This window comes from Indicator indicator, chromosome 19 (genome assembly GCF_027791375.1).
Source record: "Indicator indicator isolate 239-I01 chromosome 19, UM_Iind_1.1, whole genome shotgun sequence".
NCBI lineage: Eukaryota > Metazoa > Chordata > Aves > Piciformes > Indicatoridae > Indicator > Indicator indicator.
Genome location: NC_072028.1, coordinates 12,991,360 through 13,063,448, shown reverse-complemented (window position 1 = coordinate 13,063,448; position 72,089 = coordinate 12,991,360). Strand labels below are relative to the sequence as shown.

General features: G+C 39.9%; 3 protein-coding genes across 3 annotated transcripts; 1 reads left to right on the top strand and 2 right to left on the bottom strand.

The window, feature by feature from the left end:
- Positions 1-4,701: 4,701 nt before the first annotated feature.
- LOC128973420 (protein C19orf12 homolog) lies at positions 4,702-6,817 on the bottom strand. Its single transcript, XM_054389726.1, has 2 exons — positions 6,655-6,817; positions 4,702-5,965 (listed from the first exon to the last, which is right to left on the bottom strand). The coding sequence occupies exons 1-2, from the start codon at positions 6,812-6,814 to the stop codon at positions 5,700-5,702; spliced, it is 426 nt and encodes a 141-aa protein (XP_054245701.1). The 5' UTR covers positions 6,815-6,817; the 3' UTR covers positions 4,702-5,699.
- Positions 6,818-33,325: 26,508 nt separating this feature from the next.
- On the bottom strand, positions 33,326-57,539 carry LOC128973498 (uncharacterized protein F13E9.13, mitochondrial-like). The gene is made up of 6 exons (XM_054389826.1): positions 57,467-57,539; positions 56,259-56,341; positions 49,110-49,290; positions 41,548-41,698; positions 39,271-39,398; positions 33,326-33,516 (listed from the first exon to the last, which is right to left on the bottom strand). The coding sequence occupies exons 1-6, from the start codon at positions 57,537-57,539 to the stop codon at positions 33,326-33,328; spliced, it is 807 nt and encodes a 268-aa protein (XP_054245801.1).
- Positions 57,540-58,566: 1,027 nt separating this feature from the next.
- On the top strand, positions 58,567-69,841 carry CCNE1 (cyclin E1). The gene is made up of 11 exons (XM_054389695.1): positions 58,567-58,580; positions 58,693-58,780; positions 59,033-59,101; positions 65,324-65,466; positions 65,546-65,681; positions 66,446-66,592; positions 67,383-67,478; positions 68,315-68,449; positions 68,544-68,655; positions 68,757-68,914; positions 69,719-69,841. The coding sequence occupies exons 1-11, from the start codon at positions 58,567-58,569 to the stop codon at positions 69,839-69,841; spliced, it is 1,221 nt and encodes a 406-aa protein (XP_054245670.1).
- The last annotated feature ends 2,248 nt before the right edge of the window (positions 69,842-72,089 follow it).

The window sequence follows — 72,089 nt, the reverse complement described above, 5'->3', positions numbered from 1 at the left end:
CAAATACCTTTGCTTTTTAAAAAGCTTTTCAACCCAGCTGAGAGGCTGCTATTCAATTAGTCTGGAGTTAAACATCAGCTGTTCAAGCAATGTCAGCTTAAGAAGTTACTGCCTTCTCCATAAAAGCTTAAAATCTCAGGAAAAAATGCATTGCTTGTATATTCTCTGCCTGCACTGTGCTGCTGAACTGCTGGAGACTGAGCTCAGCAGGTTCTACCAGTGCAGCTATGGAAGGGTAAACCTCTGAGTCTGCCTGTATTTCAGTAATGAGCACTATTGGAGCTGCTGCAACACTGTGAGGGGAAAAAAATAAATTAATGTCTACATGAATCTGCATAGATTTTAACAGAAACATTAAAATTGGTAAAAATTATGTATGACTGGAAAGATAGGTATGTGAAGGCACAAGAAAAAGTTAAAAGAGATGCCATGTCATCACATGGAGCATGTGTTGCTGTTGTCAAGTGCCAGAACCCCATGCCTGTGAAACCACAGGACAGGTGGCTCCTGGATAGAAGACTCTGCACTGATAGCAAGACAGCGGTGGAGGTTGCAGCAAATCACATGTGCCAATCCTCCTTCTGATCACCAAGCTGGCAAACAGGAAGACAAGAGAAGTAGAATGTAAAAGATATCCTAAAGGATATGAAAGGTTTGTCCAAAATATTAGTTCACCATTGACAATCACAAAGAACCCGGGAGATGAAGTGACAATCTGACTTGTCCTCCATGTTGTACATCAGCAATGCTGGTCAGGTGTGTCAGTGTGAGCTGAAATTCCCCCCCCCACCAACAAGTAACCAGGCTAGCCCAGTCTGGAAGCAACTGAAGGCTGTATTTACAAGCAGAGTCTAAAATCTACGATGAAATGCAATGAATATGTACAAATATACAAAATTCACAACATTTACAAATATATACAATCAGCAGAAAAGCACAACCGATCTCCCTTTGCTTCCCCCCAAGGGGACCCTCCCAAAGGGGCCTCCCTCTCCCAGGAGCTTCCCCCCAGACCTCCCTGGACAGAGGAGCAGAGTTAGTTAAGCAGAAAGTTGTTAACTTAGCTGCCAAGGTCAGTACGTGTTATCTTCAGCCAGAAGAGAAGAAGAAACAGCAGCCAGACAGCCCAGCAACTGCCCCCACTGCAGAACGCAGAATGTGCAGAATGCCTACTTTGTTTTGGGTAATAGTTCTTAAACATTTCTATCTATCCAATGGAAGTGTTTAGAACAATCACTATTTTGCTTTCTTACACCCAATAGTGACTTATTTACACTCTTTCACTTTCTCTGTTCTGAACTTTGCAAAGAAAAATTAAAAAGACAGTTTCAAACCATCACATCAGGTCATTAGAGCAAACTATTGCTGCAGGAGATAATCCTGTCATTTGTTGGGCAGCAAAGCACCTCTCCAGACAGCCTTTCTGTTCAGAGTCTGCAGGCACTGGCAGGCAAACAGGGACCAGCAGAGGAACCCCAGCCACTGGCTTCCCCTGGCAAGCACAGACCCCCACACAGATGGCTGCCCAGCACCTCTTCCTGCCAGCCGCCTATGGGAGATCTCTTTGAGAGAGATGGAGCCTGAATCTTGTGGGAACGTTCTTCCCCAGCAAAGGGCTCTGTACGTGTGGGTACGCAGCCCTGGAAGAGAGGCTGCTCTTACAGAAACTGCCCACACGATGTTAATCCATGTTACTTTCCATCCTGGAGTAAGAGTTCAGAGCTGAAGAGACAAAGATCATGTAAACAGGCTGAGATGACATCCTCCTTTGGGGGTGAATCTCCTTACTCTGCAGAACTTCAGCTCTCAAGTTCAAAGCAGCTCTCTGCCCCTTCACTTTTTGGGCAGATTGCTGCTGCCAGGAAGGTCCTCACTGCCTGCTGTCAACTCAACATCAGTCAGCTAAATGCATCTCAGAATTGTTCTGCTTTTACTGTTCTTTGTGGAGTCAGTGGGTCAACACATGGAACCATCTTCCACTGCAGAAGGATCTCACTAAAATCCTGTAGAAAAGTCCTCCAGATAATGAGAATCATAGCAACTAATTAAGCAGTACCACAGACATCTAGTGTGCCACCATGGGGTACCACTCTAGCAGCCTGTTCCCTACCTGTTCAAGGCCTCTGTTGTGTTCTCCTGCTCTTCCAGAGGACACAGGAGTCTCTGTGATACCACTGGGACAGGACCTTTAGGAAGTCTGTGCTGTGGCAGTGACTAGCAAAAGACAGAATTTTCAGGGCTGGTACTCCTCAGTCCTGCAGGGTCCATGTGAGCAGCAGTTACACATGGCCAGGTGCACACAGGAGGCAAGAACCTCTCCAAACTTTGAGTGAGCTCCAGACTTGAAGGTAATAGAAAAACTGAAACAACTTCAGCAGGGAATGTGCATGAATTCTAGTCTAGTCTGTGACTGTCCTGATATTTCTAATCTAGTAAAATGTCTAACTTTCATGAATTTGAACAGAGTAAAAGCAAAAATAGAAATTAATCTTATTTTTCATGGAAAAATATAAATGTGTTATCCATATTAGGCTGCCTATATATGAATGTAAGAAATTATCTAATTGCCACTAGATGGCACATCTCAATTACTAATCTATCTGAATTCAGTACAGGTTTTCATTTTGTAGGGAAAAAAATATATTCCCTCTTCGCTAACATAACAGTTTATAATGATGTTTACTTTCCACTTTGAAATCAGACAGCTTAAAAAAAGCACACTGGAACAGGGGGGGTTGTTGACTCTTTCTCTGGAGATATTCAAAACCTGCCTGGATGCATTCCTGTGTGATCTACTCTAGGTGAGCCTGCTCTGGCAGGGGGGTTGGACTAGATGATCTTTCAAAGTCCCTTCCTACCCCTAACATTCTGTGAGGGGAAAAAAAAAAAAAAAAAGGGAATGTTAAACTAAATCTGCCAGTGAAAACCTAGCTTGATTGTGCCACATCTACAACCAAACCAGGTTAATACACAGATGGTTTCTTTACATAAAGGTGTACATAGTGATTCTTTCAGCTGCTTCCCAGAACTGCTTGTTTCCTAGTGATAATTGTGCCTCACACTCAGCTCTGGATGTTGGGCAGCTGGAATAGATTTCAGAAGCTGCCATCCCTGCCTGTGACTGTCTCCAGTACCAACAATAGACAGAGCAGTGGACAGCCACATCTCTACCCAAGAACTGCAACAGATAGGTATCAATACATTCTCATGCAGCTAGTATTTTCTTCAGATGATCAAATCTGAAGAGATCTTTTAGCCTGCCCAAATCCCTGCATAAAGCCACAACCAAATATCACAGTGATCTGGATATGATAGCATAGGGCTATAATCAGAGCAGTAAAGGTAGGACTTGATTTTTCCACAGCATTCAACAGTGTGAACAGTCATAAACTATCACAAACTACCAAAACACAAACAACAGATCCACTGTGGGATACCATGCTCGTTCACCCTCAGGGTCACCACAATCAGAAGTGGTTATTTCTATGCCCTATGAACTGAGCTACACCTGAGCTGGGTCCTGTTGTTCTTCTTTTACAAGCAGTAAAATGTGTTTCAGACTAAACTGCAAATCTCTTGATAGCATTTCGAAAATGCGTACCTGCCACCTTCCAGGTTCCACAAGTATCAAACCTGTTGAATGATGAGACAGAGAACAAACAGAATTCAATTCATTTCTTCCTGGTTCCACTTCAGTCATCTGAAAATCTATGTAACCTAAATTTATTATGACTAAGGGCATGGTACTCTGTGGCAGAGTATGAAGCTTCTCAGGAGCTCAGCAGTAGTGTGTTTTAACATGAGCTACATTGGTTCATGCAGAACTCCCCTGATTCCTCTTGGTATCCGTATGACACATAACCCCTTTACACCACAGTGAAGGATAAAGGACCATAGTTCTAACTGGTTTATTAAGGGTATAATAAAAAGCATTTGAAAGAATATCCAAAGAAACAGGTAACACAGAAGACTGGATATGACTCGCATAATATACACTCCACTCATGTCTATTATACTGATATGAGTAATAAAAACAATTCACCAACTAGGTTTTGAACCACATTTATGAATATCTGTAAAATGGGAGTCATGATATTGATGTCTGAACTCAGTCTGAAACTTGTACTCACCTGTTTAAATACTGGACATTATTATAAATTAACTGAAACCACATCTTTCCTATGGCCTGCTTTGTAATTAGATGTCAGCTTCTTTCATGTCTGTGTTTGAACAGCTGATTATAAGCTGCTGGATCATTCAGTCATCTGCTACTGTGTGTTATTTTGGAAAGAGTGAATTTAATTTGTCAAATAATCAGAAATTTGCAAATGAAAGTAATAGCATTTATAAAAATAGTATTTTAAATGGAGATACAGAGTATGTAAAGCCTTAGAAAGCCAGCTGCAGCATGTGCAATCTGTCAACGAAACTGAAAACCCACTGATTTTGGGCTTGGCATCATGAAACCATGATGACATAAGGAATGCCCACTTACCATTCACTTCCATCCATCTTTCACATCACTGAAAAAGCATTTTCAAAGAATGAGGAGAATAATCACTGCCATGCACTACAAGCAGGAAAGCTCATGGAATTTATTAATGGCAAACGGTACCTGCAGAAGTAAGTTAATCAAATGTATACGACTGTAATTTCTGAGTTTAAAGCTTCACCCTTTAAAAACAGTTTCTAGAAATCTCAGCACATAGAGAGATATCTTTATTTTAGGGGGAAAATGAAATTAGCAGAACAGTTTCACTTGTTTTTACACATAAAAAAAAGGCACACGTACACATTTCTCAACCTATGAACTTGTCTTACTAGTGCCCTGTAGCAAATCATGAACAATTGACTGGGACATTCAGCAACATTTCATTTAGAGCTCAGAGTGTTAACTGTAACTGGCATGTCACACCACCACCACCACTGTGCCAGCTGCAGGCTGTCCAGTACAAGGCTGAATATTTTATTGAAAACCAAGAAGTGCTGGGGATAATATAAAAATGGACAGTTCAGCTCCCCTTGTTTCAAGTTTTTAAGAGTATTCTTACTGCACCTTCACACTCCAGGACACCAGAAACTACTAATTGAGTACACTATGTTTAATTGTGGCTTAAAACTTGTTTAGGCATTGGTTTCACTTCTGACAGAAAGGAATAAAAACTTGACAATGATAATAAATACATGATATAGAATAAAGCCAGGATCGAGACCTTTGAGTTCACAGTTCACATACTTACTTATAACTTGCCTTTGTAGGATTGAAACAGACAGTAAGTAAAATTCTTCCAAGTGCCCTAGCTACTTTGGCACCTGTATGTCATTCACAGATGAAGTTTCAAACACTTACACAAACAGGACTAAATCTCCTAAATAAAACACTGACATTGAAAATTGAACTAGTAGCATATCAGCATAACAGAAGCTTAGTTCCTTTCAGTGACTTCAAATTTAGTTCTAATGCAGAGTAAGTCAAAATTACATAGCAAGTTACTGCCAGGACAATGCAGTAATCTAATGCTATCCTTACAAAACCAAAAAGAAAGAAACAAACCCCAAACCCCAAATCCAGAAGTCAAAATAAAACTTAGATCTGTCTATTCATAGTTCGTACTGATAACTAACAATTGCTATGTTGAAAGAATCACAATTGTCAGACTAAAACTCATTACATTGTAAAAGGCCTACTCTGGGAAGAGTTATTCTCCATATTGTATCTCTGCTCTTAGCTCTTTGGAGAAGTAATTTATCAGCACTGCTGTCAGTTTCTGCTGAAGATTAGCATTTCCCATTACAAGAGCAGTCAGTTGAGCAACATCAGTCCAGTCTAAGTTCCTGAGAATAACAACAGCTTCATCATAGAGTTTCTGCTGCTCAGATGGAGGCAGTTCCATTAGAATTTGAGGGACTGGTCTGAACTGTCCTGCAGTCATCCAGCCACCAAGAATTCCACCAAGTGCTCCTCCTAGAAAAGAGAAATGTGAGTCTTTACCTGTTAATGTTAAAACCTTAACAGCCTTCATCAGCAACGTTCCCACCTTTATTAGAAATCAGTGCAGAGCTGTGCATGTGTCTGCTTTAACCTGGTTTACATGTGATGCTCAAAACACCAAGAAGGCTTTGTAAAGCTTTTTACATCACAAAGCAACTCCTGACACAATCAAAGGCAATAGCTTCAAGCTAGGAACCAGAAACAAATCAACCTTCCACAGGGCTCTGGTCTCTCAAGGAAAAGCCTTACTCTCCAGTGAAACCATGCCCAAGGAAAACACCCAACTAACAACTGCATTCTCTGCCACTAACACAATCTCTTGCTAGATTCCCAGAGTGATCCAAGCTTTCTGCTTCTGTAGCACCACACATTGCAGCTTCCTACTCCCAGGAAGTACTACTACTCCACCCCTCAGAAAGTGCTCCCAGAGACCAAACCCACCAGCTTCTGGGGTTAGACACATTCACACTTACATCTACTAAATCAATGCCCCACCTACCCCAGGGAGCAGGACTAAGAAAAGCTCTGGTAAGTAGAGGGCTTCTAAGTGAAGGGTCCTTTACAATTGATAATCTTTAACCCATACCTCCTACATAGATTTCCCAGCTTCTTCACTCAGGGAGTTAATGGTATTTCTCCTTCCTAAAACAAAGGACGCTTACCTACAGCAATTCCAGGTGGACCTCCCATCAGACCCCCAATAAACGCTGATGCACCGGCTAGCAGTGCTCCTCGACCAGAGTGTTTGACAGCAGCTTTCATCCCCTTCAGCTGAGAGAGATGGCAGAAAAGTTGCATCACATCGTCGATGTTGATGGGCATCTTGGCCAGTTAAAGATCCTGGAAAAGATGTTTTTTATAATTTATGTTTTGATTGCTGCAACAGAAACTAAATCTTACTGCTAAATTTTAGGAAGAAACAGAATTCAGGAGTCTAAACTAAAAGAGACACAATTGCTAGAGGCAGAAAGAATTTACTTTTCACAGAAATTGAAGAGAAAGCAAGAATTACTTGGAAACAGTTAAAGGCTACTGAATCTGCAAATGAAGTCACAGAGTACACCACGAAAAATGGGTTTATGACAAAATCAGAATATCCAAAAACGTCAGGCACCCAAAATTAGACTTAAGAAAGCCTTATCTTCATCTACACTACATTGCCTTTTGCCTAGAGCAATTGCTGTGTGCATTCAGTGCTCTGCACAACTCTGGGGAAAAAGACAAACCAGAGCCTCACTCTACCATAATTAGCAGACTATAATTGATAAATCTGTCAGGATAATGAGAAAATACCTAAGTTTTGCCACAAATCACTTGCTGTTTTCACTTCTCAGTTCTTCTCCCCGTTTTGTTATATGCTTAAACCTTTACACTGATTTTTGAAGGTGAGAGGCTGTCTGTATGAAGCAAAAAGTGCCTGAGGAAGGGAACAGATTTCAGGAGTCAGAGGAAACCTGGGACTGGGAATAAATGGGGAGCTCTGGAAACAGGGCCTCGTGAATGCAGGCATGTATGCATATGATGGCCAGGACTCTGAGCAGACAGATGAGATGAGTCTCATGCATACAAGGAGGCAGTGTGATGAGACACAGTGAGAAGGCTCAGCATGGGGCAAATAGTAGGCCCTCAGAACAATACCCATCCAAGACCAAAACTTTTCCATCTCTTCACTTGCTGCTGCTGCCACTCACTTCTGCAGAAGCCAACAGAGAGCATGGCTACATAACACTGCTACTATAACCACCACGGACAAAATGGGCAGCAGGACATGCCCAGGTGAAGGCTCCAGCCCCCAATCCTGAAGGCACAGGAAGCCACATATTGCACTGAACAAAGCTCTGAGAAAAGGCACAGGAATGTGACTTGGTGGAAAAAACCCAGTAATACAGTGCACGTTTGGTGAAGAAAAACATTTCACCCCTTACTTTGCACTCCTGATTTACTTGCTGATAAGCCATCCACTTGAATTGAACTGAACTTCTTAGTTACTATGCTCCGGTGTTTTCAGGCACCTATCCTGCAGTCTGAGATAGAACTTTGCAAACCAGCTGTCCCCTCCATATAACAATGAACCTCAAATGTGACCCTCCTAGAGTACAGTGTTATACAACGCCAAACACTGAAAAATCCATCTCTGGCTTTCAGTTTGACAAAGCAAGTGGAGACTTTTGACTTTAGCAACTGCTTTAATGATCGGAGAACAGAGAGAGATACTATAAATAACTTCATCTTGCAAAAATAGGTTCACTGCTAATGAAAGACACTGACTCAGACCAATAAAATGGGAGGAAATTCCATAAAGCGAAATGAAGAAACTATATCCCCATAGCAGAGTTGGAGGAATGTTCAGTAAAGGACTTGGCACAACAGTAAGAAAACCCTTCCTCATTAAGCAAATACCTTCCACTCTGCACACAAAGTGAGGAAAGGGCTTGCAGGGAAACAAAAAGTATTAAATATGATTGAAACTATAAACACATATACCAAGAATGCAAATTTACTGTTGTACACATAACATTAGCACTACTGAACAGATAAGTGTTTGCTTTTCCAGCCTCTGAAACAGTTTCTATCCCAGCGTGTCACAGTTTTTCACGTTAACTATTGTGGAAGCGAAAGCTTTCTTTTACACTACAACATCTGACTCAAAATCAGCTGTGTCACTGCAGTAGCCAAGCATAGCTGACACTAAACAAAATCTGGCTTCTTTTGAAGGGACCATATACGCTTCATAGCTGCAAAGAAGCACAGTAAGGAATTCATTAATAGTTGGATTTCCTTCTCTACTTCATTCATCTTCATGCCAGTCTAAGGAAAACAAAAGTTCTTCATTTCACCACCACTGCTTTTCGATTTTTGGCAGGCTTATGATACAGCAGTGTATCAGAATGGCAATGTGTGCTGGTTTGTGACAGCAGAGTGACACTCTCTGCTTCCAGAGTTAGCTATTATCTCACCCAGCTTGATTCAAGCTGAGAGTAATAAATGAATGGCTGCTCTTGTTCATCCTAGAGAAATAGGGGAAAAAAAACCACCCCAAAAAATACAACCAGTACAGCTGACACTGCCAAGCCTAGCAACGATGGAAAACAAGACAAAGTATTTATTTTTACCTCCTTTACAAAAGGTGAACAGATTGCTATTCAGAGCAACATTCACACCAGCACTGAGAAAACTCAGAGGATTCAGTTCCTCATCTAAGTGAGACAGGAATGGATTCATGCTTGTCCCACACCTCCCCAGCATGACCTTGGACTGACCTCACCACCTGAGCGCTGAAATGACCTTGATGCTTCTCTTTGGGCTAAATCCAGCAAGCACCTTATGCAAAGCTCTTCTGTGTGGAGGTTCTGGGGCACGTTTGAGCAACCAAGTTGGCAAGATGAAAACAACACAGCTCTTACTAATAGTAATACATTATGATTTCCATCAATTAAATGGACTGACTTCCATAATTTCCTAAACCCATCTGTCTGTAATATACGTGAAATTCTGTTTTGTGAGGAAAAAAACCAAAGCTGAAGCATCAACTTCCTGCAGTGCATAGAAGATGGCTGTCCACAGAAAGCCACCTGCATTACTCCATCCACCATACTGACAATACTTCGAAGTTTCCTTATGGTGATGTGGCATCTTGAGCAGTGCAAAGGTGAACAGCTGCTCTGACGCTTCTCTGAATAAATAAAGCACTTTTTAAGAACAGATTCAAAGTGCAATTGGTTTTAGAGTAAAAAAACCCACCTAGATCATAATGAAAACAGGAATCACACTACTATCTGGTGGAACTTAAGCAATTTAAAGTCTTTTTTCCATACTAAATTATTTTATTTGTGACTTTCCCAAAGGGTTTTTTTTTTTTTGGCTTGACTGAAGAAGATTCTTGGCACAGTAGAGCCATTCCTGCTTAATTTTGAATTCACACTCAGAATTCTCAAACCCACTACAAGAAGCTCAACTCGCATTACTCAACTCCTACAAGTATTTCTATGATTTCTTATCGTATTCACTATGTTTCAAGTCCTGCAGTGAATTGCAGGTAGCTGTTGTACAGAACACACAAGCTGGAGCCATTAAAGAACAAATCGTATCTTGTAGCATATACACATATACACATAAAGTGCATATGCTACCTACCCTCAGTGCAGACACAAATGAGTGGACCAACACTGCAGAGACCTTTTACAAAGGCACACTGTAATGAATTTCTTTGAAAATATCAGGTTCTGATGAAGAATCCAGTTGCTCAATCAGTATTTTTTAACTATACAATATATGCCATGAAAGTGAGTTATTTTGGCAATACACGAACAAGTTGCAGCAGAGAGACTCCACAACACTTTCACCTGCTACTATGATATGCATGAAAAATAAATAAATTTAAAATAAAATCAACAAATAGTAAAAAAGAAACAAAACAAAAAACCCACATCACCAACCAGCCTACCAGCCTTATACTGCTCATAAAGCTCTGCAGCTGCAAACCTCCAGCTCCTCACAAATTGGCAAGGTCCGTAAGAAGCCAACTCCATGAATGCAGAGCACCAAGTTGCAGCTGATACCAATCTAATGACCAGAATACAAAGATAAACAGATTTGAAAATGCTAGTGAAATACAATGGAACACAAGAATGCTATGCCAAATTAAAAAGAGATGTAAGTTTTAAGTCTCAGAGGCAGAAACAGATGATAACTAAAAATATTTATCCACTTTGATTGTGCAACTAACAAGTAAACAAAAGTTCAATTTGATTCTGGCACCACGTTATGTTCTACAGAATCCACCCAGACATTGAGAAACACTAGGAATGCAAATGGGATTTGCACAGATGAAGGAATAGAAATGTCAATGATATCACTAAAATTAGGCCTGGCTTTTAGAGGAGCTGAGTCCCCACAGCTCCTGATTTCACATGGCATTAAAAATACTCAGCAGTTCAAGAAAACAAAACAAAACAACGAAAAAACCCCAAGAAAAATGAATGTGAAATCATTGAGAAACCAATCTTTGTGGTATAACACACCTTCCTTTTTTTTTTTTTTTTTTTTTTTGTTCTACTGCAATTAAGTGGCTGCAATCTTCTTTTCCTTATGGTCTCCCCAGATATCTGAAATGCTAGGCTCTGTACTTCTGACTAACTGAGATGATGTTCCCGCTTTCACCCCAGGGACTAGGGAGCAAAGCGAGCAATGACCTGGCTCTACCAAAGAGAACAGCAATATCATGTGTTTGTATCACATCTTTGAAGCTACAACCAATGAGGCTATCTATTCATTCAGTAACTAGTTTATTACTTCTTAAAAAGAAAACCGCCATAATTAGAAAAAAAAAACCCAAACCCCCAAAAGATCACATCATACCCAACTCACTGAAAGTCCTATTACTGCAAACATCCAAAAACGGTCCCCAGATTAACCTATGGTGTAAACTTCATTTCATCTCTTTCCTGTTTAACACTCCCATCCCATTACTGTACTTCCTCCTGTACAGAATGATGACAGGCAAGAAGCCTTTTCAGACCATGGGCTCACTGTTCCACTCACAGAAAAATTAATGCCCTCCCAAATGTCCACACAAGAGATATTCTAACCAGTACACAGCCTGGCCTACTTCTGACCTGTCCTCACTGCTCAATGTTAACATTGAGTTAATATGTATATACATATACTCTTCAGTAAACATCACTGTAATGTGCATGTACATGGAACAAAAATGTGGGATGGAATCTCCACACAATTGCAAGAAAGCATTTATGTGATCTGTGTAGATCTTCAAGACAGCAGCAAACGCTTATGCAAGCACAGATGCCCAGAAGATAATCCAGGACAACTTCTTCTGCCTCATCTGCACAGTAACAGCTCTGCTGTACTGCAACTTTTTATAATAAATTTAAGTCCCTAGTCAAAACCAAACGCAAAGTGTGCAGCAACTGAGATGGACTAAAGAACATAGCTTCACAAATAACAGTGTGCATGAAGACCTGACTTGATGATTAAACAGGTCAGAAATTCACTATTTCAATAATAGCTGGTGGACAGGCAGGGAATTAAGATACTCCAATATGCAAAGGTGGGACTGGTCTACATGCAGCATTGGTCTCACCATTAGTCCATATGCAATGCTACTGGCCAAAGTAGCATTTCCACTCTTACATTATCTCTTAATGAAAATCCTGCCTTTAGATCCCAGCCTTGTATTTAAAATCTGCAAAGCATGATTGGCATTACCAGTCAGCAAAACTAGCTTAAAATAGATTATTTTAAACGTTGCTCTGCATTTGTAATTTTCAGTTATTTAGCTAAGGAAAGGTCCATTCTTACTTATTGGTGTTCCTACTTACAAAGCCTAAGCCATGCTTACTGCCACTCTTAGCACTTTGTACTCTTCTTTCCCAACCATGAGGATTCACTACATCTACAAACATTTACTGTAATAATATAATTATGTTGCCCATTGTATATTTATTCAGATGTTCAAGTTTTTGAATTTCAATTATATTAGGAGATGGTAAGAAACCTATGCATTTGCTAGACAATCTAAGACTGAAAATTAAAGACGCTTTTCCTGACTCACTACAAGAAAATGAACTTCATCTCATTAATCAACATTATGAACTATTTAAAATTTATTTAAGCAATTATAAACTCCTTCAAACAGCCTGAATTTAATTATACTTCAGGTATCTTTTATTTCTCTACAATGCCAATTCCTGGTTAAATACGTCTGACACAGCCGCGATGTAACTAGGGGAAAAAAGAAGGAGGTTAAAGAATTATAAGGCTCTTCTCGCCGCACCCAAGCGATGCTCTCCAACCCAGGGCGGCCTCAGGGCTGGAGTACAGAGCAGCTCGCCGGGGTCAGGTTAGGGCCCAGCCTGGCTCAGGTTCCCATTACCACGCCCGCCCCATGCCGCTCGGGGGCCCCGCTTCCCATGAAGCCCGGCAGTCGCAGCCGCAGCCGCAGCCGCCCCCTCCTGGATCTTCCCAGCCCCCGTGAACGCAAAGCCAAGCCCAAACCCTGCTGACTCCAGGCTGCGGTGGAAGGGTGGTGGAAGGGTAGTGGAAGGGTAGGGGGAGGTCCTCGGGAAGCGGAGGAGTCAGAGGGGCCCACCCTGCCAAAGGGTCCCACAACGCCGCGGCCCCCAGCTGCCTCCAACAGGGCTGCGCCGAACCCTAAACGAAGCCCTTCCTGCCCTCCGCCTCCTCCCGCCGCTTACCTCACCCGGCACTGCGCGGCGCCCGGCTCGCAGGAGGCCGGGCAGGAAACGACTGCAGCGGCGCCAGGGCCGAGGGAGAAACGCAGCCGGGCCTCCTGCGTGCCTCAGGGACCTCTGTGTGCCTCCTGAGATGGTGGCTGCCTGGGAGGGAGCGCTGAGCCCGCGGCAACCTGCCTCACCTTCGCGCCGGCCGGGTCCCGGGGCGGCGGCGGCGGCAGCAGGCCTCGGGGAATCGGTCCAGCTTCCTCCGCTAGTCAGCCTGGCTTTTGTAGCGGCTTCCGCGCTTGCTGCACGGGGAAAACGCCTAACCCGGAGCGGCGTTAGGCAATAGGTGCTGGCGTGACGCCTCCGTTGCCGCCTGCCCCCGCGGGATCCGCACACCGGTCCAGCCAGGCGCGGTGTACCCGGCCTCCGGAGCTCGGTGCTCCTTTGGAACAGCCCAACACGCCCCGGAAAGCATCTGCTGCTGCGGTGCGCGGGCACGGCCTCTGTGGTGAAGGGTGTTAGAGAATTACAGTATTTGCCAGGCATGCTGTTCTGGAGACCACCTCGGGTACACAGCTGAGCCACTACAGAAGGAAGGGACTGCCTGCCATGGAACGCCATTAGGACGTCCCTGAGAAAATAATATGGAAATGCTTTTGAATACTTTCCATCCAGGCTTTTTCAGTCATCAGCTTCGTTGAAGTGCAGCATGCTAGGCTGATAGAGCACCAGTCAGGAACAAGCTGTGCACCGAAACAGTGTTCAACAGCTGTGTCACATATGGCTATTGAAATATCATACCTTAACATCAATAAAGTCTTCCAAAAGTTACTGCCTAATGTTAAAACTTCTACCGTTTCCCAAGAATGGATTATTAACAGAGATTTTGGGGTTTGTCAACTCATTTCTGTTCTAAGGTAAACCATCTCTCCTCAGTTCCTTTTTGAGAAGATACAAAAACACAATGAGGGAAAGAAGAATGTAACTCACAATTTTTGTCCCTTTCCTGTGGCTTCACTGGGGACTTCCTAACCTCCCTATGATCTATATGATTACATAAAATAACTGTCTGTGTAACAATTCAAATGTTACAGGTCTACTTGCACTCTTGATTTTTATGATTTGGATGTAAAAAGCAAATGTAATTCCTAAAATGAGCAAAGAACCAAAATGCCATGTACATTTTAAAAAGTAACATGCCAGATTCCAGCTGTAAGCAGCTTTACAAGGAGCAAAATTAAAAGCAATGAAGTCTGACAACCATCGAAAGAATTTTTATCACTCTATCCCAAACCAAATCATTACTTCACTACCCTGCTTAACAATTAATGCAGCTTATTAGGGCTGTATCAGCAGGTATTTATTAGATCTATTTTTTTTTTATGATATAAGTTACTAAAATGAAAATGCAAGACAAAAGATAATGTAACGTAACAGTGTAGTGTATTCTTTAAGTATGCTGTAAATCATGCTACACTCCCAGAGAAATTCTGACTCTTGAAGTCAGTGGGAACCTGGTTATTGCCACCAGCTGGATTACAAGTTGATTCCGTACATAATTACCAGCCAGCATCTGATGGCATGGCCCTTACTCTACCCCGAAAGCATTAATCGATGCACGTGAATCAGCAGAACACATCCCAGCTAACGTTGCGTGAAGGTCCCTGTTCCGTCCTCCCGACCAGTTTGCTGCCCGGTGGCTCCATCTGCTGGCTGCTTGCAGCCCGCCGCGGCCATCGCCACCACAAGGGTTCGGCTCCACGCTGCGCAGTGGCGAAAGTCATCCTAAATGCGAGAAGGGACAGCTCTGCCCGCGGTATTCTCTTGTATAGCACTGTGTCTTCTGGCTGCATCGGTCACTGTAATTCAGCGTTTGTTTATGTATTTCAGCGTCTACTCTTCACAAGTGATTAGTACCTGTGATAAATGTTCACATGCCTTTTAAATTCTAGTTGCTGGTGGAGTGAGAGCAGTTCAAGTTGGTCCTGCTGCAAATCAGATCCTGCCAATAACCTCACCATATTCACTGTGGTATGCTGAGCTCTTAAATGTACTAGATGTCATTGCTTTTCCTGCATTGCAGTTGTCTTTGTCCCCTTTATCAGCATCGATTCACTATTTAATTTCCTTCATTAGGATGTTTTACACCTTCTTCCTCAGGTTACTAGGAATGCTACCCTTTTAAAAATCAAGACAAATAAATTCCGTGTCATGCCCCCAAAACTTCAAATCATCTGTTACAAGCAAGCATCAGAAATCAGCCACAGCAATGGTGCATTGACATTCTCATTTGAGGAGACACTTGGTAGATTTATGTCAAGCCCTTCCCTAACATACAGCAAACCCCAAAATAACCACAAGCCAGTTCAGCATGTCCTCAGTGTGCTGGGTTCACTGCATATTTTCACAGCTTTTGACATATGAGGAGGTAGGTCAAGGGGCACTAGGAATGACTTTAGCCAGAGATAGGCTATTGCTACCAACAGAATGATTAATTCTGGCTTTCAGTCTGCTCCTTACAGTGTCTTGAGAAAATGCCCATCAGAAGCTGGCTCACTCTGAAAGAACTGCCCAGAAACACCTGATGTAATTATTGAAATACCTATTACCTTCACAGAAAACCGTGACAGATTTTGTAAAACAACACATTTAATTTTGCTGGACAAAGAAAAGCTGTTTCTCTAAATTTTCTTCTGTGGCAAAGACTCCTGGAGGAAACACAAGGTTTAGGCAAGTGTATGTGACAAGAGTTAGTTTCGTCATTTCACCTAGTTGCACCTCTTATTTTTTTATTTTCTTTTAAAAAAATCTTTACATTCCCTACTATGACAAGGGCAGAAAAAAACATTCAGGACTTGACACGTGCAAGTAATGTAGATCCATTTGCCAAGGACTGCAAAGCACTTAAAAATACTCTTTGAGATTTCCCTTTTGTGTCAATGTGTTAGCCTGGATATGGGTGAGAATAGTTTAATTTACAATGTTACATCCAAACAAGAAGAAATGGAAAAAAGGTAAGAAATGTCATGTGTTCCCCAGAAGGTGTGATGGGAGTGGCCTACAGAGAAGAAAGGGGATAGAAGATGTAATATAGCAGCTGCCTGATAATATACAAGTTTAGGAAGGTAGAGATATCCATCAGTTCCCCCAGAAGTCTGGGAACCTATGCTGCAGTGAAGGAATGCTGCTTTTCTTATCTCTGTCTAACATCTAGGGCTCTCTATGACCACTCTCTCTCTCATTAGATACTATAAACTCTCAGGTCGCAGGGTAACAGCATCTCTTCTGAAAGAGTCTGCTACTTCTGCTTCCTATTATATTTATAATCTGAATCTTCCCTTATTGACAGCAGTGCAGTTTTATAACTTCTGAGTTCCTGATAATATACTCTGGATTACCAGGAAAATTACGATCTTCACAAGATCAAACAAAGCTATATTGAAAAATAAAATAAATATAAAAGTAACAGTATGGCATTTAAATCCTTAAACAGAGCCACTTACTACGGGAAATTTTGCAGCTGCAGAACGGCTGTTTAAAAGAAACAGCACTTTCTCCAAAACTCTGTATGACGAGAAAAGATAATATTTCTAAAACCAGGAACCTAACTCCAATTTTCATTTATTAACATTCTTCACCTCTGTGCATGCAGGTGTAAACAACGCAGTAAAAATGACCAAATCACTACAGGAAGACACGATAGCAGATTACGGAGATCCCACCACAGGCAAAGCATATGCTTGATGGCAAATCTTTCCCCCATTTCCTGCATTAGATATTCATCAGGGTCTGACTCCTAATTGAATGCAAATAAAGATATAACAGGTTTTTGCATATGAAGTGAAGATATAGAACATCTGTCTCTTCACAGCCTTTCAATGTACCTTATGTGGCATTAAGCAAGTAAGAGTTTTGCCTCATCAGCTTGTAGGAAACGGTTTGAAGAACAGTATGACTGAACTAAATCATTCCACTGCTGCTCTAAAAAGTGTTTCTTTTGTCTCCCTGCACACTCTCAGGTGATAAAATGCCAAGTTGAGCAAAATCAGTTTCAATGCCAAAAAGATGGACTGCTGGTGCAGAAGGTTGCAAAACTATTAATAGCCTTGTACCATCTCAGGCTTAAAAGATGATCGAAAAATATCGGCTAGTGTTTTGGAATAAAGCATACATTGCTAGCTAGCACTATCCCAGTGAGCTGTTGAAAGTATTTAATGCATATGCTTAACTGCAAACGTCTTCTGCTATTTTAGATTCTTATTATGGTAGTCATTTATGCTGCTTTTTTACTTTCTGAGCAGCCTAATTCAGTAATTGTGTTTCCGGTACACAGTAGCCATTTTGTGACCCTACCAGGAAAAGCTACAGCACATCTGAATTTAAGAGTGTCCTAAAATTAGCTTACATGTTTATATGTTATATCATGTATGAACACTGAAGTGGAAATAAAATCTTGGTTAAAAATTAGCTACACAAAATACCTGCAAGGTTTCCAGAGAGGAGCTAAAAATGGGACAGTCTCCTACAACCATTTCCTCCATTCATCATTCTTTTGCAGGATGTACCTAAGAAAATTGCATCTGAGCTTTCTCCAAGCCTCTAATTAAAGGGCATGCATAAAGTAGATGAAGTTTAAAATCAAATCTAAAATGTGTATTGTAAATTCAGCTATTGAACAAAGTACTCTAGTATCAAGTATCAAAGGATGGCATTTAAAAGCTTGATACTATTCCATGCTTGATACTATTCAGTGGTGTCAGGACCATAACTTGGTGCTCATGGAGTTTGAAAACAGTAAATGTCCTACAAACTACAGAGCCTTTTGCTGGCTTTCTGCAGACCTCAGTTTAGGAACAACTGCCTTAAAAACATCATAAATGACTGTCTCAGGATTAAAATGAGGTGCATTCAAAACCAGTAAAAGGTGTAATTTATAAAGAACAGATAATACCAAATGTCTTTACCTACAACAGCATACTTATACACAACCACAAGAGATAAGTTAGGGATTGGAAGTCCAACCCCCCTGCCAGAGCAGGACCATAGAATCTAGCACAGGTCACACAGGAATGCATCCAGACGGGTTTTGAAAGTCTCCAGAGACTGAGACTCCACAACCTCTGTAGGGAGCCTGTTCCAGTGCTCTGTGACTCTTAAGTGAAGAAGTTCTTCCTCATGTTGAGGTGGAACTTCTTGTGCTGTCGTTTACATCCATTGCCCCTTGTCCTATCACAGGGTATAAGTGAGAAGAGTTTGTCCCTTCTTGACACCCAGTCTTCATATATTTATATACATGTATTAGATCCCCTCTCAGCCTTCTCCTCTCCAGACTAAAAAGCCCCAAGGCTTTGACCAAGGGCACTGGCCAAGCAGATGACTAGAATGGGAAAGAACTGGGCAGCCTCTTCTCTATAATAAGTGTCAGGGGATCTTTCATTCTGCCCTAAGTAGGCAAGCATTAAGTTCTCAAAAGCCTGTTGAAAAGACTCACAGGAGGATGTGCCCCTCTCTGTACCAAAGAAGAATAAAGGCTAAGATTTCACTGCAATTAAAACAAACAACTATCCTTAATTTCTGTCAAACAGTAGATGTCTCCCTTTGCCAGTATTTGAAATGTGTGTAAATGTTGTTAGGGTACACATCCATGGCCAGCATTACTAAGTCTTATTTTTTTTTTAGCCTACATTCCCATCATGCCGCATAGAAAAATCTGTGGGGGATGAAAGATAACACTGAGTCCAAACCCTGAGAACAGAGCCTCATGAAAGTAACAAATTATAAACTCTACTGAAGAGATTTTCTTCAGAAAGATCACAGGTCTCATGCTTTAGTCATGGGCTGTTCTTTTGCCAGCAGGTTCAGAAGGAGTGATCTGTGAGAGCTAAGTGATTTCTTTCAAGTAAACTGCTCACGATGACTACAGAAACCTCAAGGATTACAGTGCACAAACAACGGGAGAAAAGCTGCTTCAAATAATACACCCAGACAATGGAGTTGCCATTATGGCATCAATGCAAAATATGGACAGGGATTTAAATGAAACGGGTGATATCTGTATACTTTGGAGGGCTCACGTGTGCCAAATTTGGCAGTATGAGTGTTCATATTGCTTGTTGCTCCACCCTTTGAACAAAGAGGCTAAACCCCCTACGTGCAGGAGTTGGTAGAGCACAAGCAGTTTTGCTAATCACACTGCATGCAAAAGCAAAAAGACAAAGGAAACTAGTAATGCTTAGACTAGCATTGGGGAAATAATTAAGCATGAATGAAATATTGTATGTGGATTTGAAATGAATGTTCTTGGAAACAATCGCGCTGTTTCAGTTGTGCTGCTTTCCCCCTTAAGTTTCACAAAGTGATTTGCATGTCATTTAAATAAATACCATAAATTATTGCAAACTTTTTTGTTTTATTTACATGTAAAAAATGTTTATTTCCATTATTGTTTGAATTATCTGAGATGAGTGAAATGCCAGAGGTCTGAGAGGAAACTTGTGTCTCCTCAAAATACTAGATATTTCTCATGTGTGAGTGAGCCAGGAAAGAGAACTCCACTTTGTCTTACATAGACAATTAATGCTTTGTAGATTTAACAGAGATACAGGATTAGATCTTTCAGTTGAGCCAAGCTGGAGCTGCAAGCTGGTCAAGGGTACCGGTATATATAGTCTTGTACTTGTTAGGGCTTTGTGGCCCTCTTGAAAACAAGAATAGCCTCAGTGCTGCTTGTCTGCTGGCATGCAACATTCTCTGGCCAAACGTGCTTTTTCTGGGCAGCTTAGCTGTCTGGGGCTTAAGCACACACAGTGAACAATGACAACAACAACTCTACAGACACACTGAACTTGCGCAAGCCGCCTGAGTGCTCAGCAGCATCTGCAGTGTACACACTGGGTACAGCTTTCACACGCTGGGAGGTTAGGACACTGCTAACTCATCTCTCTGATGAATTCTCTGTTTCTCTCTGAGAATTCATGAGATTTAGCTTCAACCACTGTAACTTACAAAGCCTACAACTGTAACTTACAAAGCCTACACTCTTCTTCTCTGATGCTTATATTGTTTTCACTTCCATTCAGTGTTATCCACACATCACCAATTTGATTTCACCTCTGGTAAGTTAATCTGCCTCCTTTTCTGACTGTGTAATTAAATATCTTTCTCAGAGTTCTTCTCAAACCTGCTTTCTCCTCTCTGTTGGGGGGATTGACAGCATCCGATTCAGAACCCTTGCCATTCTGTGCATTCAGATAATTAAAAAGAAATCAAATTATTGAAATATAGATCCTAATCCAGAAAAGGGTGAGTATAAGGGTAGCCAAAAAAGTTAGGCAGGTGCACATCTGTTTTGCAGGATCATATAGGACCTGTGGGCTGCTGAAAACAAAATAGAGGTAGCAGCGCCTGAAAAAACAAGTGACTTTATCATCTGTAAAAGGAGGAAATTAGTATCTAGCACAGATTTTAATGTTCTGGCCGTAAGACAGCAAATGATCATTCGGGCTTCTGACCGGTGAAGACTGCCTGTGGGCTTCCTTCACAATGCTTTATTTACATCTGGCTCCTCTCTTCAAGCTCTTTCCAGGCTGCTTTTTCCCATGGTCTATTGTAAAATATGTCTAACATTATAGATTGCAAACCAGATAAATTCATGATACAGAGGGTTTCTTCACAGAAAAATGTCTTACAGTCTCAATTTCTAAGGCTTTTTTTTTGTTCTATAAAACAAGGGGTTTGACCTGCTTCCCATCTTGGATACAAAGGCATCTATTTCTCTGGACTTTACTTAGTGGAATCCTACATTTTACTTCACCATAATGGAAGTAAAATTGATGATTTCCAGATATCACTAGGGTGTGCTGTAGATCATGAAATTTCAGTAAAGCACAGTTAACAGGGAAAAATCTGGCTGCTATACTAAATATTTTTATATTAAGTACAAACATAGAAGCAACTCAGCACTGACTCAAATTCCTTTTAAAACAACATACACACTCAAGAGAGGAAATGTAACACCTTAGCAATTTAAAAGAGTTTTGTTACACAGGCTTTGTAAACACAGTGTGGTACACAACAGAGAACTAACTAAAGTCAGGCAGATAAGCAAACACCTAATTGACACATAGATAACTAAAATCCAGGCATCCCAGTCTGGTGGGAGTTGAAAAATTAACTAGAACCAATATCCATAACAAACCAGGTAATGAGCAATATGGGATGCTTCATGGAATACTTTTATAAAAAAAAAAAATATGAGACTGTTTACATCACTGGAAGTCACAAGGCCTGTGGATGAAGAGTCAGGGGATGAATAGCAATTATTTTTATCAATTAATGCATATAAACAATGGTGCTGAAATTCCCAGGGTGGATAACAGTAGAATTGAACCAAATTCATAGCAGAAAACCACACCTGTAGGTATCAGCTTTTAGTACAAGGATGCCCAGCACGGAATGATGCTGGGAAGGAGACTGTAACCTCTGGAAAAAGGAAAGTGCCAGCACCCAGCTCTTGGCTTCCACCCACTTCTAGGAGGTGGCGATCCTTGCTACAACCTGCATCCAACCAACTACTCAGATCTTGGGAGGAAGCATCTTCCCACTCTTGGACCTATAACCTTCAGCCTATGAAGGAAACATATACCCTTGTACACTGTTCCATCAACTTCCAGTGTAGTCATGGAGTAGTGGCAATAAACCCAGTCCAATACGGATGCTGAGTCAGAAGAGCTCTTACACGCACACTCTTTAAGCATACATTTACACTAGCAACCACAGACTGACACGTGAATTTAAAAACATGCACCTATTTGAACACTAACAAAAGCTTAAATGGTTTACTGCACTGAGGCCCCAGCTGTCAAGACATATCCAGTATGCCATAGTTAGTGGTAACAGCAAACAGAATCATCAGATGATGCTTCAGTAGGCTGTATGAACTGAGTTTGGTTGTCTTACACCATGGACCATGTATTCGTTATTGTAACAATTTGTATTACTATTTGCAGCATCTAGGGGACCCCAATCAGGGCTCCATTGTTTTACAGACTCTACAAGCACAGAGAGATAGGATGGCTCTTATAATGAGTACATCACAAGCCCCACTACCATAATTAACATTGATTAGCATCGATGCAAACAGCATGGGAAGACAAAGAATTTGCCAGTATGGGAGATGAGGTACTCTCGCAGCCTTTAAGGTGGCTCCTTTAGTTCCCAACTGCAGAACAGGGGGAAGGCTGTTTCAGTGGGGAAGGCTGCAGTCTCCAGCACTCCCAGTTAACAGCTCCCATGAGCACATTCTAAGGACAGAAGATTCAAAGAGGCATCTTTGTCACTTATTAATCCACTCTCTGTCACAGGCATGTACTTTACACAGTCCTGCCCTTAAAATTATCAAGAACCACTGCAAAACAGTTATGAGTGCTTTTTCTTTCTACTCAATGCATACATCTTTCTGAAAACATACCAGGTTGGCTGGAACAGTTGGACTAGACTGTGTATCAATGCATCAACCTGAACACTAAAGAAAGCTTACTATTTGGCATCACAGATCAATATTAGTGTGAAATGCAATCAAGAGTCAGTCAGGCTTTCAAAGAATGTAAATCAACTGAATTCAAAACACCACTATAAAACCTGCTCCCTAATGTCTAAATGGGATATCTCCCTGCTTCCCAAGCCCCTCTTCCCAGCATTTATTACTCTTCCTCAGTACAGCTATGAAGCTGTATGATTGCAGCCACCACAATCAATTCTGATCAAAAAGGACAGCTGATAACCTCTGATCTGCTTAATGTTTTAGAGGAAGAACTTCTCTACTTATACTTCTCTTAAGTTTGTTCATTACATTTGTTAAGCGCTTTAATTCTCAAGGATCTACTGGAGATACAGTGAAGAGCCCCTGAACGCCAGTTAAGAAAAAACCTGTAATGAAAATAAATTTACACACACCTATCAATTGCTGCGAGTCCTGTAAGTTGTGAGACCTTTCTACATAAACATCTGCTGCAGAATTAAATCTGATACATTAATAAAAGCCCTCCCCACCCAAATCAAACAATGGAAGTATAACAGTTACCCAAGCAGTTAAAAGATTAAACCTTTTAAATAAATAAATTTGTGCTACACCAATTTATGTCACTGTGGTACTTAAGGCGAAACCTTTTAAAGGAATAGATTTACTGTGCATACAGATCTCCACTGGGTATGTGTAATTATGCAAAGGCAAGGCATTACTTTTAAAGTGGATGAATGGCTGATACTTTTTGATTTACTGCTAGAAATAGAAAAATGGTAATGGCATGAAATAAGCATTTGCAAAACCGCTTTGGCAGACAGAAAATGTTTGATTTACCTAGGGCATCCATCAGGTTCTATACTTTAGATCAAAGTAGATAAATGGAAAGGCAAATGGATATTTGGGAGAAAAAAAAAGAAAAAAAAAAAAAAGAAAAAGAGGCCTATAGCTTTTCTGTCAGCCCTACAGGAAAAAAGCCTAAGGCTCTTTGGATAGAAAGAAGACATTATTCATCAGTGCTCTGACAACTACAGCTTTCTGTATTTACCTGGAAAGGTGACAGGGGCATAGAAGTAGTTGTAACCGTCTCATTCTGGGACGGATATTTAGAGGTGATTTGGAGGTGACTGACATAGCTCAACATTGTCATCTGACACTGGAAATGTCCAGTGTGGAAATGAGCCACATTTTCCTCTCAGCTCCTAGTTGTTCACCATCTCTCTGCGATTCTGGCTTGAACTCCCATTGGTAAAGAAGATATGTTTCAGTCAAGACACACAGACCCCCAGAACTGAAAACTAGTGCCTTCTCAGATCCTTTTGAAATCTGTGCAATAGGAAAGCACATTGACAGTAGGACAAGGCTTACTGAACAAGTCAGGAGAAAGAAGAACCAAAACTCAACTTCTTCCTATAGCAGAATTCTTGCTGGATGTTCCTAGTGAAAAGCCTGATTTCCAAGTGGCCCACGGTCCTGTTCCGAACTCCTCCTGTACTGAAATGCATCACCAGAAGCTGTGTAGTGTATGCACTGTGTCAAACCCTTAAAGCATTGTTAGACCTGTGGTACATGTGTTGTACAGATGGTCTAACATGCACAGTAAATCCAAAAAAGTCTGGGAGGCATTCAATGTGTTGTGCTTGTGCAAATCCACAGGAAGGCAGAACCACATGAGCCCCAGCCACATCAGATGTACTGCCAGCATGCACACCCCATGCAGTGAGCATTTCCAGCAAGTGTCAGGTTTGCTATAAATGCACGGTAGAAAGGATTTGCTAATGTGCCCAGTAAAGGCTGGGGTTACTAGACATCTGGAAATCATGACAAACATACATAATCCTTGAATATAACCTCTTGACAAAGTGTCTGGCTGGAGAAGGGCATGTCAGGAGAAACTCAACATACATCCCTCTGCCTGCTCCATCAGGAAATAATAGAGAGTAGGTTCTGTCCACATCGTTATGAGCATGAGCAGCAAATCCATCAGCTGCTTCTACATCTATTTATTCTATGGAAGGGCTGCCAGCTCTTAAAAGGCCAAAGAACTATCAAAACTCAGGTCTTTTGCCTAGACAGGTGAAGAGGACAGCCGAACCTATAATTACACTATAACAGAGAGCTGGCTGCTCTCTTGGATACTTGTTCCATACATTTATCATAGTGAAATTAACAGATACCTGCTCCTGCTGACGTATCCTGTGTTTTAACTCAGTATCTTATCCTTGGCCATCGAAATACAGGTTACCCTGTATTTAACCATGTATTTAACCCTGTAGGTAACCATGAGCCACCTGTTCTATCTGACTCTGCTTTCAATCAGGGGGTTGAACTAGATGTGCTCTTTCCAACCTCCACTATTCTCTAACTCTGTGGTGAAGATCTTTCCATTCAGTTTTTTAGATGCACTTGCCTTCCTAGAAGTCATTCATGAATTGCTCCTCTATCATACGCCATGGTTCTCACTGTACACAGCAAGTTCAGAGACTCTGCATTTGTGGAGCAGGCCAAATCCTCTGCAGTGATGTGCAGTTATCAACAAAAAATGACTACAAAATGTTACATTTTACCAATAAGAGACCAAGAAGGATGATGCTAGCCTTCTGCTGCATTCCAGTGTAAACAGCCCTTATACATAGGGCTTTACAACATACAGCTGAGGTAAAAGACAACACACATGAGGTGAAACCCCACACATCCTCAGACCAGGCTCAGCAAGTAGCACCTACACCTCTTATTCCTATATGCCCTCCAATTTCCACTCCACGCTTCCCAGGCTTATCTTTAGTTATACAACCCTACTACAGACTTCTACATGTATAAACTCTTAAATGAAGACTGTAAGACCACCAAATGCATGTGCATCTCTAACAGTCAATGTATGTATGCAAGCTGAAGATTTGTGCACATCCAGGGATATCTGAAAGTTATATACTTTGTAGAAAAAGTCATTGCAAGCTTCCATGCAAGGAATAAAATAAGTGTTAAAATATTGAGCTGAAGTAAGGCCAGACTGTATTTCCCCTCCTGTAATAAATCGGCACTATATGTATATATTAAATTCAATCCCTTGATATGTCCAGTTTCAGTGATAAAATCTTAGTGAGCAGAACAAAAATTATTGGGTAGAAATCGATATACTTGCTTGTTGTCCTTGATTGGCAATAATGTGACATTTTCTCCTTGACTGTAAGAGGTGCTTCTGTGATTTGAGAACATAAAGAAATTCTCTACTTGACAGATTTATCTAGCAGGAATACGCTAATGTCCTTTGACCCGCCTAAGAATAAATACGACCTACCAAATTGTCATTTTTATGGGTATTTACAACTGAGGCACTTTGTAAACCTAAGAACTAATATTTCCCAAAGGAAATCTGTGCTCTAGAATCTTGATAAATTATTGAAACATACAAGCTACTACCACCCCTACAAATTTTCTCTTCTATTTCTCCTATTTTTAGTTACACAGGAGTTGTCAAAGCAAATTGGACCACTGATCTATTTCTCTGGGTATGTTGCTGTAGCCACAGCTTCATAGGAATGCTTCAGAGGAATCCTGTAATATTTTTGGCTACTCGATCAAGCCTGTGCAAAAAAAAAGCTCCTGAAACATTAAAGTTTTCAGTGCCTGACTGAAATACAAGTCATAAAATCCTTTAAGATCTCAAATTACTATTAGAAAAATATTACAAACTACAATTGCCTCAGCCCAAATGCCACCAACTGCATTTGCTCTTATGAATGCTTCAGCTGATACTTTAAACAGTGTAAGGAGAAAAATAAGCTATCTCAGTTCACCTAAACTCAAGTGCTCACCACTTCATGGGTGTGCTGCAGATACTCTGTAATTTAGTAAGTTGTTGCCAGCCAACTACATCCCTAGTTTCTTAATTCTCCAGGCCAGGTGACCCAAGAAGCCTTCACTTGATTGCAGTATCTCAACTCCATTTCACCCACTCTCCCACTTGCCACATAAATTTCTTTCATCATCTTTATGCTGCCTCTGCCCACAAAGGCTTTCAGAAAATACAAACTACCTGCAGAGGAGAGATGAGGACCACCGTGCCCTTCATGGTTTTCCTCTAAAATATAATAGTACAGGAATATACCTATGTAGCTTGGTGTTAAGAAAACATAAGATTTTGACATGCAACTGATAATTAATATTATCAACCATAACAGAATGGTTGAAAGTTATTTCCTTTTGTCCTTATTATGCAGCTGATAGGTAACAAAAAGTCAGCACTATTCAGGACAGTATCTCAGACATGAGACTTGCAGTATTTTTCCAGAAGAAGCTTATTGTTTCTCCTCTTGGTTATATCCCTGTACAACAATACAGATCCTCTCCAAGACTTCAAACACATTGGATTTTGACTAAAGCATTGTGACGTGGCACTTATCTCTTACTCCATTTCTAAGGGCAGCTGCTTTTCTGTTTTTATTTTGTGCATCTGTGGACAAAAAACCCTCTTTTCTCTAGCACAAGAATGTATTCATTAAGTCAGTTCTTGCCTTCAGCTTATTCTTAGTCTTCTGCATACTACAATCTCTGTATACGCACAAGAAAGGCTTGAGAAACTGAAAAAGCAGGAAGATGGAATAAACAATGAGGCAGGAACTGTGGGAAACTTGAGCATTTTTTCTTGCCCTTACTGTGCTGCCATCCTTTTCATCTGTGTTTACCGCTGAATTCAGGATTCCTCCTACTTTTGTATAAAACATTATTTCAATGCCCTCTGTGTTGTGACCCTATTCTGACAGCAGTGTGACACAGCACAGCTAATATGGTGACTGCAGCATAAAGTCAAACAATTCTATCTTGGAACGCTTGATTTCGTAGCAGATTTAGATACTAATTTTTTAAAAATTTTGTATATTTAACTTACATTTTTACACTTAATGTTGTTCACTAAGTAATAAAAAATTCCTAAATACCCACTGAATTATCATCTCTTACCCATAACACTGGATATTCCATCTCCTGTTGCATAGGTAGTAGGACAGAAGTAGAAGCTGCATTTTAATTTACGAAGCACCAAATAACCCAGTGATCTACACAACCAAACAGTATTTCTGTTCCACTCATTACAAGAGGAGTGATCTCTCTTGGAAAAATAAATGATTAAATACTGTTTGCTGTCTGACAGAGAATTTACTTTGTAAAGCAACAAAAATCTGACAGTGACAGGAAAGAGGGAAGTTAAACATAGACAGAGAATAGTAGTTTCACCTCAAATCAGCAAAATCCCCTTCTGATATCTTGAAAGAAACCTACCTGTCAATAAGATCAACATTTTTAATCAAGGTAATTATCCTCACATCTTTTCCTATCCTTAAGTGTTTAAGGAGAAACACCTTAGACTCTTCTTACCTTTACTACTTGTAAGCTTCAAACTATAAACAAAGAAACAGATTATCTTGTGAATTGCATCCCTTTTGTCTCATTGTTTGTCTCATTTCCTCTTTGTGCATTTCAAGACTGGGGTGAAAAGGCATTTATTACTCTAAACATTTTGCTAGAAATCCTCTGGCCTTGCTTTCACTTCAGCTGCTGCCCCTGCTTCTTCTACCTGCTGCAGGCTTGAAGAGGCTGACAGGAAGACATTGCATCTGTGTGCAAAGCATGGGTTAGAAAGGGAGTCATCTATGAAGGCCTGAGATAGCACATAGGCAAACAGTAACTTTAACAACTGAAGAATAATCCAGGACAAGTATTAAATAGGTCTGTCTGGACCTGAGTGAGTGAGTGTCAAAGTCTTTTTGACAGATGATGCCCGGAATACAAATGCAGTCAGGAAACTGCATTTTCAATCCTGACCAAGTACAGACTTTTCAATAGAAGATTCCTAACTAGTTACCATATGAGAACAATGGGATTGAAGTTATTAGCCCTAACACAGGTCTTTAGCAGACATCCTAAGGGGAACAGGGTTTTTAATCCCTAAAACAAGTATTCAAAGGATCAAATAATCCTTGTAACTACAAGTTGAACAATAGTTAAGAGAAGAAGGGGAAGGGAGGGCAGGGAAACAGAGAGAAATTCCATAATACCTGAACATGAACAATTTATTGCAAGCCCCAGTACAGGCACGGGTTCTTACAAAAGCAAGGAGCTAATTGGGTAGGTATCCCTGACAGTTCTAAGGCAGGAGTACAGCTCTGTCTCTGGAGAATTTTAGGTTCTGATGGCATTTCTGCAGCTGAGGCTGTAGAGTGGAGGGTCAATTCTAGTATACATCATAGCATATTAGCCCACAAAAATAATATCTGAGCCCAATTCTCCACTCTTTCTGAACAATTTATTATTTAATCACATACATAAGCACCACAAATGTGCAAGACAAAAAAGCCTCAGAGAGTTCTGTTCCTAAACACAACTTCTGAATTCCTCAGCACAGCAAACACTGACTGGATGTAAGGGCAAAAGTATATGAAGCAAATTAAGTTCTTGCAATGCAAACCTTTAATAGTTTCTTTTTGAAAATACATACATCTAAATCTGTTCTTAAACTAAGGAGCTGTGAATTTTGCTACAGATACCATCCCTTATTACCATAATTATCCTGCAGAACTTCATCTTTCATTTAGGAAAAAATGTCTCCCTAAGCACACATAGCAGCAGAGATGGTCTTGGAAACATAACCTTAGTGTGAACTCACAGTCTTAACTGAAGAGGCTGCAAACAACCTGAAACTATAGCAAATATCCCCACACACTTCTCTCGAGAGAACCATGCAACATATCAACTTGTCATGGATTTCCAGATTTTGCTAAAGCCAAATATTTTGGTTTCCTTCTCCCTTCCTGCTATGCCTGCAACTCCTTTGTATTTCTCAGTTTTTCCCCAGTGAGGAGTTTGTTGGAATAGGTGCAGGAAACAACTGGACTCCAACTTGTAATCGCATTGTCTACAGAATCAAAATAATGAAAGGAAAGAACAGCCTAGCAATTGGATCAGCTGCCTAAATGACACAAGCAAATAAACTATTGGAAAATTACCCATAAAGCTTACATATTTTCAACATCAAAGTAGGTAAAAAAATAATCTGTCTTATTAGGCCCAGATATAAATATCTATGTTTTATGCATGGAATGAAGGTTTATTAAGATTAATATATTGATTTTGACCACAAAGTCTACTATTGCCAGTGAGTTTAATTTATCTATAATTGCACTAAAGAGACTCCCATTTTACTAGGTACCTTTCCTGTACTAAAGGTGATACTGAACCTTCATGTCAAGTCATCTTGCTACACAAACGGACACTTATGTTCTCTCTTCTGGTTCATAAGTTAACAACAGGAACTACACAGGAAGTTCAGGTGGGCACATCAGGCAACTGAGCTGCGGGCATTACTGTTTATTTTCACAATCTATTTCTAATTTTTTCTGCTCAGCACAGAACAGACATAAGTACAGCAACTATGCAAGAGCAAAACCTGAGAGAAAGAAGAGATTCAACAAGAAAGCGAGGCCACTATCTGACATTTTAAAAGGGCAAATCGAAAGCAATCAACACCCAACAAAATGCTCAATGTAGGATGAGGTGATAGCTTAGGATATACTTAGGATACTGTAATGAGGCTAACAAGTGCTGTGTGTTTTAATGTAAATTAACACAAGATAATCTCTTCACATATTTAAGTGATGCACTTCAAATTAATTAATACATATTTAATAGAAGTCTTCTTGAGCAGCTGTTATTTACTTCTGGAGTTTCTACACATTAGCACTGCCTGCTTTGTTCTGCTCTGAAGTTGTTCACGCTCCAAAGTACTTTAACAACTTGGGCTGTATAAAAATTGAACACTCTTCCCAAAAGAGACAGCCTTTCTGATAACTTCATATTTTTACATTAAATATTCAAACACTTTCTGAACAAAAGGTCAAATTCTATTTACAGCATCTGTGTGAAACAGGCAAGCAGATGCTTAATGCTGCTAGACAAATACTTTTGGCACAAAGAATGATAAAGAGGTAGTGATCAGTCACATTTCCAGGCTTTAAAATCAGCTTTTCTTTACTTCTGTTCCTTAAATTCTGCACTTACCATTCATATGTAACAATACAGATCCAAATTATGTCCTGGTCCTTCCGTAAGTGGCACACAATGGTTTGTTAAAAGAACTCCTGACAGTGTTAAGTGTTGTCTACAGTGTTCATTGCATATTATGAGTATTACCCCAACTCATTAGGGTTTAAAGACTACTGTGTATGACATTACTTCAACCACATCTTGCATACAGCACTGAAGAAGTTCTCATTACCCCTTCTACTCAGGTGAAAACCCCTTTGAGTCTCAGTCACTTCTGAGTTTTTAGGTAACACATTCACAGGCACGAACGTGACTTTTGGCAACTGTAATCAGGTTTTTTAAAACATAGTTATCATCACTGAACCATCCTTATCAGTGTATGGGTTGTAGATTTCAGCTGACTTCTTCTGGCTACTGCTCATTGCTTACATGTCAACTTCTCTTACGGGTTTACTGAAAATAACTTTCAAATTTGGTAACAATTATATTAGCAAACACCTACTGGGACAATCATCATTAAATATTCTGAGCAGTGATTTATAGAAATACATGCAACTTGTGAAAGACCTGAAAACAGTCCTAAATACACAAAAGCGAAAATATGTACTAATTTAAGCACACTGATATCTAAATTAATTATTAAAAAAATTATTTAATGTGGTGTTTTTCACAAGAAGGAGGACATAAGACTGAACTTAGTAGTCAGGCTAACAACTTAAAAGACTAAAGCAGATCAATGCTTTACATGGTAAATATGCTGTGAGTAAATTAGTGTGTGGATGACAGATTCAGAAAGTATCTCCATGATCCTCAAATAATTCCTGCACTGCCTATGACCAGCCACTTGGAGTTAGAGCTGTAGATCCAAGGGAGGAGGAAGATTACCTCTATTTTATTCCTCCCCCTTTTCCCTCGTGGCTTTACAAGACTGGGCCAACTTTCAGCTAGAATCAGTCTCCTAAAAATCCCTAGAAGGCCACATGAATGCTCCTGTAGGCACAAGAGAAATGGTGGAAAGAAATGGTTGGGACACAACTGTTAATTTTGATGGAAGTCCAAACACATGACAGTTTAAAAACACCTGTGTAAATGTGGACTTTGAAAAAATAGTGCTGGCCACAATAAACAGGCACCTGAAAGGATTTCTATGCATTGAGATTTTGTCAGCATATTTAGGAGGAAAAGGGAGAAAAGCTGAAGAATATCATGGTCGTCATAGTGTCTAAAGAATCTCTTTGCAAGGAGGTCAGCACACCAAAACCATTTCATTGCTTTTCATGTGGGAGACAGACTAGTCCAGAAAAAAAGAAACATAGGGAGACTTCATCTCATGCTATGATGTTCCTGAATCACCATTATGTTAATGAAACTAACTTTCTTGAATTTTTTTTTCTGCCTTTGGAAGGAGGATGTATCTTTTGTTCTGAAGAGCACCCTGCCAGCTAAGACAAAAAATGTGTTCATATACTTAGTTTGGTATCTACAATGACTTTCATTAGCATCAATAGAGGCCTCATGCATAGATGTCAAGGACAGAGAGATCCCAGAGAGCAAACTTCATACCCAGTCCCACAGAATGAAAACATAAGCCTACATCTTCTACAGCCATGACATAATAGGTGTTGCTTGGGTTATTTGAAACTTGCTTAGAGCCAAAAGATCAAATTCAAAGGGAATCTCTTACACCATATCCAGTGAGACTGTCATATTTTCCCTCTACATTTTACCGTAAAAATGACAATCTGTGTTTACCTGGCAGCTTTGGTGGAAAGGCTTCCATCATAATTACACCTTGTACAGACTAGTACTAGTCTGGAGAGGTACAAAGCTTTAGGAGCTTGCTGAAAAATAACAATAAGCCTTCATTAAAATTTCCAATTTTTACAAAAACGTTTTGACTAAATTCTGACTTCAGTTAAAATGCAATTATTTACATATATTCTCTAATAAGAACTGTAAGTAAACCAATTTCCCAATTATCTTACATTTTTGTATGGTATACAATTACCACATTTTTGTAATAAATGCACAATTCTAATGAAAAAATAACGATCTTGAACTTTAATAGAGCCTTTCATTTGAGAAGATGAAAATGCTGTATATTCATTTGTTTATTATGTCTTACAGCCCCTGTGTGATGTAGGTACTATTATCATCATTTTACAGATGGGAAAACTGAAAGGCTAATTAACTTGTCCAATTTACAATACTCCTAGCTGTAAACTTAGGGCATCCAATATTGTACTCATAGGCAAAACAAAACTCAGCTCACCTGTGATGAATATTTACTACAAATTCTTAAACTCCATAAGCATTTTACTTATAGGGGAGAATATATTACACAAGCCTTCTGAGAGCTGGTTTTGCATTGATGATGGCTTTGAGTGCCACAGAAATGCACTGCCTAGAAACAAATATCAGAGCACCAGTTTATTGTAAAGTGTCACCATCTTTCCCAGCTAGTTATGATGTGCATTTTCATTTAATGTTATTAGCCATTCAGGCACGTTTTTGCTTTATTCTGTATGATACATCATACTGCACTTACACACAAAAATCCACTGTTTGCTGACAAACTCATTCTCTCAGTTTACTTATGTGTTCCATAAATTTCTTTACTCGGTCAGGATCAACACCATTTGCCCAATACCCTTCTTTCTTGAAATACGAACCAATTATTAGAGCGTTTGCATCCATGTAATTCCTCACATTCTCTAGAGTCACTCCAGACCCAATCAGCACAGGAATCTTCACAGCATGTTTAACCTCTGAAGAGAAGAAATCCAAAATTAGGGTTAAGTCTCATCTTTGAAACTTTATAAAAACTTTAATTTGCATCATTTTTCAACAATAAAGGTGATTATCAAGAAACTCATCATCATGGTAATTCTTACTTCCACTACTGAATGAAAAAACTTCACTAAAGGTGAAAAAACACCTTTAGCTCTGAACAGCTGCTGAAGAAAATCTCACTTTTATTTCACTTTGCATTCTGTTGTTGTATGAAATGGTGCAGAAGAATATTCCTGGTCACATATCAGAGGATTGTTTCAGCACTATGGAAGATATTAAACTTGGGTCTTGGTACCATACCTTTCAGTAAACAAATTTTTCTTAACATCCAATCTAAACTTCCCCTGGTACAACTTGAAACCACTTCTTCTCCTGTAATCACTATTTACTTGGGACAAGAGATGAATTCCTACCTCACTATGACCTCCTTTCAGGTAGTTGTAGAGAGCAATAAGGTCTCTCTTCTCCAGTCTAAACAATCCCAGTTCCCTCAGCTGCTCCTCACAAGACTTGAGCTCTAGACCCCTCAACAGCCTTGTGCCCTTCTTTGCACATGATTCAGCACCTCAATGTCCTTCTTGTAGTGAGTGGGCCAAAACTGAACACAGTACTCACGGTGCAGCCTCACCAGTGCTGAGGTATAGGGGCATGATCACTTCCCTACTCCTGCTGGCCACACTATTCCTGATACAGGTGAGGATGCTGTTGGCCTTCTTGGCCACTTGAGCACACTGCTGGCTCATGTTCAGGTGTCTGTCAACCAGCACCCTCAGGTCTTTTGCTGCCAGGCAGCTTTCCAGCCACTCTGCCCAGGCCTGCAGCATCCCATGGGGTTGTTGTGATCAAAGTGCAGGACCAGGTACTTGGCCTTGTTAAACTTCATAGAGTTGACCTCGGCCGATGGATCCAGCCTGTCCGGTTCCCTCTGCATCCCTTAATTACCTAACTCTTTAACTGGTTCCAAAAGGAAAAATGGACAAAATATCAAAACAAGTCTCAAAATATGACATATCCACTTTATCTCCCATGTACAGGGGTAGATTTCAGTCTGTGGCCCAGGTAATCACATCCACTATGAACTGCATTCATTCTGACAGAATTGACTGTGCAGAAACTGACCTATGGCTCAGTTACTGTAGTTCGTATTTTTTAGAATAAAACAAAGGGCATGGCTTCTTTGACCCTGGAAAGGTTCCTCACAGATTATTAAAAAAAAAAAAGTTATTAATGTATTTCTGCAGAACTCGGGTCTGAAAAAACCCACAAAACTATAAGAATCCCAGTTCAAGAATTACTGAGCATCTTCCTCTTTCTTTCCATTTCAAACTGACCATCCTAACAGTCACCCATAGGACTGGATGCTTCATCCCTTACTTAGAGAAATCTTGTGAGGCATTATTTCTGACCTTTAAAAATATACAAATGGCTTTAGTTGGCAATAAGCAGATTTAAGATGGTTAAAACTTAACATATAAAAGTCTGCTTCAAAACTCTTTAAATGAAGTTCATCAGAAGCCTAACTTATTAATTATGCTTCAAGGAAGACAAATTATTTATTGCCTTCCTACTTCACCAAAGAAAGAGGATCAATTAAAATGCTCTTGAATCCCTTTTTCAGTCACATATCCTAACATTTTTCCATCTAGGAACAATATCTCTTTCTTACAAACATTCTAACACAAAAATAAAACCATTCCACACAATCCTTATTGAAAATTTTAAACAAGTAAGATTGATCATGCATATATGATTAAAACTACAGTTATTTCTATGCATATTTTATATTCTTATAGTCATCCTGCTTACAGCAACAAAATAATTCATTTGAAGTTATTTATAACATTATTACTGAAATGCTGTTCTAGAAGAATCACTTTTGTTTATATAGTATTCACATGCTCTTAGAAATACCATACCTGCTTTACATAGATACCAATGCATAATTAAGGTGCTAGACTGACCACAGATTTGTGCAGCAGTCCTTTACTATATTCCCAGAGGAACTGCATTTGAAGTCAACATTTGTTTTTACAACAAGTGCATAAGCCACATTAGCAGGTAGTTGTTTTATAATTATTCCACATCATCAGGAAAAATTAAGAGCCAAATAATTAAATAGAGGATGATCACAAATGTGTAAGACGACAGCTTAACCTCACTAGCAAAGGGTAAAAACCAATAAAACCTGAGACTGATGCAAACACTAAAAAATCCTAAAGTAGCAAGGTATCCACTTCCTGCTGTGATCCATGCATGATACATGCAGTCCACACATATCTCCTGTTCTGGAGATTTATTCAGATTGTCAATGTGAAGAAAGGCAATGGGAGTGCTGCAGCGAGACTGGGTTATCTAATTAAGCATGCTACAGACACTGCTTTTAAGTCATTTCCAAGAACATCAAGGTCTAAACTTGATTAGTAGAAGGTGATTTATTACTGGCTGTGTTAACACAAATACTAACTTTTAAGGGAAAATAAAGCAACATCAGTGAGATGTGCTTTTGCATGGCAATGTTCATTCACTGTCAAGATGTCTCTAAACACAGAGCTTTGCTTTAAATCTCTTGGCTTTCTTCTCTCTTTTTTGTTTTTAAACACAGGAAAGGAGACAATTTTGTGATGTTATGGTGACAAGATCTGAAAGTTTACCCAACTTGCACATTTCTCTGTTTCAATAAACTGTAACTAGAGGGCACTGTGCTCTTTCCTGTGACAGTACATCTGCAGACATGTCTTTAATAAAATCAAATAAAATAGTGCTTGGTTGCAAAGCACAATGAAAGCATTTGAACTATGGCATGCACAAGTTACATGAAATAAAGGCCAAATGCTCCTAGCCTGAAAACAATGGCAAAGAGCAGCGTCAAAACAAGCACCACTGTGCCAATAACTTGCTCAACTACCCCTCAACAGCTTTCTCATATGCAGTAATCACTGTAGCGTACACACTATGTTTATGGTAATATTCCACTGTAACACAGTTTTTAAATTTGAAGGACTTTTTCTCTGTCATTAAATCTAGGGTTTACAAAAAGTACCGATCAGAGACTCACATCTCCCATTTATCTCTGAGGGTAATGCAAAGGCAGCATTAGGTCTATTTTGACCAAAATGTACCAAAAGGGAAGAGGGTGAATCAGTCTTGACATCCCTTTTATGAGCAGTAACTAAGGAGGTGACAGTCACAGCCAGCTGTTTGGTTTTATGATGTAACCCATTTTTCACTAGTTACTCAGCTGAGGCCATTTGCTTTGTTCACACAATAACTAAGCAACCATTATGTAAGCTCTGGACACTTAATATGGTCACTTAAAATACAGCCTGGATACAAAGCAGGTATTTCAGCAGTTATAGCCAAAGTGAAAATCTGATAGATTCACTCTCTACCCAAAGAATGTTTCATATTGCAGCAAACTGGACCAAACTTTTGTAACCTCTTAAATGAAAATACGGTTTATTAAATAAATTAATTGTAATTTTAAATGCTCAGCTTTCATTCCTGCTCCTTAGTAACCTGAAGTCTGATTTTTAGACCTTGTACTCTTTTGACCACCAATGCCCTGGTATGCTCAGAGAGCCCTGGAGCAAAGCCTGACAGCCTACATGAGGAATAATGCTGACGGTTGCCTACAAGAAGGCAGTGACACAAACTACAAACAAAACCATACTGAACACAATTCTCTGGTTTGACAGGAAAACACTCATTTTCCACACTCCATCACAAATCAGTCAATTCAACACAAAGACACAAAGGCAAAACCACTCTATATTACTGCACAACAAAGCTGAAAAAAAGACATGACAAAAATCTCATCTGTCTCTTGGTTCTGCTTTCAAGAGATGCTTTGCAGTGTGATGAAAGGTGCCCAATTGTGTGTATCATCATAACACAGCACTTCCAGGACTGCATAAATTCGTGAAATGCAAAATTTCACTCCCATCAACACCAACTTTGTAGACTGTAGATCTGATTCCTTTTAAGAATCTGCTGACATAGATATGCCTAATTTGTCATTTCCTCATACCCTGGAATACTGATTTTAAGTTTTTCTCTCAACTGTTTTATGCCAACATCTTGTGAGAGCCTGTGAACATTCAAAATGCTGCAACCTAAGAAAAATAAATCCCTTATCTGCATGCTCCTGCTTTCATAGCACAAATCCAAACACAAAATTAATGTGTGTACTTCATTACAGCTGCCAACTCTGATTCATTTTGTTCTTTGGACATGGAAAGAGAACAAGACAGAGACTGACATGTTTGTTTACATGAAAGAAAAGCAGAAGCCATGGTGCTGTCTCCTTGGGAGTCCTGTGATAAAACAACAATGGGCCTAGAGGTCAGGTTTTGGTCTCTTGATTCGGGACATCAGTGGAGGTTGCATGTGCATACATAAAAGGAGAATTTAACTTAGGAATTTGCCCTAAGACTTATCAAATCCTTAAAAAAATTATTTAATCTGCATTAAGAGTGATAGGGACATTAACTGCAGGCAGGGTTAGAGCTCTAGATTAATGAAACTTTGCAGCCTCTAAAATTTGCCTAGCTTTCAGAGTCACCTGTTCCATGTATTATTTCTAGTTTACTATACCCAAAGACCCAACTAGTTCAACAGCTTGGTGTTCACACCAAGCCATCATTTTCTTTTCAGTACTGGTGACTGAAGCATAATCATTTATAGCCTATGATTTTGCAAAACATTTAGTATGTATGAAATAACACATTTTGACAAGTTCAACATTAGCTTTTAGAGTGGTTAAGCACATATGATACAGATAAAACCCTGAAAATACTAAATTATTTCATGTTACTTCAAAATATTTGTGGTTTGAGTATCAATGGCAATTAAGTATGTTTTCCATCTTGGTCAGACAGCATATGTTGAATACAATGCACTCTGCATTGGAATTTCACAACATGTTAGATTAAAGCACATGAGCAAAAGTAAAACCTAAAGAAACACACATTCTATTTTATGTAGTGAAACCCTCAAATTGAAGCCATTAATCTAAATTAAAATAAACAAAAAAAAATTCCCCCATGACAGACAGAACTTTAGCACGAAAGCATGAAGAGAGCCCAAACTTATGCTAATATAAACACAGGAAGAATCATAGAATCATTTTGTTTGGAAAAGACCTCTATGATCATTGAGTCCAACCATCAACAATCCTATTACACCTTTGCAAAGGTCAGAACTCACAGGTCAAATGGCTCTCCCTTGATAAAAAGTCCACACCATTTCAAAATTAGCTTGATGCAGTATCTTTCTATTTATTGATGAACTTGTATTCTGTCTGAAAATCTTCTAAGCAGTACTTCCCCCGGTATTACTGTTTGAAATATTGCCTTATCAAAATGCCCCTTTTCTTACAGGATTTACATTTTCATTGTGAAAGATAAAAATGCTTAATTCTTCATAGAATTTTTTTAAACACAATTTTACATATACTTTTTTTCATTTAAGCCTCACAATCATTCAGTGAGATATAAGCTTGAAATAGTTTTCAGTTTCGTCCCTCTGAATTGTTGTTTAGAAACACACAACAGAGTAGCTGAATAGCAGCTCAATCAAGTTAGTTCTGCTGTATCAAATCAAACCTTACAGTGAGAGTTTCTATTCTTTCCTCTTTGTTCCTTAAGGAACAGTGGACACACAGGTTTCTTTCTACATCAATCCAGAAGCCAATTCTGCCTGTTGTCCAACCTTCATATGACAGCTCTCACCTTTCAGCTCCCGAGGATCTGCGGGCAATCCGGTAGCCGTGCCAGTCAGTACAACCCCAGCAGCCAGGAAGAGCTCGGCAGCTGCAGCAGTCTCGGCCACGCTGACATCTGCCGTCAGGGCGTGAGCACTGTAAACAGCAGGAACGGACCCGCTGGTTACTGTCAGCACACACATTTGTTATCCATCTTGTTGAATGTTTAGACTGTATTTCTTCATCTTCCCTGCTGTCAGAACAACCAAACGCAGGCTATGTGGGAGAGGGTAAGTGTCCTGTTTTACACTGGGAAGCAATATTGCAATACGAAGAAGAGGCAAAAAACCCACCCTTTTTCCACCAGGGAATTATAATTGATCTGTCTATTGCTCTGGGTCTCCTGTCTCTAAAGTGATTGCTAAGTGTGAACTACCAAGTGTCAATTGAGACAGCTGCTTACATGTTGAGCACCTGTATTTCAGAAATGTTGAGCACACACAGCTCTCTGACTTCAAGTGGGAGTTGTGGATGAGCAGTCATTCATAAATCGGATTCTGTTGCCTAGCACAGAATTAACACCCTCCACTTCAGAAAGTCCAAGTAACAGAAAGTATAGTTATTACGCATGATATAATCACAGGAATCATCTTACACCACAGTTACAAACATCAGTTACCAGCAGCCTAGCTTTTCAACAGCAGTCTTTGTTACATGGGTGTTGCGTTTTGTCTAAAACCTATAGCAAGAGCAGATTTTAATTTAAATGGTTCTAAACTTTGAAAAAATTCCAGCCATTGCTGCTTCAACACCTGACTTTGTGGATTCTGTATTTCTATTTAAGTACAAAACAATGGCTATGGCCAACATTGCATAGATGAGTTGTGATGGAAACAACCTCTTTCCTGGATCAGCCTGGATGGACTATGCTTGGGAGAAGCCATGCTCTGGCCATGTTTGGAAGCAGCATGTATCTATAGTGATGCCACTCATGGCATCAATGGACGCAAAAGGAAGCACACAACCTCCTGTTCTGCAGCTAAACACCTAATACATACAATGAGGTTGAAACAGAGCTTAAGAATAGTAGGCACCCTAAAAATAGCACAGGGAGGGTAGCCATAAGACAAGCAGCACACTACAAAGATAATTTCTCCCTGTTTAAAAGAACAGGAGGCTAGCAGCTCTCAGTGGCAGACATATTTTTCTACATTTAAAAAAAAAAAAAAATCAATCAACAAATCTTTTAACATTTCCTCTCAGCTTATGAGTCTGCCTGAAGCCAAAACCTCTTTTCCTTTCTTAAAAAGCAAACCCTTTGAACAACCGGAATGATAATGCAAATTTCAATTCATCAGTTGTCAAGACAAAAATAAATCACATGATGTAATCAATTTTTTAAAATAAAAAAGTCTAATGCAACATATTTTTATTTATAGATATACACATGCATGTATATATAAAAAGAAATCATTAGAAAGAAACCACTCTGAAAGGACTTTAAAAGCTTAATTTGACCACACTGCATTGTTTCCTTTCTATTTTCAAATATAGTACCTGGCATTTAAGATCTTCCGGACTTGGTTATTCTTATGATTACCCACATACTACACACAAACGTTTTGATTAGGTTATTTTGCATGTATAATACATAACACTTGAGCAGCTCTTCTGAGGAAAAAAATCCCAGAGAGTGACATCCGAATAGCTGAAAGCACCATGTGACATTTATGATAAAGTATGAGCAGAAACAAAACTGGATTCATCTGTCATAAGTTCCTTCTGTTTGATAATCACAGAACATAATCCATTAATAGACAGCACTGATTTAAGGAGAAGAAACCAGTATTATAGGCAGGAAGAAGAAAAAAGAGAATAGCTTTTTAAAATGCCAAAATATTGTGATTTGGATGCTTTTATATGACAACTTCTTGCATAAATAAAAATAGCCTAAAAGTACCTAGCCTCCAGAAACAAAATTTCTTTAAACATAATACAGATATACTCAAGTATACAAAAATTCCACTTAATATTCGATGCAAAACATTTTACAGTCTGCTTTTATAAATTCTGAAAGTTAAACAACTGCAAACTTCACAGATGTAGCAACCTGCAGCTTACAGGTGCAAATTTATTTTTAATCATATCCCCTAATAGCACTGCAAGACCTTGCTTGAACAGTAACATTCTCCCTATATCATTAACATTTCCTGACACTAAATAGGCATTAAAAAAAAAACATAAAATGGAAAAAAAAAAGATTATTATTGCATTCGTATTTACATAAAATATTGCTTATATTTACCTATGCTTCTTTTTAATATCAGCAAAAACCTGAATGTTCTCTGCTCCAACTTGTTTTCTGTATCGTAGCAGGTCACCTGCACAAGCATTTATAATCCCTTCATCAGCAACATGAGAAAACACAAACCCTTCAGCCCGGATAAAATCAAGACCTGAAAAAAAAAAAAACAATAATTAGCAATATCTTAATTAAAACTGAGGACTGAAAACAAAAAATACTAAAGCCAGACAAAACTCCACCTTACTGCCCCTCTTCTTTGATCCCAACATGAGTTGCTCCAAATGCTCTATAACTAACCAACCTTGCTTTCCCACATATTTAAGTTTTATGTTATTTTCCACTCATATTCTCTCCGACTTCTTTTCATCTTACCACCCTCAATTCCTCTCTCTTCCATAGGGCTACACCGGTTTTCTCCCTATCCTCATAGTTTCCTTCCCTTTCTCAGCCCTTATCAGTTTGTTCCTGCGTGACTCAGAACAGCTGCACACCCTGCGCTGCTTCTTGCCATCATGGGCCACTGGGCTTGGAAGAAAGGAGGAGCAGTTAGGTCAAACCCTGGCTCCTGTGTCCTAACACTGTGCATTCTCTCTAAAAAAGGGTCATTAACTTGGGTTTTCCTCCCTCTTTCACTGTATTACTTCTAACTTCTATTCCCTTGTTAAACATGCTAGAAGTTGGCCATCAGGTTGAAAAGCATCAAGGACATGGACACAGACTGAAGAACGGCGTTAAATCTTCTTCCTTTAGGAAATTAGGCAAGAAAACACAGCCTGTGGCATATTATATACAACTTTTTTGACTCCATCTGTGTGTAGCTTGAGTTTTCTACACAGCACCACAGCACCAAATTACTTCTAGACCTGTGTCAAAGGTATTAAAAAGATAAGGTTTGTAAAGAGTCAAACATTTTCCACTCCTAACTTACACCAACCATCAACTCTACCCTGTCTTGGTGGAAACCAACATGATTCCCACCATATCCATTAATTTTTTTGCACTAAGAAGGATTTTTGTGAGATAGATACTTAAGAGGAAAATTACAAATAGCAAGACTTTACACAGGTCATTCATCTACACTTATGGACCCTGTACACAGCCTTGAAAGATCTGTGTTGAAATACTGAAGCCTTGGGCCACGGTGTAATAAATTTACAGCCGTGAGGCACAAGATTGAATTCTGACACCTTTACTGTATTCCCCCCTTCTCTCCATCCTTCATAGCCTTGAAGTTTATTTCACCTATTGCTTAACATACATGTAAAAGCTCTGCACTCATCTTGTGCAGCTTTTGTTGGTTTTCCACTTTGCTTCAGAGGTCTCTTCCGAGACCTTCTGAAGCTCTGCTGCTGTTCCAGTTTTGAAGTCAGCTGCACATTTTATTAGTGCTGCCATCATATCAAGGAAGCCAATGCATGTGAAAGCAGCCATCAAGAATTCAATTGCACCCACCAGAGGACTCAAGCAACAGAGGTCTCATCTTAGCACATTTCAAACATAAATATCTTTAAAATACATTTACCAAATGACAAAGTGCTGGTTTATTTTAAAATTCCAGGTTTATTCTAAAAGCCCTGAAGTTGCAGAAACAGAAGCTTATGTCTGATAGAGAAGAGCCATGATGGCAACACAGACCCCAGCTAACAAGAGCCATCACAGATGGATGCCAAATCAAATGCAAGATGTCCCATGCCTTGAGATTAGCAGATTAGCATGGAATATTCTCAGGATCCAAAGACAAGAGTGGGCCACAAGTATAGTTACAGGTGCTAGCAGATGCTGCATAATAAACAGTGCAAACAGCTAGATTGACAGTTCTGCATCTAGGAACAAAAGCTACAGGGTCTATTTAAATCACCTCAGAGTTAAATAAGAAAAAGTAGTTCTCTAATCATAGGCTATTGGAGGGTCCAGAGGTATGTTACATTTTCACAGCAATCATAATGTCTAACTCAGGGGCTATTCATTGAGTAATTCAATTTATTAAAGGCACTGCTTACATGTTTGTTGATGCTTGGTTTGTGTTTCTTTAACTTAGTGATTTAAGACTTTCTGCTAAACATTAGGATCTATCTTAGTTTAACAAGGCTGCACCCTTTCTGGGTTTTGGGGGGGCTATGAAAATACACATTTTAACCAAATGTAATAGGTGCAGGCACCAAATCATTACCCTTCTGTTTTATGAAGCCATAATCTGATTTCGCTAATGAATTCATTTTACGCTCATGAAATTGCAAGAGTGATACAACTGCTTACTTTCACATTTGGCAAGTTGAAAGGTAATAGCTGCTGAATAGCTAATAGGCAGTCCCATTTCTGACTTATATGGGAACAAAAAAATGAAGTAATCTTGCTGGAAAACAAACCCAGGAAATTTCCAATGAAACCTAATAAACAGAACTTCAAGACTACATTAAGGACATAGCATCAAGCGACAAGCTGCTGCAGGGCCCACTCAAGGAACTAGAAATTGTCTTTTTTTTTTTCAAAAGTTAGTGTTACTCCACTTTAATCCTACTTAAACAGCTTTACCTAAACGGATGTGAAGGTCTACCAATTGTAGAAAAATGCCTTTTTTTTTTTCTTTCCTTCCCATGACAAATTATGATTAAAAGAAAAAAAAAAAACCCAGACTGAATACTTTTTTGCTGGGTGAGAAAACATTGCAGGACTGAGCTGATGGAGGAAATAGTACTTTTACTTTATCCATCTGATATGCTGCAAATGTCCATATCACTGTGTTTTAACACTTTGAAAGAGTGAATTTGATGAAACCATTGAAAAACCTTTTCTCAGGTATATTTCTTCCTTCCATGATAAAAACAAAAGCAGCTGGGAGCTACGATTTACTGCTTTCAGAGGTATGGGATCTGGCCTCTGCAAAGCAGCAGCTCTGAATTACTGCTAATATCTGGACTTCAGGCAAACATCTTTACCTTTACACAAAGGCACAATGCCAAGGTAGCTTTACTGGTGGTATCTTGTTTTATATATACAGTAAATCCTGGCTTTCTAATTCAAAAAGCACCTCAAAGACCAATGTTGGGGTAAACCAAAAACTCAGAGGAGTATCAACTTTGCCTGCTAATGATGTTGGAGATACATGCTCTCCAAGCTGCAAAGACCCTTTACTACTCAGGACATCATCTCATAGCTGTCCTGAATTGCAGGCCTGGAAGAAGTATTTCCAGTAGAATTAGTCTAAGCAAAGTCCTCCGCACTCACTGGCCTTACTCCACAGCATTTGTGGGTGCTCTCAAGGCATGCACACCTCTGCTGCAGTCAGCCTTGCTGCCTCCTCTCCACACCACCATCAATGTGGTGGCAAATGAAAAGAAAGCCAAAAAAGCAGTATACAGTTCTACCCAGCTGGGTTGTAGAAAGTGAACCCCTCTGCAACCACCTCTGCTGATGGGTGAGAGAAAGGAATGGTCACAGATAGCAAAACTGTATTTATAAAAGGCATGGATATATCTGGGTACCTGAGGTATCTTCTCATACAAAGTCCCAATCAGGTACCAACTGTGTCAGTACTGATGAAGACTAAAGCAAAAAAATGCAGTTTCACAGTCAGATGGAGCAATAGTTGGACAAGAGAGAGATTCAAGGTGAGGCTTGACAGGGCTTTGGACAGCCTGATCTAGTTGAGGGTGTCGCTGCTCACTGCAGAGGGCGATGGAGTAGATGACATTTGGAGGTCCCTCCCAACCCAGACCATTCTATGATTGTAATTCTAGATGATTATTTTGAGCATCTTCCAACCCAACTATTCTACTCTAAATTTATGAGATGAGAGAAGATAAACTTAAAAACTGAGCCCTGATTAATGATGGGTGTAACACAGGCTCACCCAGGTGTAGGGAAGCTGTGATCTACAGCAGAACCTACAGTCCTTGTTCCCAGGCACCCAGACTGAAGCTTGGAAAGGGACATGAGCATAATTTGCCTCTGGCCCTCTTGCTTAGGTTTTCCACCCTGTGTAGTCAAGACACAGTAGGGAGAGTACCTGAAAAGAAGGAAGATAATACAGTCTTTGGAGTGTGTCTTTCATCTGAACTACTGAGAGAGGTTGCTTTTCTGAGAATAAGTGTTTTGAGATTAAGATGGCTTCCAGTCAAAAATATAAATAAAAAACTGTACTGTTTTTTATTGTCTCAATGTTTTGTGGTCTATGGTTCCTTAGGAACACTATATATTTAATTGAAATGCCTACATTAGAAGAGTGCAAAAAATGAGTAGCAGAGGACTTAAGCAAGGTGTGACAGGAATCTCCCCCACTATTTGTGTGTATAATTGTTCTGATTTGAGCTAAAAAAGGATCAATTCCCTGTTCAGTGATTTTACTTTTCAGCAAAGTCTCTTCTAAGTAACTGCACTTTTTGAAGGTGATGGCATGTTTTTGCAGACAGTGTCAGCTTCTAGACGTGATAATGCTCTGATGTTCATAGATACTACTAAGAATTGGTATGTGGAAAGGCTCTTGTTTATACTTGCTCCTATAAAAACCAGGGTCACTGCTACATCTTGTGGACCACACTGGAATGCCATAAACGAAAGGGTTGTAAGTAAAAATGCTTGTGGGGATGAGCAGACAGGACAGGTAACCCAAACCTGGCCAACAAGGCATTCCATTCTTCAGTATAAAAACTGAGGGATTGCAAAGGTTAAGACTTCTTCAATGCCAGCATTCAATGAGTACTTTCTCCATTCTTCTGCCTTCAATCCCAATCTGTGAGTTCCTGAATCCAGTTCCTGAATCCCATTCCTGTCTGCTGCTGGGCTGAGCACACAGTCTGGGGGAGTTCAATATTGATTTTGTATATATTTAATTATTTTTCTTCTTACTATTTTTCTTTTTACTGTTACTGTTTCATTAAAGCTGTTTTAGAGGTTTCATTCCGACCCATACGTCTTCCTCCCTTATTCCCTTTCCCTTCTGAGGAGAGAGTATCTGTTATATGTTTAGTGGCGACCCCAGCCTCAACCTGTGACAACGATATTGATTTTTGAGTTGGCTAACACTGCCATCTCTGCTTTAGAAACAGAGGGAAATCTAGCTTTCAATATAACCTCTTGAAGTCAACCCAAAACCAGAAGATCAGATACAGTGATGCAGATGGAGGGGGAGCAAGAGCTTTGCAACAAGAGCCATGGCAGGAGTATGCCAAGCCTTGCTGGATGGATGCCATTGGGCAACCACCTCCTCCAACCTGTAGTGCACCTTTTCATGAGCTGAACCAAGAGCTCTCAGCACTGGTGTAAGTCTGCAGTAACCTTTTGGAGTTGGGAGGATGCTGGCAACAGCCGCTTGGGCTCAACAGTTATTTTTTGGTAACATGAGGAACTGTTTATTTCTGTCAAGAGTGGAGACACAGCAGTTCCCTTCTCCCTCAAGATCCTCCACTGCCCCATACCTTTGCTAAAACACCCAGCACAAACATGGTTTTGCTGATATTCCTTCCTTTAGGTGTCTAATTGAATTTAAAAAGTTTGCTAAAGAATCAAAAAAACCCCAAACCAAACAAACAAACTACCCACCAAAGTTCTACACCTTTCCAGAGGCCTCATTCTCTGATTTATTAGTTATTTTCAGATTTAGCCTGTACCTTGTCAATATGCTAGGAAAACTCAGTAATTTCATCTGTTACTATTTGGGTACCCAAAACATGTTTATTAGCATAACCACATGCTGCTGATGTTGAGCTCCTTATAGTCACACTGTAAGCTTGCTGACTTTTTTCCTCCTTTACAAAATAAAATCATTAACTTCACCTAGAGACCACTTAAAATTCCCTATGCAGTTCTTGTCAGAACAGATACTTCTGTTCTGAGGAGTTTCCACAGGGAAAATGAAGTGACTGTATAGTAGCAGGAGATGTTACATATGTTTTTAGCTAAAACACCTCCAGCAAGTATTTATTGTAGCAGATGAATAGAGGGCTTCCTTTCTTAATAGCTACCGATTAAAACTGTATTGACATCAAAGTTATTATCAAGTTGCTACAGAAAACCTACCCAAAGATTTGCTACCTACAAAGTAGCACTCACTTTGCACTTTACTATGGGTTCTGCTTAAAGTGATTTTCTTTTCTTTTTGCTTTCCTGTTCAGTGAACTTGAGACAATAATTTTTAGAGAAGTGCAATGAAATGCATTAAACCCAGACCCTTCCTAGCTGGTATTCTGCAGTTACGGAGCAAATAGTGCAGAACAGTATAGAGCTGAGCAAAACCAAAGCCCTCCAGGAGTTCTTTCCCTCATTAATAATTGCTCAGAAGTGAGGGAAATACATTGCTCCCACACTGTATCACTTGTTTAGTGATCAATTTTGCTCCTAACAGGGTGCATTACTCATTAGTAGTTTGACTATGGCTTTAAAAAATAAGGTACATAAATGTTTTTGCAAATGCCTATATACCTCAAATACCCTGTATGTTTACAATCCCTCAAAACTATAACTGGATTCTGTTAGCATTTTTATTTTAGGTTTTCATACATGTTCTACTACAGCAATAAAAATTAGGTTTTGTCAGTTTGTCAAGTAGATACCTTGAAAATGACAATTTCTGAGTTTAAAGCACTCAAAATCTAGGTTCAAAACGCATTTACTAACAAGAATTCCCCCCAAAAAGAAGGAAGAACTTTCATAACATATTCAACGTAATTAAAACTGCCACTGCAGGTAAGTTAGCCAACATTATTTTGTCTGAAATAAACATGGCTTTCATTTAACATCAGCACCTTTTAGTTTTGCATTCTTACAAAATTACGACTGAGTGTACAATCCATACATAAAAAAACCCCATCACATTACTGTAATCACATATGCAGTTTGGGCAAACACAGGCATTAACCCTTGATTTATAAAATATTTAGGAAGTGCAAGCCTTCCATATTATACCAGCCTCCATCTTTAAATTATGGTATGCTACATATGAAAAACTAAAATTGTCTCAACAAGCATGAGGAGCTGAAAGGTTAGCAAGCTTAGGATTCATGCAATAAAGATAGATTAATTTATATTTAATTCCTCAAAATGCAATTTAATTTTAAGTAGTTTGGTTAGCTGTACATTCAGGTTTTTGTTATTATATAAAAAGCTTCACTCCATCTATTCATTAAAAATACAGGCAACAAAAACTTAGTTTTAACTGATAACAGTAGTAGCAACAACATATAATTCGATGCTGAAACAGGAAGCTTAACCATAGTGGGTTAAATTGATCCTCAAATATAATTTAACTGAAGTAAATAGAGTTACAACATAGGTGGCTTTTAGACATCAGTAGGTTTAAATTAATCATTGTATTTAAACAAGTTTCACCTAGAAAGCTGCACTAGTGGCCTTGGGATTTTTAGCTGCCTCCAACTGAAGCAGAGCACAAGTATCATCTATTATAATCAAGGAGGCATCTTTCTCAAAATCTAATTTCTGCTTTTCCAGGGTACAGTGAGCTTTTCATGTCTCATTTTTCATGGTATCTATGTTAGTGCAACACACAATTTGCAGAGAATAAACGCCATAGCAAACAACAGTAATAACTGATGAGTCATTTCTATTACCTGCAGCAAGAGCAACTGCAATCGCCTGTTGATTTGCAGCACACAGGATCTGGACACCCAGCGCAAGATCAGGACAGGTTTTTCTCACTGCAGTACTAATGACTGTCATTGCTGCAGTTACTTCAGGTCCAGGACACACTGTGTAAGGAAGATCATGCATGTTTTCCATTATCAAGCCATCCTGTGGAGATTATAAAGAAATATCATTAAAATGGAGCAAAAGAACCTTACAAAACATGCTTAGTTTACCATTACGCTGTTCTTATTAAAAGATACATAAGTTTAAAGGTTTTCTTCAAAGGAGGGATTATCTACAGTAAGTTGTGTTGATGCATATAACCACTTATAAAAGTGCTTTCATCAACAGCATGGGAAATCATGAAGAGAAATAAATGTGATTTTAATTATACAGTCATCAATTTGCTTTCCTTTGATCCTTCCTAAAATGTGAATGATAGGCGAATGAGTTAAATCTTATACCTCATTAAAAATAGTGTAAAGTCAAACTTCAATTATCCAAGTGGAATATAGGATATTGAGTATGATAATGGAGGATTTAGAGATAATCAAGACAAATTTCAATTCAATTAATGTCAGAAAGTAAGTGTTATTTTGGCTAAATAAAGGAATTTTTTGTTTGACTGTTCTTATGCCTATATGCAGTGTGCCTAATAGCATAGTCTTAACTATTGGTATTTTTCCTACTCTGGATTCAGAAATACTTGGAGGAAGATACAGCTATTTATTATCTACTATAGCTCTCATTCCACATGGACATATTCTTCGCAGATAATGGAATGATGATAAAATATTCTCCTGATATAATTTATGTGACTTACTAAAAAAATCTTCATACATTATCTAGCACCTCGTATTTTTCCAATCATTGTATAGTATACACCAGAAAGTTTTCAACAACTGCAAATAATTTTCTCAAGGACTAATAACAAAAGTATAGCCTTGAAACATATTTCAAGCTTAATGCTCTGCATTTGCAGTAAGAATGTTAAAAGAAGCTTGAAATTTCTCACCGGCTTTACTCAAAAAAAAAAAAAAGTTTAACAGACAAATTAACTGTACATATATAAAATAAATTCCACTGTCTCTGTTTTATCATACAGCATAAAATGAGAGCTTTTTATTTCTAAGATATCCATCTGAAACAGAATAGAAAGAACATTTAGGGGAAAAAGACCCAAACAATGAAGAATTTTGGTCAATAATAATGTAGAAAATCATGAAAAAAAAAGGCATCCTTTTTAAAAAGCTTTAATATGTAATGCCTCTTTAATCTTTGTTGTAGTGTAGAAGAAGCCCTTTTTGCAGTAAAAGTTAAGACAGTATATAAAATTCAGTCAGCATTTAATGACTGAATTACAGCCTAAGCCACAGATACTACAAATGAACACCTAACATGGAAGATGGGGAAAAATGAGAGCAGAAATAAACTGGTGGAACAACGTGGTCAGTCCATGCACATGACCCACATACATTCAGTACACAAGGGTACAGGTGCCTTTACCAACTGACTTACAGCTGAGTATTTAAACACACAAAATACATGCTACCTTAAAAACTAAAGGATACAACCTAGTAATGGGAAAAGTGTGTATTATGAGCACTCCACAATAGACCTACATAATATTCAGCCCCATTTATCAGCATATTTAATTACAGAATGCCAGTCTAAGAAAACCTCAAGTAGGCAAAGAAAACCCAGATAGGACAACTAACCAATACATCTGTCTTTTACTTTATTTTTATGTCCAATTCGATGTATAATTTAACATCCACACTTTTCTACCTAAGGTGGGAGGTAGCCATATGAGAAAGATGACAACCAATCCTCAGAAAAAAACCCACAGCATTTTCAGAAAAAAACAAACCAAACCCATCCCAACTTTTAGTTGGTTTCTCTGGAATGAGGTCAGGATTGTTTCAGTGGATCTGAACTGACCAAATGGTCACAACTACTGAATCCTTTGTGGTACCAACAGCAGGGGAAATTCCTTAGCTTTTTGCCTTCTGTAACACATAAGGTCAGTCTAAGCAAGAACACAGAAATATGTGGCAAAAGGATTAACATAGAACTATATTTTAACAAAACAAACTCAAAAAACAGAGTGAACCCTCAAAACCAGGTAATTTCATAAGGCCACAAAACCTGGAAGCCCAAGGTACTTGGCTCAAGAATGCTTTACTTAGCAGACTTCACCAAAACCTGGGACACTCCAAGCATATTGTAAGGGCAAGGAGCTAGGATCTGTAAACCTGAAGCCCCAGGCTTTCAGGCAGTCAAGAACCAACCTCAGTAGGACAGGCAGGAATAAAGGCATCTAGGAATGGGGCTCTAGATGCTCAGCTCCTGAAAAGCCACACTAGTAAGCAAAAAAGGAGAATAGGCTGGCAGAATTCCAGAGGAATTTCCTTGTGAAACTGAGTCTACTGGTTGCTACTACTTTGACAGTTCAATATCTGCATAAAGCAAACTATTCTATTAGATACGTTAATGAATTAATTTACAAATTAAGTCAAATCTCCAGCCATACTACTGTGCATAGAAAGTATCTGATTGAATTCAGTTTCAAAATGTAGGCATATGGGAGGATTCCAACATTTCTCTCTTCTGACTTAAAACTTAATATATTCACTTTTCAGCAGCTTTCTCTTCCTAAGGCTTTAAGGTCCACAGTTACACTGAATATTTTTGGTATTAATTTCATATATGTTATTCTTTTGGTACTACCCAATAGACGATGTTCTTTTGCATGTCATGTTTCGCTTAATTAAAAAAGAATAACTTATGTTCTGCAATACAGAGAGCTGAATTACAGATGCCTTAACTCAAAGCTTTCTTTCATATTTTATATAAAAATATAACACCACAGATTTCTGTATTTACTGAATTGATACATATATAAAACAGACCAGTACTATCAGACAGCTAATTAAAATGGTGGAAAGAAAACAGTTATGCTGAATTAAAGTTCTTGGAACTTAAGTTTATAGTTTAAAAGTGTAGGGGAACAGCTACTGTATTACACCCTCCAAAGCAGAATTTATTTGGATAGTATGAGACAAAATTCTAGAAAACACCTTTCATGCTTCTTTTCTGTGGATTATTAAGGTGACTTAAGAGTTGCTTACATATAATAGCTATATTGTAACTAATTCTCAAACAACAGATTCCCATTTTACCTTGAATAACTTCTCAAGTGGTACATGTGCCAAGTGCTGCTTCTATCATAGTTTGCTACTGGAAAACAGGTCATTTAAGTAGCTCTCTGATTATAGAGAAAAACAATTTCCTCAGATTTACCTGGCTTACAGAAATGACCTCTTAAAATATCTCATCCACAAACACACGTGTTACTACAGAAAAGCCTCAAAATTGTCACAACACTATAAACCACAACAGGTATAACAATCACAGAAGCTTTAACTCAGCAGCTACCTAATGTAACTTTTACCTAGGGTGACTTTAACCCCAGTGTCTTCCTTAACAGAAAGGCTCTACCTACAAACACATATATACTAATGGAAACCTTTGCAAGATTCAAACAACTACACTTTACTACAGGAAGAAAGCTGAGGGGGAGGGTTGCACCATACACATATTATATGTATACATACCTGCATGTTTCTATGCAGCAATACTAGTTTATTCTGTCTCAACTATTATTAACTCTAAGTAATTTGAACCCCAACTATCCAACTATCATTGCAGTTAGAAGAGTAATAGGCCTGAAAGCTTCCATTTCTTCAAAAACATGAACATGCACTAGTCTCCGTGAAGAGAGACTAAAGGGTCAGGAGGATCAGAACAGCAATGAATGCATCTCTAGAGACAGCTTTGACAAATGAAGCAAACAAAAAATTGTCAGGTAAGAGGCACCATAATATTTGCAACTCAACGTAGCTTTGTAACTTGTAGATCTATTTTAATAACAGTTTTACTTACGTATCTCTAACTGTCTTTAATGGCAGCTACTCAAGTAGCTACAGCTAGGTAACAGCAGCTAGTAGTAGTAAACTGTCTATCAGTGAAAGTTGGGAACTTGTGCTCTGTTTCCTGGCTACAAAGTGCCACATAGGCTGAACTGAATAAATATAAGTTAACACAAATAGATAGTTTTCTTAAACAATCGCGTATACACGTTGGAGAGATCAAAATGCCTCATAGCTTGCTGCTTATAGAATCTTGGCTAGGGAATTAATTGTTTAGCAATGTCCAAGTACAAAGCATATACATTTTGAGCACAGATGGCTTCCTATCTGAGCACTCACTTGTTTTCATTACTGTGTTCTAATATCACAAATCTTTCATATTTATTATGTTAAGCTGCTAATGTGCCAGACAAGTCACCTTTTTTCTGAATATACTAGGATTTACTTCTAAGTACAATGCATACTGAGTGAGCAAGACCACATACTTTCTTTATTTTTAAATGTTACCACCAATTCAAGCAACTTCAGGCAACATGCAAACAGCTAGTATTAGCAGCATGGTTACATATCTTCTTAAGGGCTACTGTAGGCAGCATTTGTAAATACTGTCAGCAGAAACATTCATAGAAAAAAAACTCTTAAGTTTCCAACTCTTCTTCCATAAGAAATGCAGACAGCTTAACAGTTCACTTGGACTGTTGAGGTGGAAACCCAGGCACATTCTTGTTACAGAAGCAGGATAGTTAGTTTGGAAGGGTGGTAATCTCTATGCAAAAGCCAGGAAGCTCCTGAAGTATCTATCATGAAACCTTGCATCTTTTAAAGTAGCAGGTCAAACTAAACAATTGCAAAAAGTTAGACAACCATACTGATATTTACAAAAGCTCTCCTGATTATCTCTGACCTTTATGGCATTAATAAAGGACTTGTTTGTCATATCACTGTAACCGTTGTGCACAGACCATAAGAGCAAGATGGGTGTTGAATGTATACTGATGTTTTTGTGACTTCTATAAGAAATAGACTAAGCATAACTTGAAGGGTCTAGAGAATAGGTCTTACAAGAAAGAGCTGAGGGAACTGGGGTGGTTTAATCTGGACAAGAGGAAGCTGAGGGGAGACTTCATTGCTCTCTACAACTACCTGAAAGAAGGCTGAAATGAGGTGGGTGTTGGGTCTCTTCGCCCCAGTATCAGGTGATAGGACAAGAGGAAATGGCCTCAAATTGTGCCAGGGGAAGTTCTGAGGTTTAGATTAGATATTAGGAAAAATTTCTTTAGTGAAAGAGTGGTCAGGCATTGGAACAGGCTGCACAGGGAAATGGTCAAGTCACCATCCCTGGAGGTGTTCAAAAACCAGGTAGGTATGGCATTTTGGGACATGGTTTAGTGGACATGGTGGTGTTGGGTTGACGGTTGGACTTGATGATCTTAGAGGTCTTTTCCAACCTTACTCGTTCTATGGCTCACCTCAACTGTCTACCTGAGAAGTAGGTCTAAAAAGTAGGAGGAAAGGTTAAACAGATAGACATGGAATAGCAGAATTTATTCTGTGGTAAATACAGTAAAGTATAAAATCCAAATTAAAATTTTGTGTTAGCATTGTCTTAAACTATTCCAGCTTTATGCATGTCAGCAGTTAAAGCAACTGCTTCTGTACCCTCCATCACCTTTAGATATACTTTGTGTTTTCTCCCTGCTGCAAAAGGTTCCCATGTGTCATTAGTATGGGTAAAGAAGCACTAGAATGTGAAGCAATGACTTTAAGAGTTACAGATCACTTGTGTAACCACTTCCTCTAACACAGGAAGACAGAGACTAATACTTGCCACTCTTCTGATGTAAATCAAATCACATTTACCTCATGTTGATATTGTAACTGTAAAGACAAAATATAAAGTCATAGTATAGAATACAGAGGTACTGCACACCTGTTCTTTTATCAGGCATGAAAAGGAAGAAATCTTACTCATTTTGTACAGCTTGCAGGTAGAATTTATTCTAACTGCATGGACATCTTGCACAAGCTTCTCTGGTTCATAAGATCTGAAGCCCACCTATGAGGGCATTCTTCTGCACTGCCGTTGATCCAGTCAACAATTCTGTGTCAGGATTCTTCCATAAATTACTACTGCTCTGCTCATAACCTACTTTGACTTGTCTGCACTTTGACCTTAGTATTTTATAATTCAGACTAAGCTCTTAAATTCAATTTTCTTCTGTCTGTAAAGTATCATTCTAATTTATGCTATTAAAAATATTTCAACTGGCTTGTTACTAAGTTTTGCAGAAAACAGCAGCTCAGAGCAGCAATTACTTGCTCATTCAAGACACTTTCAAACTTCAGACATTAGGACACCACCTTACCATGCCAGAATGTACATAATACTGCAGGCAGGTCAAAGAAGAAGCACATCAACACCCTTAGACAAGGTGCAATGAAATGTTTAAAACATATCTGACCTTTCAAAAGGACATACACCCTGTTAAAATCCACTGACCTATGAAGATTACTACACCACTTTAGGTCAGTAGTACCAGTCTCTTCTTGCCTCTGGCTGCGACTGACCTTTTGGCTCTTCTAGATGCACAAAGCAGGCATCCTTGCTGCCAGTGGGCCAGGACAGAAGGGTGAAAGAGGGCTGAAAAACACCTACGCTTTGTTGGGGTTTTTTTTGCCCCTTAATAATCTGTGCTGTTTTGGTAGAAAAACAAATGTGAGGTGATCATGCATCCTACAAGTGACAGAGGTATATATCTAGTGCCTCAGCTGTGCATGTGGCACTCCTCCAAGACTTCCTGAAACCAGAGTGTTGAACAGAGCTAAAAATACAGTGGGTTGTCAAACTGGATGATGAAACATTCTACAGCCAGGTACCCAGAATGCCAACAACCATCCGTGTTGCAGACATCTTTCCTTCTCCACTCCCACCCTTCAGCTGACTTGATTCCCAGATACTGACGGTAATGCAACTTAAGCAACTTGAACTACACAACTTGAATCTAAGCTTTTTCAATGGTTTTAGGTGTACATGACCCTGATTTTAGCTTCTGTAGTCTGGAAGGCCTACTTACTATGTTGAAATCAAAGATGTGGATTAAAACATCTTCCTAAAACACGTGGGACTCAGTTTAAAATATTTACTATGCAAAGGGAGCTTTGTATAAATGCTGCTATAGTAAGAAGGAACCCAGAACTTACAACTCCAGCATCCTTGTAAGTTTCTGCTTCTTGACAAGCTTGATCAATGATCTGGGTCATTGGAAGAGAACTTCTTGGTGTTCCTGCAAGAATAACGTGGCTAACCCCAGAGCATGCACAAAACGATTATACATAGAGTAACAGCTTTCAGGTAGGGTAACTACAGGAACTGACATGCTGAAAGAGGGAGAAACAGGGTAAGTATGCTAAACAGCTGTGTATCTCCTTGTGATATGCCTTAGCTGAACTTGACAGATCTACTGTAACCTTTCAGCTCATAAATCTAATCCACAAATTTGAGGAGTATCTGCTATAATCTCCAATTGTGCCACACCAACTTGTAGCTTCTTATTCTTATACTTACTACACTTTATCCTGCATTAGTGAAGCTCCATGCAAGCAACCTATGTCAGAGCGACCTCTAGTTCTGCAGAATACCTATGCTAACCACCAGTCAATTTAAAATGAGTTCAAGCTAACTTAAACTCTGATCTGCAAGGCCAGCTGCATCTGATCATCAGTATAAGTGCTTCGTGGCAGAAATGAACATGCATGGATCTTGTTGGAGTTCAATGAGTTTCCCTTAAGATCAACTCCAAAGTATTTTCTAATACTTAGGTTCCTAAACTCAGTCTGAGATGGAGACTGTGAAGAGTTAGATGGTCTGATTTCACAGCATATGGAAAACTAGCCATAGTGTCCAGAGGCTGCTTCTAAGAAAACGTGGAGCACAGTGAGCTCCAGGCACAAGCCTGCCAAGCGTAAGGTTAGCTGCTGTGATCAGCTCTGCTTACCCTGTGCCCCTGGAAAGTGGATGAGGAGCTCAGGGTAGAACAAACTCTGCCTCTTCCCTGGGTTGCTTCTCAGCTCCTCTGAGAGCTCTATCCGACGTCTATCCTATTCCAATGATCACCTGTGCATTTTCCTAACTATTGCCTCTTAACACTCACCAAAACCAAATCTTTGTTTTCTCGAAAAAGTCCCCACACGGAACTATCTTCTACCTCCTTCACCTCTAGGAAAGGGAGATGCCCTATCCAGTGGCACTTCATGAAGGGCCCTAGTAACAGCTGAAGGGACAGACTTCCCGGGACTCGGGCTCTGGGACCACAGTCAGGCTAACACAGTGGCGCTAAGCAGGAGGTGACAGGGCCCAGTGCCGCCGGCCGGGCGGGCGCAGCGCCAGCAGGCAGTCCGCCGCCGCTTACCTGGCAGCGCTCCCACGTGCACCACACCGACGACCGCCGCCTTCAGCCGCCCGAAGAGCCAGGGCAGCCGCATGCCCTGCAGGGAAGGAAAGAGGAAGGAGATCAGGACCCGGCAGGCCTCGGCCGGCCATGGCGGCGGCCCGCCTCCCGCCGCGGACAGGCCGAGCCCATTCCGGCTAGCAGGCGGGGAGGGGCACCCCAGCCCCTTCCGTCTACTCGGGTCGACTCCCCACAGCTCCGCTGTCCTCAGCTCAGCTCAGCTCAGCTTAGTTTAGCTTACCTTAGTTTACCTTGCCTTGCCTTGCCTTGCCTTGCCTTGCCTTGCCTAGCCCAGCCCAGCCCAGCCCAGCCCAGCCCCGCTCCGCCCCGCCCGCCGCGCCCCGCCCCCCCTCGCCTCCCTGCCGCCGGCCCGACCGTATCCACCTGCAGCGGCCGCGCGCGCTGCGGCTCCTTCCGCGTAGGCGCCATCAGCCACGCCCCCGGCCAGGCCCTGCCCCGCCACGCCCCTGTAGCCCCGACGCGGGATCGCGGGATCCCGCGCCCTGCGGCGCCCGGCGCTGCTCCCCTCAGGGCCTGCCGGCGCCCCGCCGCGCCCCCCGCAGACCCCGCCCCGGCCGGGCGCCGTCCTCCGGCTCTGTACGAGGGGCCACGTGTGCGGGCGGGCGGGGAGGCGGCCTCGCGCCGCGCGTTTAAATGTCCCGCTCGGCGCGGGCTGTGCTGTGCGCAGGGACGGGAGCGGCCGCGCCGTGAGGCAGGAGGCGCCCAGCGGAGCCCGCCCGCGCCGCGCTCCCGCTCTGCCCCTGCGCGCCCCGCCAACGCCGCTGTCGTCCGCTCGCCCACCGCCCGCTCTCGGCCGGTGAGGTCTGGAGCGGCGGTGAGTGAGTGAGACTCCGGGCAGGGGACAGTGGGCGCCTCTGCCGCCTCCGGGGTGCCCGGCCGCGGGGCGGGGGGAACCGGCGGGGCCGGCCCGGGGCTGCGGCCGCCCTTTCCGCGCTGTACGCCCGCGCCTTTGCGGCCCTTTGTGGAGGTTGGCGCCCGGGCCTGCTCGGCCGCTCCCCGCACCGCTCTCTGCTCGACCCGGCCCGGCCCAGACGGGTATCATGCGCCGGGAGAGGTGAGTGCTGGCTCCGCCGTACGTGGGGCCCTTGTAGGCCGAGGTCTCCCGTTAGGCACCCTGGGGGAGACTCCCCGCGGACGGCGCGCTCTCACCTTTTCTCTCTTGGCAGTGACTGCGTGGAGGAGAAGGCTCCCGCCAAGGGGGAGCATGCCGAGTGCAGCATGCGAGCCCGCAAGAGGAAAGCCGATGTGGCCACGGTGAGTGAGGCCCCGGGGCGGCCCCGTGGCCCACCCTGGTGTCCGCAGGCCACCGCCTGTCTTGCCGGCGGGCTTGGCCTCTGGGCTCTCGCCTCCTTTTGTTGGGTTGCTGGGGGCCATGTGGTGGTCTGGGTGTTAGGCGGGCAGTGGTCTGGGAGACTGTAATCCCGAGGGATGGGGTGCAAGTCATAGTAGCCAAGGGCTGCTTGTCCTGCGTTTTGTACTCCTGAAATCATATATTCCTTTTTGTAGTTCTTACAGGATCCTGATGAAGAAGTTGCCAAGATTGAGATGACTAGAAAAAAGCAATATGAAAACCAGGTAACTTATTTGGCTATAGATAATACTCGTGTAAACTTACTTTATTATTACTTTGCAGTGCCTCATTATTATTGCAAACTTGGTGCAATAGCTATCAGTCTACCACATGCTGTATAGCAGTGGGCAAAGGGAAGTATCAATCTTGGCTGATAAAAAGTGCAAAACATTTCATATTGTACAGGTTGCTTTGCAGTCTTTGCAAGAGATGAGGCCTGTTCTGGCCTAAAATGTATTAATACGTGAGTATATCCATCTGTCCTGAGAAAGGCTGCGGCTTATGAATGCCTTTAATGTGCATTTAGGCCTACATGGAGTTATTCTGTATTGACCTCTTTAGAGAGTTGCAAGAGTAGAGTCACAATTTTACAAGACGTACCTTGCAGGCCAAAGCACAAGAGATTTAGATATACAACCTGAATCATCTTTTGAGATGATTTTCTGTTCAGTAATGTCTCTCCTTGCATATTGCCTTGGGAGAGGAAAGATCCCCTTCCAGCATCAGCTTCATTGCTACTGATGAGAGAGCATGAGGTTCCTGATTAGGACCTTGCAGTTTATACTAGATGCTTATGCAGTGGTAAAATAAACTTAATTTCTCTGCAGAGCAGAGGGATTGTTTCTGTACAATCACTTACCTGTGGAAATCAGGTCTGCAGTGGAGATTAGTAGTGACCATTGCCAGTTTTGTCAATGAGACATTTTGAATGGTCTGAGTTATGATAGGAAAACTTAACTTTAGTACTGTCATCCTGGTCCCTTAGTGCCTTTCCTATAATCTTGGAATCTTAGGTACTCGTGCTGTCTATATTTGCTCAATGTCGGTATGTGGTATTGAAAGCAAAATGCTTTTGTACATTGGGATGCCCACTCAATAAAAACAGAGTAGTGTGTTTTCGGAGAGAGGTTTGTTCCTCTAATTTTTTTCCTCTATACACACACATGCCTACTCAGACACTGTCACTAGGACTTCAGCCTGCTAATGCATGTGCAGGGTGATACTTGAGCTGCAAAAGTCATGACTGGGGTGTGCAGACTATATTCATTTGGTACGCAAGGCTATGCATAATGTGGCACATCTAACCAGAAGTGGCAGCTGGAAGTTCTAAGACTAAAGTGCTACCATAACAGATGGGCATCATTGTTTGGAATGGCCTCTGCTTGTTGCAACTGTGTATACTAGTTATCAGTCAACATATTAAGCAGGGCTCAAATGGTGAGCATTTAATGAGGGGATCTCTCCTTCCCTTCTGTCTTTCTTTTGTGCAGTATATTAAACTAATTTCTCACTTCTGACAAGGAAGAGCTGCCTGTCCTTCACAACAGCTCTCTCCTTCACCCACAGATTCATTCAGTTTGAGCCAAGCAAGGGCTTCTTGTGTTTATTGCATAATAATAAAGTATTGTTAAAAAGCCCTCAACAGGGACCTAATTTTACCTTCTTCTGGAAGGACAGTGGAAAGAAACATTAAATATTTTGTGCACATTGACTTTCAACTTGAAAGTAGATAAAGACTTCCAAATTTTTGTTCTTGTTTATGTTCCTGGCCTAGTAGCTGTTCAATGTTACTTCTGGAATCCTAGGTAAATTAAAAGTTAAGTAATTTAGGCCACAGGTAGCTCAAGTATTTACTTGAGAATTTTTCAAATTATGCTTAGGATGCTAGTGGGATTTGGCCCTTTGATTCTCAAAACTGTAAATAAAACCAGTACCTGTCTATCTCTCCGTACATAGAGAAGGGTTTTTGTTGTGACAAAGTAGCCAGATTGTTACAGATCTGTTTGAAAAAGCTAACATTTGGCTGCACAGCAGCAGCTCTTCAGTCTATGGTGTGACACAAGCTATTCTCTGATATAAATTGCCATGGGCCACTAATGAGAATATGTTTACGGTTCCAGCAGCAGTATAGTAGGCCTGTATGATAGCCAGTGAGATAGTTATTCTGTTGAGGCACAACAATTCTGAAATGCAAGTAGCCATAAATTCACTGCTGCCTATATCACATGACTTCTACATTAAATAAATTTACTGACACTAGTGTATGCACAAGGCAAAATATCATAGTCACATCCCACTTTATGACATCTTCATAGTCAATTCATTAGTTTGCGTCTGTTGAACATAAGGCCTGAGTTCTTAATTAGGGTGCCATTACCCTTTGTGTTGAAATGGTGGCTATATCATCAGGTTTGTGACAGGAGAATATTGCATAAATTCTATGTTTGATTTTAGAGAACTGGCACTGCTTGTAATTCTCCTAGCAATTCTCATATTAATGCTGCCTGCTTTCTGTGAACAGATACACTTCTAAGGCTCCATGTAAAACAAAATTCATCTAACTAGATTAGAGTCATCTGTGCAATTGTGATACAATTTACAAGGCCACCTCTAGTAGAGAATTGAATTTAGAAGTTAGTTTCTGTAGACTGACTAATGTTTTAAAGTGAAAAGGAGTGAACTCTCAGGAACCAGTTTTGATCAATTTCTCACTAAACCTGTCTCCAGAATCCACTCTTACTGTTGTCAAAATGTTCTACTTAACTGGTTTGAAAATAACCTTCAAAAAGTTCCTTTAATTAGTCTATGTTATCTTTGAAATACCCAATTAAAAAAAGGAACCCACCTCAAATCCAGCTTAAAAGTCTTCAGATAAAGAATGCAAAGTATATCCATAATTCAGACTCCTTAGAGAATTAGAAGTAGCAGAAGCTCCTATGCTATTCAGAAAGAATGGGAACAACTTAATGTGAATAGTTCTTCTCTTTCCAGTTTAATTCTGGAATTCCCTTTTGGTGGCAAAGAAACCCCGTATATTTCAAACTAATGCATCCTTATGACTGAAAAATAGTTTTGTTTTTTTTTTTTCTGATGGACAAACTAAGGCTGCAGTTTAGTAGCTGTTATTGATGTCTCTCTGGTACAAGGTGCTGTTTTTTTGGGTGACAAGCAGATGTGTTCCCCTCCTGTTGCTCTGCCTTTGCTTCCCATGCTGAAAGTCTTTTGCCTTACTGTTTGAATGCACTTTTGGGTAACACTCTTCCTCTGCTTTCATGCTGTCCTTGCTCTGACCTGTGTAAGCTTGTTCAGATGCCTCCCAGCTCATGCTGAAATGCATGAGCCTCAGCAGCTTGTATTCCTGTATGTGGCTGCTTCAGTGGAGGCTCTGCCCATAACTAATAATCCAGTTGGACACCACATGCTACATTTTGTGTGACCTATATATGCTTGAAAGATGTCCAAAAGATCTGTTTAAACGAATATTTGATATGTTGGTGAATCACAACATGCTGCAGAAAATTGAAGTGAGGAACATCTGAGCTTTAAAAAAAGAACACCTACTTTTGAACTCTTGGGTTTTGTTTTGGAGCTATATGGGCTTGACTGCTCTGATGGATGACTTCTTTGGTTACCTACCTTCTACCCTTTTTGGTGCACCTTCTAATGAGCCTTCTTGTGTCCTCAGTTCAAGTTCTTCAATCAGTTGCTATTTATTGGGTCTGAGACACAAAACTGTATCTTTGATCAGTTTTAATCCTGTATCTGGAATATTGCTGTGGGTATTACCAACCTGTGTTATTAGCCCTCCATATAGATTTGAAGAGGCAGTTTTCCCCACTAATTTTTTTTTTTTTGGCTTGCATCCTGCTCAGCTCTCATTTGCCTCAGAATTAAGTCCAGGACCATGGGATTTCCTGCATTAGGCAGCACAGATTCTCTGAATCTCTTACTTTTTGGTAGTTCTCTTTGTTTTAGCTCTGCAGGCCCAAGGGAAGCTTTTTCATGGTTTCCTCCCACCCTCCCCATCTTTAAACTGTTTCTTCTTCTAGTGGTGGCTCACATTTCCTTCCAGTTACAGTGTAATGTAATGTAGTTTCTTGATATAGTCTCTTAGTTTTGGTTGAATGTCTTGTTAAATCTGCTTTAAAGACTCAAGAGTTTGATAAACATGATCGTTTTCTCAACCAAAATCTATGCCACAGCTATGGTGTTCTCTTAGGTTAACTCAGAATCCTCTCTCCCTTCCTGGTAGCTTCTTGTTTTTGCGGTCCCTGTGCAGTTGTTTCCTCCTTGTCTGTAGGTAAGCTGTATCTTTTTCTGTTGCTTGCATGTTTCCCCCAGTTACCTTGATGAGTGATATTGCCTAGTCAAATACTTTGTTTTCACTTCTCAAAATACATAAGAGGCTCTTGACCCTTGATTTATATTTCCTTACAGAAGATTGTTGATGTTGCTGCAGTGTAGCATGTGAGGTGTCTAATTCAGTTGAACTCTGTGGAGTAGGTCCCTTGTCCTTCAGAAGCTGCTGGTGTAGTAGGCACCTTTAAGTAGGTATTATGTAATATACTGCTTTTCTGTTGGTTTGCTGATTAACTGATAAGGCTGCACTTCTCTAGAGGCTGTTGGCAGCTGGGCTTGCCATGCAGTTTGGAGGACAAAGTATGGCTAAAGTCTAGTTTTGATGCAGGACAAAAATTAATTTAAAACAATGTTAATGTGACACTTTTTAATTTGAACTTCAAGCTTGTAAGGAATCAAATTTTTAAGGTAACAATACTATTGCTTCTTTTTGTCTTTCCCTACCCAAATTAAACCATGGCACGGCTGGATATGTAGCCATGGTAGATTTGCATGTAGAACTCCAAGAAGAAAAACTACCCATCTGTGTATCAGTAACTCAAAAGTACAAAGCAGTCTTAACTGTGAGTCAACTGTTAAATGTGGGTTTTGTTTCATAAAATCAGTGGTTTCTATTTCTGAAGCTGCTGCTAGGAGGTAGCCATTTTGCTGGAAAGTGATACCATTTGTAGCAAGGACAGGGTAGAAACTCAGGTGTGGAACCTTCTTTTAGAGGGAAAATTTAATGTAGAGCATTTTAATTGTTAATACCTAATGATTCTTCTCATTTTTAATTTTTTTTCCTTGAAGCATATTATTAATCCTGTTTAGAGAGTTCTGTCCTTTCACTGCTGCAAAGCAGATCAGTCTGTAGCAAGATGGCTGATTTCACTCTTAAGCAGAAATACTGGATTTTAATTTGCTTAGGCATGATGACATGGGGCTGGCTTTGTATTCTATCACAAAATAAAGCAATTAGTGTCTTGCAGGAGAACTGTGTGAAGCATACACTAAGGTCCTGTTTAACAAAATTAGCCAGAAGAAAAGTAAACCTAAACTTAAGTTCTGGGCCAGAGTAAAAGATATGGGTGAAGCATTGGTATTTGTTTGCAGAGTGGCGAAATTCTGTATATGAAACGGCCAATTTGATACTTTAGTGACAGTTGCTTAACATGTACTTGCTTTGTTCTGGAAACAATTGGATCATAAATGCTTATTTTTTGTTTTCATCTCAGCACTGCAAGATGAATAAGTAAAAACAATTCTATAATTTACTATTTTGCTTTGTTCATTGTTGAGTGTATTTTACATGGAACCACAGCTTTGGGTTGTCTTTGGGTTTTTTTGGTGAAAACAAAATGCAGCATGACAATAGGAGACTATGACTTGGATATTCTTCCATGAAGTAGTTGTGGCTCTTCAAAAAGAGAACAGAGTAAATGTTCTTCAACCGTAGCTGCAAGCTTTCTCTGCTGTGAAAGTAAGCAACACGCCCCTGCTTGACACCAGTGAGGCCAGAGAGTCCAGTTCTGGGCTTACCAGTACAAAAGAGAATATACTGGGAAGAGTCCAGCAAAGGGCCACTTTAGAGATGATTAAGGCACCAAAGCATCTTTCCTAGAGAGGCTAAGGAAGCTGAAACATTATCCTGGAGAAGACTTGCGGAGATTCTGTTAATGTGTGTAAATATTTGAAGGGAGGATTTAAATTAAGCCAGGTTCTTTATAGTGATGCTCAGTGATGGGACAAGAGGAGATGGACAGAAATGGAAGCACAGGAGAGTTCCTATGAACATCAGGAAATGTTTAATTTTGGGTTTTTTGTTTTTGTTTTTTTTTTTTTTTTTTTAGTGTGAGGGTGATCATGCACTGGCAGGTTGTTGAAAGAGGTTGTGGAGGCTCCATCCTTAGAGATACTCGAAAGCCATTTGGCTACTGGCTATAGGTGGCCCTATTTGAGCAGCAGGGTTGGACAAAATAACTTGTGGAGATGTCTTCCCACCTCTGACTGTGCAGTTTAAAGAGATGATCATAGTTTCTTTACAATTTCTTGTCTTACTCTTACAGCTAAAATGATTATTTTAAAAGGCAATTAATTTCATTCAACAGCCATCCTGGAATAATGTTCACAAGAATGCCCATATGCTGATTCCTACTCCAGATAAAGATGATGATCCAGTTGGTGTTGATTACTCTCACTTTACACATCTAAGTGTTGTTCCAGCTAGAGCTTCACCGTTACCAGTTCTAGGGTGAGCACTGCTCCATTTTGCTGCTTTGTGTCTGCTCTTTGTCTTATGATTTGAGACTAAACCTATTGATCTGTCATAGCTGGGCAAACAGAGAGGATGTATGGAAAAACATGATAAACAAAGAAGAGAAGTATGTAAGAGAGAAACTTTATATGCAAAGGCATCCTCTTCTGCAACCTAAAATGAGAACAATCCTTCTAGACTGGCTAATGGAGGTAAGCTTTTCTGTGCTTGTATTTCAAGTGTAATTTTGTTGAAATGTACTAATAACTGTCATAAGTATGTTTCATGATCTGTACATAACCCATTTAGCCTTAGACACTCATCTTAATCTTAAAGTTGAAGTGGCATTAAACTTAAAAAAAGAATATGTAATATGTTGAGCTGATGTACAAACTGACAACATACTCTGGTAATAATTTAGATTGATAGTGGATAATAATCAATTTGTCCCTAAAGCTCCACCATGTAGGCTTTTTAAGGTCACAGTGCAGATAAAAGCTGCACAAATGATTATGTAGGAAAATGTGGTTACTTAAACCAGGTGCATCTCTCAACCTCTGCTACTGACATGTAGAATGTATTATGACTCAGTATGTAGTCTCTTGCTGTTTGGAGGACTTGGTAGCATAGTCTCTGTGCTTAATTCTGAAATATGTGGGACTTTTCTGTTGAGGTGCTGGAATGATGCATCTTTGCAAAAATGAGGAACTGATGTTCTGACACCTTTAGAACATGTGCTTGCATTTCCTAAAAGGATTTTCACTCTGATCTCTGTTTTGGGAGTTACTGTAGTGGCAGTCATGTTGTGTCAAAGGCAACTTTCACTTGTGCTCTCAGTTAACATGTTACTTCAAAACTGCAGTGAAGCAGAAAGCTGATATAAATTTCTTGTATACCTCTTGCCTTTTTTAGTACATCTGTAGCATCTGGTTTTGACTCTGGCACTGTTCTTGACCTTTGTAATCTGCCTCTCCAGGTCTGTGAAGTCTACAAGCTTCATAGAGAAACTTTTTATTTAGCACAAGATTTCTTTGATCGATTTATGGCAACACAACAGAATGTTGTAAAAACACTATTGCAGCTTATTGGTATCTCTTCTTTATTCATAGCAGCAAAGCTTGAGGTAAGTATCTCTAGCTTTACTTTAAATATGTGAATGAACAAACAGCATGCCTATTTTCACTAGATGTGTTTGGGCAGGCTTTATGGAGTTGCTATGTCTTCAGCTGGGAGTGAGAAAAATCTTACTTTTCTTTTCAAAATTCCTCCTACTGTTTTCTTGGAAGTGGCTAAACTTAAGACAAGCTAGCTTCACAGTACATCTTTTAAGGATGTACTAACAGTTTCTAACATTTGTTTCACTGTTAGAATAAATCTGAAGTTTGTAATTGTGGTTGCCAAATGAGTTTTTGGCTGGCTGCTGTATAGAGAGACTACTTGTTACAGTTCTGTTAGTGGAGTATCTGCTGGATCATAGTCTGAGCTATTATTTTACTGGAACAAATTGGACTGTTAAAATACATAGTGATTTTTAGGTTCTTACTTGTTTGTCTTTTAGGAGTGCTATCAACCTATTCTCCTCAAGCAAGACATAAAAGGCCTTTTCTTTAGGATGTATAAAAAAGTCTTGATGGAAGTTAGGATAGTGTCTCAGTGATGCTGTAGTCAAATGTAATGTGTGTTGTACTGAGTCATCAAGAGTGAAAGGTGAAGGCTATGAGCAGAACAGTTGACTAAAAGATCTGTATTGAAGGCAAAGTAGAACAACATGATAGGATGTGGAGGTTGGTTATTTTTTTCTTTCCCTCCTTTTTTGAAATGCTGAAGTAGTGGTGGGGTTTTCTTTTTTTGAGGTGCATGAGACCAATAACAGCCTATTCCACAAATTTAATACTTGCTCTCTTATCTTTCAGGAAATTTACCCACCAAAGTTGCATCAGTTTGCTTATGTTACAGATGGAGCTTGTACAGAAGATGAAATTCTCAGTATGGAACTGATCATTATGAAGGTAGTGTTTCAAAGTGGAGTTAGCTCTACTTTAGCTTTTTAAATGTACAGCATAATCAGACTAAACTGTGTCCAGTTCTGGGCCCCTCAATTTAAGAAGGACATTGAGATACTTGAACGTGTCCAGAGAAGGGCAACGAGGCTGGTGAGAGGCCTCGAACACAAACCCTACGAGGAGAGGCTAAAGGACCTGGGATTGCTTAGCCTGGAGAAGAGGAGGCTCAGGGGTGGCCTCATTGGTGTCTACAACTACCTGAAGGGAGGTAGTTGGTTGAGGGGTTGGTCTCTTCTCCCAGGCAACCAGCACCAGAACAAGAGGACACAGTCTCAAGCTGCGCCAGGGGAAGTTTAGGCTCGAGGTGAGGAGAAAGTTCTTCATGGAGAGAGTTGTTAGCCTTTGGAATGTGCTCCCCAGGGATGTGGTGAAGTCACCATCCCTGGAGGTGTTCAAGAGGGGATTGGATGTGGCACTTGGTGACATGGTTTAGTGGTCATGAGGTCTTGGGTGACAGGTTGGACTTGATGATCCTTGAGGTCTTTTCCAACCTTATTGATTCTGATTCTGTAAAAGCAGAGATCCTCAGTTAATCCTAGGTTTTTCTAATTATAAAACAATATAGACTAGGTAACAAGTGAATTAAATCATCCACCAGTGTGTGTATATTAACACAATGAGTTGTTACCCCACCCTATCAGCAGGAGGAGGCACAGGAGAGGATTATATTTGTGTTTCAAAGATGTCTCAAACTGGAATTATTCCAGATCAGAAACTGTAAAGTTTTATAGTTGAAGTTACAAACTCTTCAATACTAAAGTCTTGTGTGTCTGTTCTTTCAGGCTCTTAACTGGAACTTAAATCCACTGACAGTTGTATCATGGTTAAATATTTACATGCAAGTTGCATATTTAAATGAGTTTTATGAGGTATTGCTGCCACAATATCCACAGCAAATATTTGTACAAATAGCAGAGGTAAGACTGATTTCTTCCTTCAAATGCTGTTTCACTGGGGAGAGGGGAAAAAGTGTTCTTGTGATAGATGTATTAAAATCCTGTTGTCTTGTAGCTCCTGGATCTGTGTGTGCTGGATATTGGATGCTTGGAGTACACGTATGGAGTACTTGCAGCTTCTGCTTTGTATCACTTCTCCTCATCTGAGCTGATGCAGAAAGTTTCAGGTATTGGCATTAATAAACTAAGTCTAGCGTTAGTCTACTGACTAATATTTACAAATGTTAAGTCTTTGTTCAGGCAGATGAACATGTGTCTTGTCTTCCAGGCTACAAGTGGTGTGAGATAGAGGAATGTGTCAAGTGGATGGTTCCATTTGCGATGGCATTAAGGGAAGTAGGAAGCTCCAAACTCAAACACTTTAGAGGTATTGCTCCTGAAGACTTGCACAACATACAGACGCACATAACCAGCTTGGATTTGCTGGTATGTATATTGAAGAAAAAACCTGTCTGTAAACCCTACATCTTGTTCCTTCTGTGGTTAGAACATACAGTAAACTTAACTGAAGCACTATCAGTTTGAGACTGAGTGAGTGTATGCAGATGATAAAAGGCATAAGATTGTACTCCAGTTGCAAAATTCTTGGGACAAATACCTGGCTTCTTCAGTATTTTAGTTTTAAAAGGTGATTGATTTAAGCTTCTCATCTCAAACGGGAAAAAGGTTGCCCCAGAAATCAGCAGCATGTTTCTACCCTTTGGGATGCTTCAAATATTGTATGTTACACTTTTCTTTCTAGGAAATAACCGGTAATGCAACCTTGTCTGTAAAAATGAAAATAAGATCAGTTTCACATGATCTGTCTCTGGGACTATTCTGTGGCAGTCATGCTGAGAATTTGTGCAAGAGTGGGTTTTAGGATGAGGAACTTGCGCAGGATCACAATCTTGTCTAACAAATTGTAGTAATCTAAGCTGTCAGGGTTTTGGTGGTGTTTAGTTTTAGCTGTGGTAGAAGTTAAAGCTCTTCCTGTTCGTTACTTCTGAATTTTGCTTTCTTGAGGATACAAATGTCATAATGTTAAGCATCAGATTCCAAAAGTTTAACACTGACCTCTTGGTTTGTGTTCATTAACTGTTGGTACTGCATGATTTATCAGTTGCTCTTGGGGGGGTAAGGTACAAATATGCATTTCCAGATTATCAATCTATCAAGTTACAAAACACTGAATTACTGATCTGTTGTAAAGATACGCTGAAGAGATTTCCCCTTTTCCTGTGCTTTCAGGACAAAGCTCAAGCAAAACAAGCCATATTGGCTGAGCAAAACAGGACTTCACCTTTTCCCACTGGTGTCCTTACACCACCACAAAGTAGTAAGAAACAGTCTTCTGGACTGAAGCCAATATGACTTTAGAAACTGTTGACAGTTTTGCTGAAGTGCCTGTTCTGCTGGTTCTGACTCCTGCTCCATTACAGAAATGCTGCCAGTAAAGTTCATAAGCTTTTATGGAATTTGAAAAGGAAACCTTACTTTTTTGTGACAGAAGAGCTTTTCTATTTGAAATATTTTTATTGAACATTAAAGTATTTTAAAGAAATGGATCAGCTACACCAGCCACTTATAAGAACACCGATGAGTGCTCCAAATGCTGCTATGGAGGGTTATGCTTGATGTGACCAACTATTCAGAAAAAAGGGCTTGAAGTTTAGATTATTTACTGTGCCTGTTTGTCCTTTGGATAATCTGCAGTCATATTGTCCCCTGTTGACAAATGGGCAAAAAGTACTGTGGAAGACAATGTTTCAAGGCCTCTTTTTCAAATGGTTTGCTTACAACTTGATGCCTTTTAAAAACTTCATTGTAAATGCTGCTATGTCTCTGTATCCATTTTTAATAAAAATGCTGTCTAAGACAGCTGGTTTTATGTATATCCCTATTTTTTCTTTTAATTATGGTCAGCTAAAGTTTTTCAGACTGTGACCACTAGTAGTGTGGGAGTTGGGGATAAATGTAGTAGCTATGGCTTTATTTATTTACCACTACTGGCTTACCAACTATAACTTCCTTTCTGGATACTAAAGTAAAATTGTCATGTTGGCTATTTGGATTTTCCTTAGCCAGATGCAGGTGGCTAGGGAGGGGATAATAAACATGACAAGTCTATATGGAATCCTTCCACTAGACACTTTAGTGATCACTGTATTGGGAAATTCTTGAATCGGATTGTCTGGATTGTTGTGCTAATAGCAAGAAGTGATCAGTATTAAAAGCCTACCCTTTCTTAAAACAATCATTGAAACTTTGGGATTTTGGTATAGTCTTTGACAACTAAGTGTCTGGATTCTGGAGTGATATGTGGAATGGTGTGTGTTGTCTGAGAAATCATAGTAAGGTGTTTTCTGGAAAGTCATGGTTCTGGAGAAAAGGGAAATAGAAATGTAAACAATTACTGCTTGTTTTTTCTCATGATGCTTAGTTTTAAAGGCTGTTTAACACACTGGAGACTTCTGAGACTACCAGGATTCATTGTGTGTTCATGTAGATAACTTAAAGGCTACAACACATTTCAGGAAGATCCTACTCTGATGTTGGTTAATTTTTCTAAGGAGTTCCTAGCAAGGCTGCTTTTTATTTTATTTTAAGTTATTCTTCATTCTACTCCTTCCCACCCAAGTGTTTTGATAAATGTTAAAGCTTTAATGTAATAAAAATGCCTAAAATGACGAAGAGTAAACAAATTATTTGGAGTTGTTGGCTTTTTTTTTTCCCCTTGCAATAAATGATTATAAGTTCTGTGCTAAAAATTAAGTGCAAATGTTAGCTGAAAAAATTTGCTGGTGTCATTTCAGAGGAGTTTTAGTTTTTCAGAGAACTATATATCCTAGACAAAGGAATGTTGTCTTTGCCTATTATTGAACAAATTTAACACTGGAGGAGTTGTCAAGACATGTTTTAGTACCTGGTCCTTAAATTTAGGCCATAAAATGGGTGGATAGGGGGTGGGAAACAACCCTCCTGAAAGATAGTTTCTAGGTTTAATTCCTAAATCACCAGACCAGCTTCAGTACAAGCCCTTTTGCTGTTAATGTGTTTGCTCTGTTTAAAAAAAAAAAAAGTATTTAATCTGTAACTGTGGTCTCCTTAAATAGGGATTATGTTTTCTTTAATTTTTTAACTGTGCAAGAAAACTTCTGCAATAACCTAAGAGTTCATCATATCTGTAAAGTTTCAGGTTAAGATAAATATAACAGTCTGGCTAATACTTGGGAGGGAATTGCAGGTGTGACATCACTGGTTATATGGGAAACCTGTCTCTTGGACATACTTATCTATGAATTAAACTGCTTGGGTAATAGGCCTCTAAGTTAGATCTCTGCTTCAGATGGTGATCCTGCTAATTTTATAATTTACTGCCTCACAGCCTGCAAGGTCAATTTGTTTTATTTCAGTGGGGAGCAGTCTATTCAGAGCATGGAGATCATAGCTTTGCACCTTCCCAGGTAGGAATGCAATGACATGCCAGAGATGTGGTACTTTCCAGCAGGGGTGACTTATCTTAAGAGCTTTTCTTGCTTTCTCATCTTTGTCCTGCTTTACAAATCTGTTTCTGATTTTGTAACACATATGGATACTTAATGTCTGCTAGTTGTGCTGT

Excerpts from the sequence above, each read along its gene's own strand:
- LOC128973420 (XM_054389726.1), bottom strand. The coding sequence starts at position 6,814 with ATGCCCATCAACATCGACGATGTGATGCAACTTTTCTGCCATCTCTCT. Across the intron at positions 5,966-6,654 it reads TCCACCTGGAATTGCTGTAG|GAGGAGCACTTGGTGGAATT; the intron begins GTAAGCGTCCTT and ends TCTCTTTTCTAG.
- CCNE1 (XM_054389695.1), top strand. Across the intron at positions 66,593-67,382 it reads TCATAGCAGCAAAGCTTGAG|GAAATTTACCCACCAAAGTT; the intron begins GTAAGTATCTCT and ends CTTATCTTTCAG. Across the intron at positions 68,656-68,756 it reads GCTGATGCAGAAAGTTTCAG|GCTACAAGTGGTGTGAGATA; the intron begins GTATTGGCATTA and ends CTTGTCTTCCAG.
- LOC128973498 (XM_054389826.1), bottom strand. The coding sequence starts at position 57,539 with ATGCGGCTGCCCTGGCTCTTCGGGCGGCTGAAGGCGGCGGTCGTCGGT. Across the intron at positions 56,342-57,466 it reads GCACGTGGGAGCGCTGCCAG|GAACACCAAGAAGTTCTCTT; the intron begins GTAAGCGGCGGC and ends TTATTCTTGCAG. Across the intron at positions 49,291-56,258 it reads CTTACAAGGATGCTGGAGTT|GATGGCTTGATAATGGAAAA; the intron begins GTAAGTTCTGGG and ends TAATCTCCACAG.